General features: G+C 42.5%; 3 long non-coding RNA genes, 1 other non-coding gene and 1 pseudogene across 17 annotated transcripts; 4 read left to right on the top strand and 1 right to left on the bottom strand.

Annotated features, from left to right (window-relative positions):
• Nucleotides 1-386: 386 nt before the first annotated feature.
• LOC101929823 (uncharacterized) lies at nt 387-36517 on the top strand. 9 transcript variants are annotated; one of them, XR_001752721.3, is made up of 9 exons: nt 416-435; nt 15650-15845; nt 18456-18538; nt 27364-27473; nt 28537-28668; nt 31955-32170; nt 33054-33119; nt 35277-35335; nt 36431-36517. It is a non-coding gene; the product is annotated as an uncharacterized LOC101929823 (long non-coding RNA). The 9 variants fall into 9 exon arrangements; XR_001752720.3 differs by lacking the exon at nt 18456-18538 and having other exon boundaries at nt 387-426; XR_001752717.3 differs by lacking the exon at nt 18456-18538 and having other exon boundaries at nt 417-435.
• Nucleotides 22662-23932, top strand: LOC101929828 (uncharacterized). 2 transcript variants are annotated; one of them, XR_942193.2, is made up of 2 exons: nt 22662-23542; nt 23639-23932. It is a non-coding gene; the product is annotated as an uncharacterized LOC101929828 (long non-coding RNA). The 2 variants fall into 2 exon arrangements; XR_942194.2 differs by having other exon boundaries at nt 23636-23932.
• GTF2IP17 (general transcription factor IIi pseudogene 17) lies at nt 36430-36533 on the bottom strand (annotated as a pseudogene).
• On the top strand, nt 43329-43432 carry LOC124904108 (U6 spliceosomal RNA). The gene has a single exon (XR_007065983.1). It is a non-coding gene; the product is annotated as a U6 spliceosomal RNA (small nuclear RNA).
• Nucleotides 43433-47817: 4385 nt separating this feature from the next.
• LINC02887 (long intergenic non-protein coding RNA 2887) lies at nt 47818-60639 on the top strand. 5 transcript variants are annotated; one of them, XR_007065568.1, is made up of 6 exons: nt 47818-48000; nt 54850-54972; nt 57309-57505; nt 57727-57783; nt 58350-58414; nt 60601-60639. It is a non-coding gene; the product is annotated as a long intergenic non-protein coding RNA 2887 (long non-coding RNA). The 5 variants fall into 5 exon arrangements; XR_007065567.1 differs by lacking the exon at nt 57727-57783; XR_001752726.2 differs by lacking the exon at nt 60601-60639 and having other exon boundaries at nt 58350-58417.
• The last annotated feature ends 309 nt before the right edge of the window (nt 60640-60948 follow it).

The raw sequence follows: 60948 nt of genomic DNA, 5'->3' as shown, positions 1-60948 counted from the left end.
GGCGCACTGGGACAGCACCGCGGGCAAGCGGGTCCTGTAGTGCCCGGCTGCAAGCAGGGGGCGCCCGAGCCCGGCTTTTTGGATTACTGAGGTTCAACCCGTCTCTGCGCCGCGCCCCCGGGGACGTGAGTCTGTGCGCCTACAACGCTCCACCCCCGCGCTCTCATCCCGGTGGCGCGTGACTCTGCGTCTGCACCACCCACCTCCCCCCAAACCCACAGCCTAACGACGTGCGTCTCTGCGCCTGCGCCGCGCCTCCCCCCGCCCCCCAGGGGACGCGCCACTGTGCGCCGGCGCCCGCGCGCCGCGCCTCTGTGCGCCTGCGCCGGCGCGCCGCGTCTCTGTCAATTTAGAAAGCTTATTTTGCCCAGATTAAGGACACGACCATGACACAGCCTCAGGAGGTCCTGACGACGTGTGTCCAAGGTGGCCAGGGTAGAGCTTGCTTTTGTACATTTTAGGGATACATGAGACGTGTAAGATGTACAGTCATTTGGCCCAGTAAGGCGGGACAACTGGAAGCAGGAAGTGGGGGTGCTTCCAGGTCAGAAGTAGGTTAGAGACAAAAGGTTGCATTCTTTTGAATCCTTCATCAGCCTTCCACTGAATACACAATTTAGTCTGGCTCAATGAATCTGCATTTTTACATAAATAATAGGGCAGAGGAAGCAATCAGATATGCATCTGTCTCAGGTGAGGGATGACTTTGAGTGCTGTCTGTCCTTTGTCCAAAAGGAAATTCTTTGTGGGCAAATTGTGAGTGAGGTATGTAGCTTTTTATCTTTGTAGCTATCTTAGTTAGGAATAGAATGAGGGCAGGTTTGCCTGACATAGCTCCCAGCTTGACTTTTCCCTTGGCTTAGTGATTTGGGGGTCCTGAGATTTATTTTCCTTTCATGGTATCAGAACAGAGAAAAGGTAATGCGTTGAGCCATGAGCTTATGACAAGATGGCTAGGAAGGAATTTTTCAGCTCCATTTTTATCTCATGGGACCACCATCATATGTATGCAATGCACGAGTGTAAAATCACATTTAGTTAAGTCAGCTTACACTAAGCTATGGACCCAGATGGTCCTGGGGCCTTTTTCCACTGGGAGATCTTTAAGGACCTTTCTTAGCTTTTCTATGCTAATTGGTATATTCATAGTTGCCTTATTTCAGGGCCCATTTTGTTAATGTGTATTTTTACTAGGAAATCACCCATTTTTTCTAGGTTTCCAGTTTGATGTAATTATTTGACTTTTAATTTCTCCTCTGTTTTTAGTTTTGTACATAATTTTCCTATCTACTTTTGCACTCTTTTTTCCATCAACAATATTTTTAAAATATACTTTTTAGCTTTTTTTGAAGAATTGTTATGTTTGACAATTTTTTATGACCTAATCATGACCGTAAATGATTTTTAATTAATTTCAGCTTAATGTCTTTTGTAGGGCACAACTGTTAAAATACAGAATTACAACAAATGTGGGTTTGCAGATCTTAATTGGCTTTTTTTTGTGGTTCTAGAATCAGGCAGCAGTCCAGACCAAAAATGGTTCAGAATGATCTGCCACACAACATGTGCGGGTTATATTTATAGCCAGAGGAAAAAGGTGACATACAGAAAACAGAAGTGAGGTATAGAGGTGGCTGGATTGGTTACAGACCTGGTTACAGCCCGGATTTGCCTTCTTGGAACTTGTTTTGAACAGCTGGCTGCCGGCCATTGACTGACACTCGGCTGATGTGATTGGCTGAACCGCCGCTATTTGTTACCATGATACATTCCCAAGTCAGATTTTCAGTTTGTTTCTATACTAAATTAGGTTGCGATTCTTCTTGTTCTTCTTCTTTTTTCTTTTTTGAGGCGGAGTCTCGCTCTGTCGCCCAGGCTGGAGTGCAGTGGCGCGATCTCAGCTCACAGCAAGCTCCGCCTCCCGGGTTCATGCCATTCTCCTGTCCCGGCCTCCCAAGTAGCTGGGACTGCAGGCTGCCGCCACCAAGCCCTGCTAATTTTTTTGTATTTTTTTTTTTTAGTAGAGACTGGGTTTCACCTTGTAAGCCATGATGGACTCGATTTCCTGACCTCATGAGCCACCCGTCTCGGCCTCCCAAAGTGCCGGGATTACAGGCGTGAGCCACGGCGCCCGGCCGCGACTCTTTACAAGGACTCCTCGGGAGGCTTCCAGAGCCCAAATGTTGTTTGATGTAAGAATTCCTCCCTTTTGGTCAGCCTCTCAATTTTGAGATATTGATCAAAACTTTGGGCATTGGTGTCACTCTTTGTTATCGTTGTAAGTTGAGTTATTAGGACTTATTTGCTTTCAGTGTGGCATTTTCAAGTTTTATTTGGTCTCAGTGCCCTCTGGGCAATAGCAGAACACTGTGTTGTGTAAGGCGGAAATAGAGCAATAGAAAATAACAACTGATTTGTTAATATCAGATTACTTCAAGTTACTTGTTTTGGTAAGAATTAAAGCAGAGGGGACTTCTTTATGCTGACTCAGGTAGACTGGAATCTCTTCAGGGAAAAAGGGAGCTCTTTTGGGATCTATCTACTTCCTTAGAGTTTCAGCTTCGTTGTGTGTCATTCAGCGTGAGTGTCTCCATTCTGGTTTTGCCTGCTCAGTGTGGCCTAGTGCGGGAGTGGTGACCGAAACAATGACCTCCCGTAGTTTGTTCCACAGTTCTCCCCTTTTGATTGGGTTCCTGCCTAGGTGAGGGTGTGACTAAAACCTTAGGGCATTAGCGGTATTCTCAGTAACTATCATTTTAGGGTTCCGGTCTTAGGGCATTAGCAGTATTCTCAGTAACTATCATTTTAGGGTTCCGGTCTTAGGGCATTAGCAGTATTCTCAGTGACTATCATTTTAGGGTTCCGGTCTTAGGGCATTAGCACTATTCTCAGTGACTATCATTTTAGGGTTCCGGTCTTAGGGCATTAGCAGTATTCTCAGTGACTATCATTTTAGGGTTCCGGTCTTAGGGCATTAGCGGTATTCTCAGTGACTATCATTTTAGGGTTCCGGTCTTAGGGCATTAGCACTATTCTCAGTAACTATCATTTTAGGGTTCCGGTCTTAGGGCATTAGCACTATTCTCAGTAACTATCATTTTAGGGTTCCGGTCTTAGGGCATTAGCAGTATTCTCAGTAACTATCATTTTAGGGTTCCGGTCTTAGGGCATTAGCACTATTCTCAGTAACTATCATTTTAGGGTTCCGGTCTTAGGGCATTAGCAGTATTCTCAGTGACTATCATTTTAGGGTTCCAGTCTTAGGGCATTAGCACTATTCTCAGTAACTATCATTTTAGGTTTCCGGTCTCAACACATCATTTAAGAAGTCAGTAAAGCTTTCTTCTACTGTGACAGCATATTTAATACTGAGAAAGAAAAGAAAATTTTTATCTTGCGAATGTGAGCTTCCTCTAAATTATCAGGTCCAGAGAGGCGTGGGAATGAGGCAGCAGTCACGTCCCATTTCCCGCTTAGCTAAGTAATCATATCTTGAAGCTGCTTGCTATGTAGACTAGACTGACTGTCATCAGCTATAGATTAACCTAAGAGTGTCTTTGAATATTTTTTCCAGTGGCAAATATTTGCTTCTGTTGTATCGTAGCTGAAAGGAATGCTGGGAAACAAAATAAAGACAAGCATTCATTAGAATAAGTGATCCAGTCACAATGAATCAATTTGAACTTTTTTTTTTTTCACAAAGTCATACTTTGAAAATGTCCAGCCATAAATTGAAATAGTCTCCAAAATGTGAATTTTTTTCCCTGGTTCTAAGATGACCAGCTTTCTTAGAGAGTGAACTACACCATAAGAAAAATGATATGACCATGTTTACACATATATGTTATCTTAACATAAAACATGTAAAAGGGGCATTTCTTTGAAAGTATATATTAGTCTGTATAATTTACTTTGCAGTATCATGAATGCTCTTATTTTTAAAAGTAGGAGTAGTTACTGTCAATTACTAATTTTTAGTACAAATAATTTAGCAGATATCTGAAAAAATTACAATTTTTAAATAGAGGTTTTATTTTAAATTAGTTTTAGATTCATACAGAAATTGGGAAGAAAATGCAGATTTCCCATGTAGACGCAACCTAGTTTCCCCTCTTTTTAACATATCAACATGTATCAGATAGGTTTAACATCTTTTTTTTTTTTTCTTTTTTCCAGACCAGTTTTTTTTTTTTTTCAACCAGGCTGGAGTGCAGTGGCATGATCTCGGCTCACTGCAACCTCCGCCTCCCAGGTTCAAGCGATTCTCCTGCCTCAGCCTCCTGAGTAGCTGGTATTACAGGCGCCTGCCATCGTGCCCGGCTAATTTTTGTATTTTTAGTAGAGATGAGGTTTCACCACGTTGGCCAGGCTGGTCTCGAACTCCTGATCTCAGGTGATCTGCCCGCCTCAGCCTCCCAAAGTGCTGGGATTACAGGCATGAGCCACCACTCCTGACCAACATCTTACATCATTTCTTGTCATACTTAATGACTGGATATTACTATATTATTAAATAAGCTCACATCTTATTTGGTTTCCCTTAGTTCTGCCTTTTTCTCTCCCAGGATCCTATCTAGGATCCCATAGGACATTTAGTCATCATGTCAGGCTCTTCTTGGCTGTGACAGTCTCTCAGACTTTACTTCTGAGGACCTGGAACAGTGTTAGGAGGATTGGTCAGGTATTGTGTAGAATGTCCTCCATTGTGGTTTACTTGGGGTTTTTCTCATAATCAGCCTGGGTTTAGGGGTTTGGGGGAAGCAGAGCAGATGTGTAGTGTGTCCACAAAAAGAGTCAAAGACTGTAAAATATTTGAAGAGATGTATTCTGAGCCAAATATGAGTGACCATGGCCCTTGACACAGCCCTCAGGAGACCCTGAGAACATGTGCCCAAGGTCGTTGGGGTGCAGGTTGGTTCTATACATTTTAGGGAGGTAGGAGACATCAATCAAGTGTATTTAAGATATATATTGGTTCGGTCCAGAAAGGTGGGACAACCCAGTGGATTAGGGTGGGGTGGGGCTTCCAGGTTATAGGTACACTTAAAATTTTTCTGATTGGCAGTTTGTTGAAAGACTTACTATCAATAGAAAGGAGTGTCTGGGTTATGATAAGGGGTTAAGGAGGCCAAGGTTTTATCATGGAGATGAAGCTTCCAGGTAGCAGGCTTCAGAGAGAATAGATTGTAAATGTTTCTTATCAGATTTAAGGTTGTGTTGATGTTAAATGCTGATTGGCTTTTCCTGAATTCCAAAAGGGAGGAGGGCATAATGAGGCATGTCTGACCACCTCTTTCCCATCATAGCCTGAACCAGTCTTCCAGGTTAACTTTGGTGTCCCCTGGTGGAGAGGTGGTTGTGGGAAAGATCTTTGAATTTTATTTTTGGTTTGCAAGTGCTAGTCTAGTCACTTCATGCTCTCAAGATGTGTTATCACCATTAATGTTAACTTTTATCACTTGGGTGAGGCAGTGTTTTCAGGTTTTTCACTGTGAAGTTACTTTTTTCCCATGTCTATATTGTATGTATGCTTTTGGAGGAAGTCATCATGCAGAGCTCATACTTAAAGGAGTGGGGAGTTAGCCCCACCTCCTTGATGGCTGTCTATATCAGGTATTTGGAATTCTTCTGTGTAAGAGATTTCTATTCAGTCCATTTGCATATCTGTTTAATCATTTATTTATACCAGTATGGGTCCACAGATAGTTACTTTAATCTTTTGGTTGTTATCTAATTGTACAGTATTTTGTTGCTCTTTGTTCATACCTGTGGCCATTGGTAGCTCTTTCCACTGGCTCCTTTTACATAATTTCATGTTTTTTTTTTATAATTTATTTCTGTTACTTCAAAAGTACCCTGGCTCATATATTTTCTGTCCCAGTCCTAGTTTCAGCTATTTCTTCTAATAGCCCTGATTTCTTTTGTTAGAGAATGGTATGAAAAACTTACATCTGGCCACTAAATGTGGTCATTGCATCATGACACTTACAGCTGACAGTGCAAAGAAATATATGTGTGTCTTCTAACTTATATGTACCCACGTAATTATAAAGGTTTCTATGTGGAACCATCTATGTATATGTTAAGCTAAATGTGAGTTTATACTTACGTTGTATATATATATTCTGACTCATTATGACAGAGATCATTCTAGGCTTCCCTATTTTTTATCTGTAACTTCTTGCTGTAATAGTGAGGAACCTGAATGTGAGTTTATACTTACGTTGTATATATATATTCTGACTCATTATGACCGAGATCATTCTAGGCTTCCCTATTTTTTATCTGTAACTTCTCGCTGTAATAGTGAGGAACCTGAATGTGAGTTTATACTTACGTTGTATATATATATTCTGACTCATTATGACAGAGATCATTCTAGGCTTCCCTATTTTTTATCTGTAACTTCTCGCTGTAATAGTGAGGAACCTGAATGTGAGTTTATACTTACGTTGTATATATATATTCTGACTCATTATGACAGAGATCATTCTAGGCTTCCCTATTTTTTATCTGTAACTTCTCGCTGTAATAGTGAGGAACCTGAATGTGAGTTTATACTTACGTTGTATATATATATTCTGACTCATTATGACAGAGATCATTCTAGGCTTCCCTATTTTTTATCTGTAACTTCTCGCTGTAATAGTGAGGAACCTGAATGTGAGTTTATACTTACGTTGCATATATATATTCTGACTCATTATGACAGAGATCATTCTAGGCTTCCCTATTTTTTATCTGTAACTTCTCGCTGTAATAGTGAGGAACCTGAATGTGAGTTTATACTTACGTTGTATATATATATTCTGACTCATTATGACAGAGATCATTCTAGGCTTCCCTATTTTTTATCTGTAACTTCTCGCTGTAATAGTGAGGAACCTGAATGTGAGTTTATACTTACGTTGTATATATATATTCTGACTCATTATGACAGAGATCATTCTAGGCTTCCCTATTTTTTATCTGTAACTTCTCGCTGTAATAGTGAGGAACCTGAATGTGAGTTTATACTTATGTTGTATATATATATTCTGACTCATTATGACAGAGATCATTCTAGGCTTCCCTATTTTTTATCTGTAACTTCTCGCTGTAATAGTGAGGAACCTGAATGTGAGTTTATACTTACGTTGTATATATATATTCTGACTCATTATGACCGAGATCATTCTAGGCTTCCCTATTTTTTATCTGTAACTTCTCGCTGTAATAGTGAGGAGCCTGAATGTGAGTTTATACTCACGTTGTATATATATATTCTGACTCATTATGACAGAGATCATTCTAGGCTTCCCTATTTTTTATCTGTAACTTCTCGCTGTAATAGTGAGGAACCTGAATGTGAGTTTATACTTACGTTGTATATATATATTCTGACTCATTATGACAGAGATCATTCTAGGCTTCCCTATTTTTTATCTGTAACTTCTCGCTGTAATAGTGAGGAACCTGAATGTGAGTTTATACTTACGTTGTATATATATATTCTGACTCATTATGACCGAGATCATTCTAGGCTTCCCTATTTTTTATGTGTAACTTCTCGCTGTAATAGTGAGGAACCTGAATGTGAGTTTATACTTACGTTGTATATATATATTCTGACTCATTATGACAGAGATCATTCTAGGCTTCCCTATTTTTTATCTGTAACTTCTCGCTGTAATAGTGAGGAACCTGAATGTGAGTTTATACTTACGTTGTATATATATATTCTGACTCATTATGACAGAGATCATTCTAGGCTTCCCTATTTTTTATCTGTAACTTCTCGCTGTAATAGTGAGGAACCTGAATGTGAGTTTATACTTACGTTGCATATATATATTCTGACTCATTATGACAGAGATCATTCTAGGCTTCCCTATTTTTTATCTGTAACTTCTCGCTGTAATAGTGAGGAACCTGAATGTGAGTTTATACTTACGTTGTTTATATATATTCTGACTCATTATGACAGAGATCATTCTAGGCTTCCCTATTTTTTATCTGTAACTTCTCGCTGTAATAGTGAGGAACCTGAATGTGAGTTTATACTTACGTTGTATATATATATTCTGACTCATTATGACAGAGATCATTCTAGGCTACCCTATTTTTTATCTGTAACTTCTCGCTGTAATAGTGAGGAACCTGAATGTGAGTTTATACTTACGTTGTGTATATATATTCTGACTCATTATGACAGAGATCATTCTAGGCTTCCCTATTTTTTATCTGTAACTTCTCGCTGTAATAGTGAGGAACCTGAATGTGAGTTTATACTTACGTTGTATATATATATTCTGACTCATTATGACAGAGACCATTCTAGGCTTCCCTATTTTTTATCTGTAACTTCTCGCTGTAATAGTGAGGAACCTGAATGTGAGTTTATACTTACGTTGTATATATATATTCTGACTCATTATGACAGAGATCATTCTAGGCTTCCCTATTTTTTATCTGTAACTTCTCGCTGTAATAATGAGGAACCTGAATGTGAGTTTATACTTACGTTGTATATATACATTCTGACTCATTATGACCGAGATCATTCTAGGCTTCCCTATTTTTTATCTGTAACTTCTCACTGTAATAGTGAGGAACCTGAATGTGAGTTTATACTTACGTTGTATATATATATTCTGACTCATTATGACCGAGATCATTCTAGGCTTCCCTATTTTTTATCTGTAACTTCTCGCTGTAATAGTGAGGAACCTGAATGTGAGTTTATACTTACGTTGTATATATATATTCTGACTCATTATGACAGAGATCATTCTAGGCTTCCCTATTTTTTATCTGTAACTTCTCGCTGTAATAGTGAGGAACCTGAATGTGAGTTTATACTTACGTTGTATATATATATTCTGACTCATTATGACCGAGATCATTCTAGGCTTCCCTATTTTTTATCTGTAACTTCTCGCTGTAATAGTGAGGAACCTGAATGTGAGTTTATACTTACGTTGTATATATATATTCTGACTCATTATGACAGAGATCATTCTAGGCTTCCCTATTTTTTATCTGTAACTTCTCGCTGTAATAGTGAGGAACCTGAATGTGAGTTTATACTTACGTTGTATATATATATTCTGACTCATTATGACCGAGATCATTCTAGGCTTCCCTATTTTTTATCTGTAACTTCTCGCTGTAATAGTGAGGAACCTGAATGTGAGTTTATACTCACGTTGTATATATATATTCTGACTCATTATGACCGAGATCATTCTAGGCTTCCCTATTTTTTATCTGTAACTTCTCGCTGTAATAGTGAGGAACCTGAATGTGAGTTTATACTTACGTTGTATATATATATTCTGACTCATTATGACCGAGATCATTCTAGGCTTCCCTATTTTTTATCTGTAACTTCTCGCTGTAATAGTGAGGAACCTGAATGTGAGTTTATACTTACGTTGTATATATATATTCTGACTCATTATGACAGAGACCATTCTAGGCTTCCCTATTTTTTATCTGTAACTTCTCGCTGTAATAGTGAGGAACCTGAATGTGAGTTTATACTTACGTTGTATATATATATTCTGACTCATTATGACAGAGATCATTCTAGGCTTCCCTATTTTTTATCTCTAACTTCTCGCTCTAATAATGAGGAACCTGAATATGAGTTTATACTTACGTTGTATATATACATTCTGACTCATTATGACCGAGATCATTCTAGGCTTCCCTATTTTTTATCTGTAACTTCTCGCTGTAATAGTGAGGAACCTGAATGGGAGTTTATACTTACGTTGTATATATATATTCTGACTCATTATGACAGAGACCATTCTAGGCTTCCCTATTTTTTAGCTGTAACTTCTCGCTGTAATAGTGAGGAACCTGAATGTGAGTTTATACTTACGTTGTATATATATATTCTGACTCATTATGACAGAGATCATTCTAGGCTTCCCTATTTTTTATCTGTAACTTCTCGCTGTAATAATGAGGAACCTGAATGTGAGTTTATACTTACGTTGTATATATACATTCTGACTCATTATGACCGAGATCATTCTAGGCTTCCCTATTTTTTATCTGTAACTTCTCACTGTAATAGTGAGGAACCTGAATGTGAGTTTATACTTACGTTGTATATATATATTCTGACTCATTATGACCGAGATCATTCTAGGCTTCCCTATTTTTTATCTGTAACTTCTCGCTGTAATAGTGAGGAACCTGAATGTGAGTTTATACTTACGTTGTATATATATATTCTGACTCATTATGACCGAGATCATTCTAGGCTTCCCTATTTTTTATCTGTAACTTCTCGCTGTAATAGTGAGGAACCTGAATGTGAGTTTATACTTACGTTGTATATATATATTCTGACTCATTATGACAGAGACCATTCTAGGCTTCCCTATTTTTTATCTGTAACTTCTCGCTGTAATAGTGAGGAACCTGAATGTGAGTTTATACTTACGTTGTATATATATATTCTGACTCATTATGACAGAGATCATTCTAGGCTTCCCTATTTTTTATCTCTAACTTCTCGCTGTAATAATGAGGAACCTGAATATGAGTTTATACTTACGTTGTATATATACATTCTGACTCATTATGACCGAGATCATTCTAGGCTTCCCTATTTTTTATCTGTAACTTCTCGCTGTAATAGTGAGGAACCTGAATGGGAGTTTATACTTACGTTGTATATATATATTCTGACTCATTATGACAGAGACCATTCTAGGCTTCCCTATTTTTTAGCTGTAACTTCTCGCTGTAATAGTGAGGAACCTGAATGTGAGTTTATACTTACGTTGTATATATATATTCTGACTCATTATGACAGAGATCATTCTAGGCTTCCCTATTTTTTATCTGTAACTTCTCGCTGTAATAATGAGGAACCTGAATGTGAGTTTATACTTACGTTGTATATATACATTCTGACTCATTATGACCGAGATCATTCTAGGCTTCCCTATTTTTTATCTGTAACTTCTCACTGTAATAGTGAGGAACCTGAATGTGAGTTTATACTTACGTTGTATATATATATTCTGACTCATTATGACAGAGATCATTCTAGGCTTCCCTATTTTTTATCTGTAACTTCTCACTGTAATAGTGAGGAACCTGAATGTGAGTTTATACTTACGTTGTATATATATATTCTGACTCATTATGACCGAGATCATTCTAGGCTTCCCTATTTTTTATCTGTAACTTCTCACTGTAATAGTGAGGAACCTGAATGTGAGTTTATACTTACGTTGTATATATATATTCTGACTCATTATGACAGAGATCATTCTAGGCTTCCCTATTTTTTATCTGTAACTTCTCGCTGTAATAGTGAGGAACCTGAATGTGAGTTTATACTTACGTTGTATATATATATTCTGACTCATTATGACAGAGATCATTCTAGGCTTCCCTATATTTTATCTGTAACTTCTCACTGTAATAGTGAGGAACCTGAATGTGAGTTTATACTTACGTTGTATATATATATTCTGACTCATTATGACAGAGATCATTCTAGGCTTCCCTATTTTTTATCTGTAACTTCTCGCTGTAATAGTGAGGAACCTGAATGTGAGTTTATACTTACGTTGTATATATATATTCTGACTCATTATGACAGAGATCATTCTAGGCTTCCCTATTTTTTATCTGTAACTTCTCACTGTAATAGTGAGGAACCTGAATGTGAGTTTATACTTACGTTGTCTATATATATTCTGACTCATTATGACAGAGATCATTCTAGGCTTCCCTATTTTTTATCTGTAACTTCTCACTGTAATAATGAGGAACCTGAATTTTTTTATCTGTAACTTCTCGCTGTAATAGTGAGGAACCTGAATGTGAGTTTATACTTACGTTGTATATATATATTCTGACTCATTATGACAGAGATCATTCTAGGCTTCCCTATTTTTTATCTGTAACTTCTCGCTGTAATAGTGAGGAACCTGAATGTGAGTTTATACTTACGTTGTATATATATATTCTGACTCATTATGACAGAGATCATTCTAGGCTTCCCTATTTTTTATCTGTAACTTCTCGCTGTAATAGTGAGGAACCTGAATGTGAGTTTATACTTACGTTGTATATATATATTCTGACTCATTATGACAGAGATCATTCTAGGCTTCCCTATTTTTTATCTGTAACTTCTCGCTGTAATAGTGAGGAACCTGAATGTGAGTTTATACTTACGTTGTATATATATATTCTGACTCATTATGACAGAGATCATTCTAGGCTTCCCTATATTTTATCTGTAACTTCTCACTGTAATAGTGAGGAACCTGAATGTGAGTTTATACTTACGTTGTATATATATATTCTGACTCATTATGACAGAGATCATTCTAGGCTTCCCTATTTTTTATCTGTAACTTCTCGCTGTAATAGTGAGGAACCTGAATGTGAGTTTATACTTACGTTGTATATATATATTCTGACTCATTATGACAGAGATCATTCTAGGCTTCCCTATTTTTTATCTGTAACTTCTCACTGTAATAGTGAGGAACCTGAATGTGAGTTTATACTTACGTTGTCTATATATATTCTGACTCATTATGACAGAGATCATTCTAGGCTTCCCTATTTTTTATCTGTAACTTCTCACTGTAATAATGAGGAACCTGAATGTGAGTTTATACTTACGTTGTATATATATATTCTGACTCATTATGACCGAGATCATTCTAGGCTTCCCTATTTTTTATCTGTAACTTCTCGCTGTAATAGTGAGGAACCTGGCTCCTACTATCTGCCTTTCATTTCATCCCTTGTACCACTGGGAAGAAGGAATTCATTCTTGATCGAGATTCCAGGTTGGGACTTAATAAGAAATATATGTTTGGTCTGTGTCTGCAGTTCCTGGTACAGAGCTTGTAAAACTATTATAATTTCCTGAACAGTAGGGCTGCTAGGAGCTCTTGTGTTCTAATATTTGGTCTTTGGCCCTGGTTCCTGACGCAGAGTTCCTAAATCTCTTGGAATCTCCTGGATAATAGGAATGGCTTCTGTTCTAATAAGGACACTCTGTGGGTTCCTGGATGGTTTCAGGATGGGGATGGTCACCAGAAAGACCAAGCCATGATAAGAAGGTTGTAACTTTTAGCTTAACATGCAATCCTTTGAGGGTGTGAAGGGACTGGAAATTGAGTTAATAATCCGTCATGTCTACATGATGAAGCTTCCATAAAAATTCCTAAAATATGGAATTTGGTAAGTTCCAGATCAAGGCTGACAGATTTGATGTCTAGTGAGGGCTCATCTATCATAGATAGTGCCTTCTAGCATGTCATGACATGGCAGAATGGGGAAACGGGCTCCTAGATGCTTTTATAAGGGCACTGGTTTCATTCATGAGGACAGCACTCTCATGATCCGATCACCTCTCGGTTACCTCTGAATACCATCCCTTTGGGGATTACATTTCAAAATAGGAATTTGGGGTGGGGGTGTACACACATTGAGACCATAATAACTAGTAAACATAAGTAAGTATTTCCTAGTTCCATAAGCCATCATAGCAAATTGTCAAACCTGAAGAGGGGGTGTAGGAATGCCTAGTTTCTAGCCAAGTCATATAGAAGTTTGGGTAAACTGGGGATTCACAACTTGTGATTGGCATCTGAGGTTGTGGACAGTCTGGTGTTACTAAGCCCTTAACCTGTAGGGTGTAGACTAACTCCAGGTAATCAGTGTCACAGTTGAATTACAGGATACCCAATTGTTTTCCAGAGAGTTGGAATATTGGTTGGTATGGGAAACACCCCCCACCCCCCACAATTTGCTGTTAAAAGTGGAGTGTTGATAGTATAGAGGAAAATCATGGTTATTTTTCTTTTTACAGATATAGTAGTTTCAAAATTAACTATTATCCCTATGGGAAATAACTTTATAGAGTCCACTGTTCGTGTATATAGTACGTTTTGTTTTTAGTCTATGGATTCTACTCATTTCCAGCTCAGCACCTTTGGCCCACCACTTGCAACATACATTGGTAATACAGTTAGATTCTTGGTTTCACTCTGTATTTTGTCCTTAGATACTTCCACATCCTAAATAATTTAATTTGTGTAGATTGTGATTTGTTCTTTGTGCATTAAAATTCTGTGGGTTTTATCAAATGAATAGTGTCAGATATCCACTACTGAAGTAGCATACAGAATACTTCAAATCCCCACCCCAGACAGTCACTGATCTGACTATCATCTCTTTGGTTGTGCTTTTTCCAGAATGTTATATGAATGGAGTCATATAATGTATAGCATCTTCATACTGCCACCCTTTACTTAGCAACATAGATGCAAGATTCATTCATTTGTTTTCATGGATTGACAGTTCATTCCTTTCTGTTGGTGAATGGTATTCCATTGCATGGTTGTACTTCAAATTGATTATGCATTCAGCTATTGAAGAACGTTCTGATTACTTCAAGTTTTGGCCATGATGAGTAGAGTGGCTCATATATAATTACATGCTAGTTTTTGTTTGAACATAATTTTTCAAAGCAGCTGTCTAAACATACACAATTTAGGGGTGCATTTGTTGGATTGTAAGGTAAGACTTGTTTATCTTTGGGAAAAACTGTCAAACTATTTCCCAAAGTGGCTGTACCCATTCATGCATTCTGCCATTAATGAATGGCCGTACCTATTGTTCTTCAACTTCCAATTGTTACTGTTGAGCTTTTTTAAGAGTCCCACAGTTGTACTAGGTGTGCAGTGATATCTCAGCATTATTTTAATTTGCAGTCTCCTAATGAGATATATTGAGCATCCTTTTGTGTGATTATGTGCTATCTGTATATTTTCTTTTTTTTCTTTTTTCTTTTTTTTTTATTGAGATAGAGTCTCATTCTGTCACTCAGGCTGGAGTGCAGTGGTGTGATCCTGGGTCACTGCAACCTCCACCTCCGATGTTCAAGCAATTCTCTTGCATCAGCCTCCCAAGTAGCTGGGATTACAGGCACTCACCACCATGCCTGGCTAATTTTTTTGTATTTTTAGTAGAGAGGGGGTATCACTATGTTGGCCAGGCTGATCTCAAATTCCTGACCTCAGGTGACTCACCCACCTCAGCCTCCCAAAGTGCTGGGGTTATAGGCATGAGCCACCACACCTGGCCTGCTATCTATATATTTTATTTGGCTGGATGTCTGTTCAGATATTTACCCAGTTTTATGTGGGTTTTTAGTTTTCTTAGTGTTCGTTTGAAGAGTTCTTTGTGTATTTTCAATACAGTTTTTAAAATCATGTTTGTATTTTGTAAATATCTTCTCACAGTGTGTCTTGTCTTTTTGTTCTCTGAATAGGGTTTTTCATAGTAGAAAATTTAGTTTTATAAAGTCTGTTCTCAGTATTTTCACGAATTGGCACTTGATGCTGTGTGTTAAAACTCAACACCAGATCGAATGTCTCTTAGGTTTTCTTTTAGATTATTTATAGTTTTGCATTTGAAGTTGTAGTCTCTGGACTATTTTGAGTAGGTTTTTGTGTTTTAATTTGTGTATAGAGTCATTTCATTCTATATGGCTTCCAAATAATTCTTCCATCACCATTTATGGGAAGGATATGGATATAGTGGCCTTTATTTCGGTTTGAATTTCCAAAATTATGACACTGAATAAACTGAATATTGAATTTTATAGGTATTTCAGGACAGCCAGGAGGGGGCGCACATCCGCCGAGAAACTGTGAGCAAGAGCGTCTGTGCTGAACCATGGCGCCACCAGAGGGCGCGCGATCCCGCCGCAACCAACTTCCCGCTGAGGTGCCAGAAGCAGCGAGGAGCTTCGACTTCCTCAGGGCAGCACGGGGGTCGCGTTAACTTGGTGTTCTTCATTGGTGAGTAAAAAGCTCCTGTCCACGGCCCTGAGTGCCAAGGAGTGAGTCTTTAGAGCACTCAGCAGAGGAAGAAATTCATCTAGAAAAATAAAACCCCCAAATCTCACTGTTTGGACTACACCCTAATATCATTGTCAACGTCCAAGACACAGTGGCTGTTAATATATATTCTTACAGTGGCCTCTAATATAATAATCACACTGTGCCCTACATTACTATGATATCCACATCGTGTCCTAACACCTATATAATATTCACACCATGCGCTAACACTGATGTAATCCACAACATCGCTTCCAATACTAATGTAATAATATCCACACCATGCCCTATCACTGATCTAGTCCACACCATCGCTTCCAATACTAATGTAATAATATCCACACCATGCCCTATCACTGATCTAGTCCACACCATCGCTTCCAATACTAATGTAATAATATCCACACCATGCCCTATCACTGATCTAATCCACACCATCGCTTCCAATACTAATGTAATAATATCCACACCATGCCCTATCACTGATCTAGTCCACACCATCGCTTCCAATACTAATGTAATAATATCCACACCATGCCCTATCACTGATGTAATCCACACCATCGCTTCCAATACTAATGTAATAATATCCACACCATGCCCTATCACTGATGTAGTCCACACCATCGCTTCCAATACTAATGTAATAATATCCACACCATGCCCTATCACTGATCTAATCCACACCATCGCTTCCAATACTAATGTAATAATATCCACACCATGCCCTATCACTGATCTAGTCCACACCATCGCTTCCAATACTAATGTAATAATATCCACACCATGCCCTATCACTGATCTAATCCACACCATCGCTTCCAATACTAATGTAATAATATCCACACCATGCCCTATCACTGATCTAATCCACACCATCGCTTCCAATACTAATGTAATAATATCCACACCATGCCCTATCACTGATCTAATCCACACCATCGCTTCCAATACTAATGTAATAATATCCACACCATGCCCTAACACTGATGTAATCCACACCATCGCTTCCAATACTAATGTAATAATATCCACACCATGCCCTATCACTGATCTAGTCCACACCATCGCTTCCAATACTAATGTAATAATATCCACACCATGCCCTATCACTGATCTAGTCCACACCATCGCTTCCAATACTAATGTAATAATATCCACACCATGCCCTAACACTGATCTAATCCACACCATCGCTTTCAATACTAATGTAATAATATCCACACCATGCCCTATCACTGATCTAGTCCACACCATCGCTTCCAATACTAATGTAATAATATCCACACCATGCCCTAACACTGATCTAATCCACACCATCGCTTTCAATACTAATGTAATAATATCCACACCATGCCCTATCACTGATCTAGTCCACACCATCGCTTCCAATACTAATGTAATAATATCCACACCATGCCCTATCACTGATCTAGTCCACACCATCGCTTCCAATACTAATGTAATAATATCCACACCATGCCCTAAGACTAATGTAATATCTGCACCATTCCCTAACACCAATACAATATCCACACCATTCCCTAACACTAATCTAGACACCCATACCATGCCCTAACACTAATATATTGACACAATGGCCTCTAATACTAATAAATATAATAATATCTACTACGTGGACTCTGTTGACATTGAGACTTTTTTAAGGGTTTTACAGCTTTGGCTGAACTATAGCCTCTGCAATGGATTTTGATGATGTGTCTGCTTTCCTGGCATGGTATTGACATGGTTGTTTTAAAAAGTAACTTATTTTCCAATAATGTCATATTTCTAGGCAACTTCCAGTAGTAGTACAAAGTACAACTTGTTTCTTCCCTTAGATTCCCCAACAGTTATTGCTGTACCAGATTTGCAGTGTCCCACAAAATACTCCGGTATATTGTACTGAAAACATGGACACTCTCCCAGGTAACTACCACATAACCCCTAGATCAGGAAATCAGCATTGTTCCTACATGATAATTCGGTCCACAAACTCACTTCACTTTTACCTCATGCCACACTTGGGAGTATAATGTGTTTTTTTTTTTTTCATTAGGATCCAGTTTTCTTTTCCTGGAACTGTTCCCCAGACTTTCCTGCATATTTATGACCTTGACACATTTAAAGAGCATACAGGTTTTTGTTTGAACAGTTGTTTTCAGGTCTTTGGGGTATATACCTAGGAATGGAATCATTGACTCATATGGTAAATCTATTTGTAACTTCATGAGGAAACATCAAATTATTTTACACGTAGGCTGCACCATTTCATATTGTCACAAGCAGTGTTTAAGAGTTCAAGTTTCTGCACATCTTTGTCAACACTTGTTATTTTTTAGTATAACTATTCTTGTGTGAGTTAAGGGTTATCTCTTTATGGTTTTAATTATGGTAATGATGTTAAGCATCTTTTCATGTGCTTGTTGGTGAAGTGTGTATTAAAGTCTTTTGTCAATTTTTAGATTGGGTTGTCTTTGCTATGGAGTTGTAAAAGTTCTTTATACATTCTGGATAACAGACACTGATGAAGTATCTAATGTGCAGACATTTTCTTCCATTTTATAGGTTGTTGGAACGTAATAAGAGTTAATGTGTGGTCTCTGCTGCAGTGTCCTGAAACAGAGCGCTAAGCCTTGGGAATGTACGAAGTAATGTGTGTTTCGTATGCTAATGAAATGATTGATGGCTGGGGGCACCTGGACACCCTCAGTGGGGCTGGCTGCCAAGGGAAGCAACCTTGTCATGAGAGAATTTGAAATTTCTTCCCCCGTCCCGTCTCTGTGAAGGGGAGAGGTGCTGATGGTTGAGTTGATCACCTATGGCCACAGACGTAACCAATCTGCCTGTGTAATAAAGGACAGGGTTGGGAGAGCATCTGTGTTGCTCTCCCAACACAGGAGATACTGGGAGGATCATATCTGGCGAGGGCATGGGAGGCCTGCATTCCTTCCATGTACCTCACCTTGTGCCTCTCTTCATCTGGCTTTTCATTTGTAGTGTTTAAAAGATCCTTGGTAATGAGTCAGGAATAGTAAGTACACTGCTTTCATGGGTTGTGTAATGTGATGTAGCAAATTGCTGAACCCAATAAGGGTGTTGTGGGAGCCTCCAATCTGTAGCAAAGTCAGACAGAAGGTAACCTGGGAACCTACTGTTTCTGGTTGGCATCTTAAGTGGTTACAGTCTTGTAACTGAGTACCCATATTTTCTTAAAGAAGAAATGAATTAGTTTTACCATTTTGCTGTTCCTGCATTTAGCTCTTTAGGAATGCAATTATAAGCTTTACTGTCTCTCCACCAGACACTTCCTATACTGCAAACTTTTCCAACTGTGTGATTACTTGTAAGTTCCAGGGACCAAACCTTGAAACAAACTGGCACTTCCATATCTCTCCCCCACCAGGAGATTGGCAGCAGACAACAGTCAATTTACAACCTGGCTCTGCCCGTGATGGTGCTAGCAAGACCACCTAATGGAGAAAACATCAGAGCATGTCCCATAGACCCCGCACCTCCTCACCTCATCCCCTGCATGCCATTCTGGCAAGTCCGAAGGCCCCGCTTTCTGCCCAGAAAGTGGAAGCGCTTCCCTTAAGGCAAGAGCCTGTACGTTCCCTTCAGCTAAGCTCTGGCATAAAGTCACTTTCTTTTTACCATCCTTGTGTTTGTCATTTAAATTTGCAAGCAACAAGGGGCATGATGTGTATTCCTAGGACTGAGCCCTTAGCCTATGGGGTCTGATGCTTTCTCCATTTACTGTCACAATTGGATTGCACTGTAGGACACCCAGCTGGTACCCAAGATTTGGTCTGTGTGGGGAAAAAACCCATGTATCTGGTAACAGAAGTGTTCTGTGTTGAGTGTTGAGAGTATACTATAAGACAGTTGTTTTTCCTATTATAACATTTTGTCTTTCAACTTTTTTCTTCATGTCTTCTGAGACGTAAAAGTTGTAAATTTTGAGGAAATAAATTGATTTATTTTTCCTTTTGTGGTCTGTGCTTTTGGTGTCAGATGTAAGAAACTATTGCTACATGTAAGGTCATGAATGCTTAACTGTATGTTTTCTTCCAGAGTTTTTAGTTTTCACCTGTTTTGGTCTTCGATCCATTGTAAGTTAATTTTTTATGTGGTATGAGGTAAGGATACAATTTCATTTCCCTTTATGTGGATAGCAAGTTGCCTTACATCACTTGTTGAGGACAGGATTCTTTCCCCAATTTACTGGTAATGGACCTTGTCTAAAATCAGTTGAGCATAGAGGTATTGTTTTCTGTCTGGACTCCCAATTCAATTCAGTTGATCTTTCTGTTTATTCCTGTGCAAGGATCCCACTGTTTTTATTACTGTTCCTTTGTAATAAAATTTGAAATTGGGATGTGATCAGGATCAGCTTATCCACTTCTGTCCCAAGGCCTTTGGGATTTTTGTAGGAATAACATCGAATCCACGGATTGCTTTGTGTACTTTGGGAAACTTAACAATGTGGTCTACAAATCCACAAATAAGATACATTTTTACATTTATTGGAAGTTTAATTTCCTTAAGTAATGTCTTATAATTTCCCTCATCTAAGTCTTGTCGTTTCATTCCATTTATTCCTAAGTATAATATTGCTATTGGTATTGTTTAAGGTAGAATTTTCATAATTTGGTTTAGAGATTATTCATTCCTAGCATATACATATAAAATGGAATGTTTGGCCAGGCACCCGGGCTCATACCTGTAACCCAAGCAGGTTGAGAGGCTGAGGAAGGGTTAGGGTTAGGGTTGGGGTTGGGGTTGGGGTTGGGGTTAGGCTTAGGGCTTAGGGCTTAGGGCTAGGGCTAGGGCTAGGGCTAGAGTTAGGGTTGGGTTAGGGTTGGGTTAGGGTAGGGTTAGGGTTAGGGGTTAGGGGTTAGGGTTCGGGTTTGGGTTATGGTTAGGGTTCGGGTTCGGGTTCGGGTTTAGGGTTCAGGTTTATGGTTCGGGTTAGGGTTCAGGTTAGGGTTTTAGGGTTAGGGTTTTAGGGTTAGGGTTAGGGTTAGGGTTAGGGTTAGGGTTAGGGTTAGGGTTAGGGTTTTAGGGTTAGGGTTAGGGTTAGGGTTAGGAGCTAGGGTTAGGGTTGGGTTAGGGTTAGGGTTAGGGTTAGGGTTAGGATTAGGAGCTAGGGTTAGGGTTGGGTTAGGGTTAGGGTTAGGGTTAGGGTTTGGGTTAGGATTAGGGTTAGGGGTTAGGGTTAGGATTAGGGGTTAGGGTTAGGGTACTGTAAATAATTTCACATTATTACTAATAATAAATTATTATTTGTATTACACTATTACATAATGTAAAGGCTATTAAGACATGTTTGTCTTCAAAGAATGGCCTTGGTTTCTGTGGGCAGTGCCTCCTCATGGAAGGGTAATGCATTCCTGCTAAATCATGGACTAAACGGGCTTCCAGGAGCTACAGGCTGCAGCAGCAGCTTCTCCTCTACGTCCTTCACTGCCTCAAACTTTTGTTGACTTTGAAAGCTTCTTTCAGTCTAGTTTTATCAACAGAGCTAGTATTTCATGAGGTTCTACTACATACCAGGTTCCAGAAAGCTAAATGCCTTTTGTTTGTTATTATTCTCTAAATACAAATCACAACTCTCTCCTCATTACTCACACAACAAAATTTAGCTGCGGGAGATTGAGTGACTTTCCCAGGGTCACATAGCTACTAAGAGCAGAGTCGTGTTTAGATTCATGTGGGAATATTGAACACAGAAATGAACCAGTGGAAACATCCTACGTTCCAAAAGCCTACTCAAGCTATTTGTTCTTATTTTAAGGAAAATCTTTATGCTAATTTTAAACTCCAAATACTTACGAATGGCAGAGATCTACAGATTTGATTCTGATGTAAGAAATGATGGTCACCAGCTGGTTACTGCTACCACCCCACAACCCTGAGCATACTGGACGAATGTCTAAGCCTTGTGGTTAGTGGGGACAATGCTGGTGGAGTCTGAAGTTGTCATGCAGTGACTCATGCAAGCTTAGGCAGATTTGGTGATATATGACACAGAGATGCAAAGAAATGTTGTAGCTGACACACACAGGCTGGCTCTGGGAGATGCAGAAGGAGCACGTCACCCAAAATAGAGCCAGACAGACATCCTTAAGGAAGGAGCAAAGGGGCTGCATCTTAAAGAATGTAGAAAGGATTTGTCATGAGAGATGGGGCAGGAAGTTCTTGAGAGGCAGAGGGAGAGCATGAGAATGTTGGGAAGGGAGGAGAGATTCTTGCACATCTGGGAAGCTGACAATCCATCAGCATGGCCAGAAGGAAAATAAGGAGGAGGAGCAGAAATAGATGAGGCTGGATATAGAAGCAGGGCTGAAGCTGTGTCAATTGTGGTAAAGAGTTGTGATTCTATCCAGAACGCAATAGGTAGCATTCTAAACAGAGATCTTTTAAAACAAGAGTCAGCAAGTATTTTCTGCAAGGGGCTAAATGTTAAATATTTTAAGTTTTCCAAGCCATATGGTCTCTCTCTCAATGACTCAGCTCTTCCATTATACCATGAAAGTAGCCAGAGACATTATGTAACACATGTATTGGTTGTGTCCCATTACAACTTTACTTACAAACGCAGACTGTGTCAGACATGGTCCATGCATGGTAGTTTGCCACACTCTGTTTTAGAAAGCTCAGGTTTATGATGTGATGGAGAATGCCCACAAGAGCTCTTGTTTTAAACGGTAGAGTGAACATACACTGGAATTCTATCCTGCTTGACACAAGCTCTTGATAGCAAAAGGTAGAAAAGATAGATGGTAAATAGATAGATAGATGATAGATAAAGAAAATACATAGCTGTTCCAGAAAACAGAAATGGATAACTTCATGAACCAAAAGCAGAGTAATATACTTTAGAAAGGAAGCAGGCCGGAAAACCCACAGTTGCAAAACAAATAGAATTTCCAACTGCCTCTTGTAGCCCCTTCCTGGAAGTAGTCACAGCCCGGGGTGTTCAACTTCTTCCTCTGTTTTTTGTTTGTTTGTTGTTTGCTTTTCTGTGGGGTTTTTGTTGTTGTTGTTTGCTTTTAAAAAAAAAATTCCCTTTCCCTGCTTTTTTGTCACAGCAGCCTTTGTCACTTCAAACACCGCAAGTGTTCTTTAAAAAAAATTATATCAACCTTTCAATTCAAATGCAACATGTCTGAAACTTGGTATCTGGAGAGGTGAGTTGGACAAAGGAGCCCTTGTTACTGCACGTTTTCATTCTTCAAATTTCACCTTGCACGCAGTAACAGACAGTGCACAAAGCCACTTCCTTATGGACGGAAATTCTGAAATCCTTTTATGCCTGGCCTTTCCATCCTTCAACTTCCCCTCTCCCACGCTGTGAATGATTGTATTGGACATTTTTGTTTTAATGTCAGTGACAGGGGAACACAGGTAGCTCTAATATAGCTGTGACCCAGATGCTTCTGTTTCTAGCATGTATTTATTTTGTAGCAAACATTTACATCCATGATGTTTCACTGTCTTTTGAAAATAATTAGGCAATATCTCATCTGAGGTAGGATGTTTCTAGGGGTTGTGTTCTGAGGGAGGAAAACTAATCTGTTCTCTTTCCACTGCATTCTAGGAACAGTAAGAGGACCTTGTGCATGAATAATTTGTTTCCACACTACAGAGTGGGTAATAAGCAGATTAGTAAAAACAGTTCTGCTTCACTTCAATAACAGCCTCCTCCAACTCATTTTTTCTCAACAAACTTATTTTTCCAGCAGAAGAATCCCAGACTTCTTAGAGAACCCAGTGACTTTTTGCACCTTAAATCTGTGAAATCCTTATGTTTTCTTCTGCTGTATCCATAGTTCAAACAAAGATGAGGCAAAGCTAGACGCATTCCTGAAGGAACCCAAGAAATTCCTCTCTTTCTTTCTCTGGAATGAAATGAATTCTCTAGACCACCAGTTCTAACCTTCAAAAACCAAACCTGTTTGTGAGATCTCCTTCAAATACTACTGTAGACCCCAGTGTTTATTCATTAAATTTTTTAAATATTTGTTTTATTTGGAATCCATGTATTTGTAATTTTAGTGTTTGTATTAATATCAGGGAGAAATGTTTAAATCTGTCTTATGCCATATGTGCCTCTGGCTTATTGCCCAATTAATTGTAGTCTCAGGCTAAACTTTGGTTTCTGTCTTTAATTTTTGTCAGAAGAAATATAACTGATCTCAAAACATCTGCTTTTATTGTAGGGGCTTGTGCTGCCGTCTCCATTCTTCTCTCTTTTCTTGCAATCTGGGTGGAAGTTCTTTAATATGAACATTTCAACCACCTTCATTCTACCATGTCCACTATCAGCACATTCAAACTGATCCAGCCAAGGCTGTCATCTTAGGCCAGGGATTTTTTAGGAATCTATTTTGCTGTGATGCGGCTGGCACCCCTTTGACTCACTGTATCACCCCAGGGTTCTTTTCATTTCAGAAGCCCAAGAGGGCAGAAAAAGAAGTAGGTGAGCAATTAAACACTCTGAGTCAGGAGTGTCTCCCCTTGCGTTAAGCAATGTTGTAGAACATCGATGTTCTACATCGATGTTGGCAACCTTGGTACCATTTTGTCCACCTGATTGGAAAAGCCAGTCAATAATTTCAGGTCACTGTTGGCCTTAGAAGAAGAGCCCAAAGGCAACAAGCAAAGGCGCTGGTGTCCAGTCGCCTTCTAGAAGCATTTTCACTTTCCCTTAAGGTTTCCCTTGATGAACATAGAAGTACTGTATGTAGAATTGACCCAGTGCTGCCCTGGCAACTTTGTATATTAGGCCAAATTTACATTTCTTACCTTTATGAGAGGCACCCTGGTAGGCTAGTGGAGTTACACACAAAGTCTGATCTCAGCTGCACTGTCCAGAAATGCAACACGGTCCAATCAAATAACATTCTCTGAGCCTGTTTCTTTAGCTGTGAAAGAAGAATAACATACCCATCTAAAAAGGCAGCTTATTGTATTTGATTGGTCTTTTATTTTCTATGAAACTGTGTTTAACACAGTAATTATTTTCATTTGTGTACTACATTTGTGTTGTGTTTTTGGTTTTAGTTTTGTTTTTGAAATGGAGTCTTTTTTTTAGTGGTTTTTTGTTTTGTTTTGTTTTGTTTTGTTTTTGAGATGGAGTCTTTCTATTGTCACCCAGGCTAGAGTGCAGTGGCGTGATCTCTGCTCACTGCAACCTCCACCTCCCAGGTTCAAGTGGTTCTCCTGCCTCAGCCTCCTGAGAAGCTGGGATTACAGGTGCCCACCACCATGCCCAGCTAATTTTTAAAATATATTTTTAGTAGAGATGGGGTTACAACATGTTGCTCGGGCTGGTCTCAAACTACTGACGTCAAGTGATCCACCTGCCTTGGCTTCCCAAAGTGCTGGGATTATAGGCATGAGCCACCGCGCCTGGCTTGTTTTAAAATAAGGGTTTCTTGGCTAGGCATGGTGGCTCACACCTGTAATCCCAGCACTTTGGGAGGCCAAGGTCAGTGGATCACCTGAGGTCAGGAGTTCGAGACCAGCCTGACCAATATGGAGAAACCCTGTCTCAACTGAAAATACAGAATTAGCCAGGCGTGGTGGTGCATGCCTGTAATCCCAGCTACTCAGGAGGCTGAGGAAGGAGAATTGCTTGAACCCAGGGGGCAGAGATTGCAGTGAGCTGAGATCGCACCATTGCACTCCAGCCTGGGCAACGAGCAAAACTCTGTCTCAAAATAAAAAAAAGATTTCTTAAAATGATATTTTCAGTATTTTATAGATGATGTGTAAGCAGCAAGCTTAATAGGATGTTACCCGACACTTTGCGAGACTGGCAGCTGATTTGATCCAGATGTCTCTAATTCTTTTTTCTTTTTCTTTTTCTGTTTTTTTTTTTTTTGACAGAGCCTTGCTCCGTCCCCCATGCTGGAGTGCAGTGGCACGATCTCGGCTCACTGCAACCTCCACCTCCCGGGTTCAAGCGATTCTCCTGCCTCAGGCTCCCGAGTAGCTGGGATTACAGGCGCGCGCCACCATGCCCAGCTAATTTTTTGTATTTTTGGTAGAGACAGCATTTCACCATGTTGGCCAGGCTGGTCTCGAACTCCTGACCTTAGGTGATCTGCCTGCCTCGGCTTCCCAAAGTGTTAGGATTACAGGCGTCAGCCACTGTGCCTGGCCCAGATGTCTCTAATTCTAACATGAGACGTATTGCAGGATCATAGCAGAGTGAGTTGCTGATGTATCCAGAAGGAAACGAGCATGGAACACTCACGACAGCTGTCCTGAGAAGTGTGTGTGTGCTGTGCTTGAATATCTCACTGCTCATTTATACACAGGCTTTCTGGTGACTGAGTTAACAGTATCTGTTTCATAAATAATGTAGCCCTCTTTCTTTCTTTCTCTCTCTCTCTTTTTTTTTTTTTTTTTTTTTTTTTTTGAGACAGGGTCTTGCTCTGCTACCCAGGCTGGAGTGCAATGGTGCAGTCTCAGCTCACCGCAACTTCACCATGCCTGGCTAATTTTTTCTTTTTTTTTTTTTTTGAGACGGAGTTTCGCTGTTTTTGCCCAGGCTGGAGTGCAATGGCACAATCTCGGCTCACCACAATCTTTGCCTTTTGGGTTCAAGGGATTCTCCTGCCTCAGCCTCCCGAGTAGCTGGGATTACAGGCATGTGCCACCACACCCGGCTAATGTTGTAGTTTTAGTAGAGACGGGGTTTCCCTATGTTGGTTAGGCTGGTCTCAAACTCCTGACCTCAGGTGATCTACCCGCCTCGGCCTCTCAAAGTGCTGGGATCACAGGCATGAGCCATCACTCCTGGCCTAATTTTTGTATTTTTAGTAGAGAGAGGGTTTCACTCTGTTGGCCAGGCTGGTCTCGAATTCCTGACCTCAAGTTATCTGCCTGCCTCGGCCTCCCAAACTGTTGGAATTACAGGCGTGAACCACCATGCCTGGCCAGCTCTATTTCTTTAAGCCTACATGTTTTGCACTTGTTAAAAGTATTTGAACATACAATTACTCAGCTTCCCTTGTTTACGCGTGAATTTTGTAGAATCTTAAATATTTTTTCCAATCTAAGCTTTATTTTATCCCGTTTCTTCTATATTTGTATAACTTTAGGCGGCTATCTTCATTGAAAGTTTTTTCTCAAAAGCCTTAAGATAGAACGTAGTTCTTGGCAGCAATTTGAAAGTTATTTGAGGAGAAGGGGAGACTTACAATGATGATTCAAATGAAGGAAACTAAAAAGTAATGAAGCAAGGCAGAGGAAAAAGCAGTACTCACTTGAGCACATCCCAAAAGAAAAACATTTCAAATGTAACTAGAAAAAAATATGCTGAAGTTCGCAATACAGAAATAATTATTAATAAGATAGCTTTAAAGCCCTGCTCAGCTTTTGAATGTTGGGAATTGACCCAGAGGTGGCTGTAACCTAAGATGGTTCCTTCAGTAATGACCATTTTTTCTTTTTCAAGATGATGATTATTCCCCACCTTCTAAGAGACAAAGACCAACGAGCCACCACAGCCACCAGTCCCAGAACCCGCCAATGCTGGGGAACGGAAAATGAGGGAGTTCAACTCTGGTAAGTTCTCAGCGAAATCCATGACCTTTTCCTTTATCTTCTGGACTCTCAGTGTGACTGATGAAAGTTACCACATGCTCTGCAGGGGGAAATGGTTTAGCATGTGTTACTACATCTTAATCACATCTTTGTAAAGCCAGGAGCATTTTACAAGTCACGTTACAGACATTGTTTAAACATAGTCTGTATTTACCAAAGTATAGGACATTGTATCATCTCATATTAATTAGTTAGTTGGCTCAAAATTAGTGCTAATGACTTAGTAATTCAGTGATTTCTGTTAGCTTTAAAACCTTTATTTCAGAACTATTTCACCTCTTGGTTTTCATTTTTGCGGTGTGTCACTGCCTGCTGGCTGCTAATTTATTAACTCCCAGTGAATCATGTCCTGTGAAGGGACTGAATATTAGTGGCAATGTATGTTGATGATTTGTATTTTGAATAAATAGTTTGAATACATAGAACATTAAGCTTGTATACATTTTGAAAATAGTATTTTAATATTCTACTGTGTCATAGTTACAATGATTGGATATATATTGAATTTATATGTACTTTAAGTTGTTCTATGTTTATGGTCTTTAGCATTCTAACGTGCAATTGTATATCTGTTAAGTCTTTTTTTTTTCGAGATTAGACTGATTTATTGAGGCGTCTGTTTGATGCCACATGAAGTGGCCCAGGCTTTGTGTAGGGGTTGAGGTTAAAGCAGGAAGAAGGGTGGTGAGAGGCGGGGCACCAGGGTTAGGTTGGAATACCTGGGGGTGCTCTGAGGCTCCCCAAGTTTCCCTGGTCTTGGCCGGCTGTGCTGCTGGCCTGGGCATCTGATGGGCCTGCAAGGGTGGTCCAGGGGCTAGGGCAGGGACTTTGGAGTCACGCCGTTGGCTTTGAATCCAGACTCCTACACTTGGTAGCTGTGAACTCTCCATGCCTCAGGGACCTGCAGAACTGAGCTCTGTCTGAGCCAGGTTCCATCCAGGCACTGCGCATCCATCCAGAGGGGCACTGCCTCAGGCTGCTCGCTGTTCACTGCCTTCTCAAGCAGACCCTTGTCTCCTTCTAGGCCCTCACAATCCAGTGGAGGAGACGAAACTCATCTGCCTCTGTCCCTCTGGGCACGCCTCATGCCAGGTGCATCTGTGGACAGGGGCCATGCTCCTGGGCTTCCAAAGTTGGAGAAAGCTGCCAGGCTCAGGTGGGTACATCACAGCAGCTGCTGCCCTCTGAACACAGTGACAAAAGAACACTCTGGGCCTGGAGCCCTGGTCTGGGGCATTGGGCAAGGCTGTTGCACTTCTCTGATCCCATTTCCCCATCTGGAAAGTGCGCTGATTGTATCTCCCTGTGGGCACTGAGGGCTCAGTGTTAGTTTGAGAGCCAGCATCTGGGGTTTGGGCTGTAATTCCCCGTCAGCCCCATAGCTGCGGGGAACCAGGGACTTTGTTGGGATTACCCTAGGCATCAGTTTAGCTTCCTGCCCCTGGCTTGGGCTCAGCACCTGAAGTAGTCTAGGGGGTAGGTGGTGCTGGTGGGGGCTGGGGCTTTTACCCAGACTGAGGTCACACCCAGAGCCAGAAGTCTTGGTGCCTGCTCTGGGCAAAGGTGCCAGCCTGTGTGACAAGAGCGAAACTCCGTCTCCAAAACAAAAACAAAAAACCTTGCATCATTTCAAGGGGCTCACACCTCCCTAAGGGCCTGGTAATTGGCGGGCTCTGGCCTGCATCTGGCCCCGAGGGTGTAGGTAACACCCCACCTTACCTGGTTTCTTCCTGCCAGGGCCAATCTTCAGACCTCAGGACTTTACAGCCTATCCCACCTCCCCTCTGGCCAGCCTTGAGCCCTTGTGGGTCCAGCACTTTTTCCAGGCTGTCTCCTGGTTGTCCTTCTGCCTTGAGGCCTGGCTCATGCTGCTCCCCCTCCCACTCTCCAAGACCCACAAGGACCACTCCACACCCAGCTCAGCCCCATCCCCTCAGATAGTCCTTTCTCTTTCCTCAGGTGGCCAGGTGCATATCTTGGTGTGAGGACCTTCGCTGTATCTGGGAATGCCTACTGGTTACCTTGGTAACAGAGAACAAGGCATTTACCTGATATGAGTGTCTTGGTTCACTGTCTACATGGCTAGGGAGGGAATCAATAATAGGCTTTTCACTTGCTGCAAGGGCCGGTTCTCCTGGCCCCATGGCTCTAGGGATGGAGGACGCTGCAGGAGATGCAGCGCTCACTTCCTAGCTGAGGACTGTGGGTCATCTCAGGGCGATTTCACAGTCCCCACATGCCCCACCCCCTCAGCTCTGCAAATACCAAGCAGTGCAGCCTGCCTAGGGGATGATGGGCTCGAGAGTGCCCAGGTAGTGCCCAGAGTGCCCTTGGCAGGCCCCTCACCTGGCTGCTTCCACAGCTCTGTAGCAAGAGTTCTAACCTTTTTTCACCGTGAAGCCTGCTGAGAATAAGAGCTGTGGACTGTTTTCCCAGAAAGGCATGTACATGCTCTCCACACAAAACCTTTCATTGTGGCCAAGCACAGTGGCTGATGTGATCCCAGAACTTTGGGAGGCGGAGCCAGTCGGATCACCTGAGGTCAGGAGTTCAAGACCAGCCTGCCCAACATGGCGAAACCCTGTCTCTACTAAAAATACAAAAAATTAGCCAGGCGTGGTGGCAGCCACCTGTAATCCCAGCTACTCCAGAGGCTGAGGCAGGAGAATCACTTGAACCTGGGAGGCGCAGGTTGTAGTGTGGTGAGATCACGCCACTGCACTCCAGCCTGGGCGACAGGAGTGAAACTCTGTCTCAAAAAACAAAACAAAACAAAACCTTGCATCCTTTCAGGGGGCTCACACCTCCATAAGGGCCCAGTAATTAAACCCTTTGGGCCTGAGGGTGAGAAACTTTGTCCCAGTTCTTCCCCAAGTGATCAGCCCAGGGGTAAGGAAGGAGAAGCCAGAAAGCAGGACCCATGAGAAGGGCCCCCTCCTGGAGTTTGAGGCCCACTCCCTCCTACCCCTGCCTCTCCTCTGTCCAGGACTCCTCCCTGCTCTGCCCCACTCCTGGGGCCATAACCATGGGGAGCTGTGGTTTTCTACAGGCCCCTGGGCACAAAGTGGGCAGGCTCACCTGGAGGCGATCAGAGTAACATGGCAGGAAGTGAGGGGGAAAGCCGCCCTGGAACTGTGCCTCTCTGCCCCCTGACGTCACTGGCGTGCACTCCTCCCTCCCCTCAGGCAGTGGCATGAGTTCCATGTGAGCGCTGTCCTGCTCCCTCTGCTGCCTCTTTTTTTTCTTGGGGCTGCCATAACACTTTCCCTTCCCCAGCCCTGCCAACCTGGTGGGACATTGGGCTTCCCTCTCACAGGGTCCTGGGGACAGGCCCATCCTTTATCATACACACAGAGAGACCGTTTTTTTCTTCAGAACCTGGGGAGCAGCCAGGTTCCATGAGTTAAATGCAGATCTGAACCAAGCTGGGATTGGGGTACACACTCTCCTCTACTGAAAAGTAGCTAGGGATTCCAACTAGGTGAGAAGGAGAGTGGGGCAGAGCCAGACCAGACAAGGACTGATCACCTGGAAAAAGCCTGCCATCAAAGGTCTTGGCAAATGCTGGGTGCAGTGGCTCACTCCTGTAATACCAGCACTTTGCGGGGCTGAGACAGGTGGACTACTTGAGGCGAGTTCGAGTCCAGCCTGGGCAACATGGCAAAACCGCATCTCTACTAGAAATACAAAAATTAGCTAGGCATGCTACACTCCTGTCATCCCAGCTACTCAGGAGACTGAGGCAGGAGAATCACTTGAACTGGGGAGGCAGAGGTCGAAGTGAGCCGAGATTGTGCCCCTGCACTCCAGTCTGGGAGACAGAGTGAAACTGGCCTCAAAAAAAAAAGAATATGGCCTTGGCAGAGAGGGGCCAGCCCAGTAGTGCCTTCCCTTGGGTTTCTCCTGGGTAGGCCTCTGCCATGAGGAGGTGCTTCCTTCTGCCTGTCCATGGCCCACAGCAATGGAATGTCTGTTTCTGGGGGTTGGGTGGGAGAGTGCTGGCAGAACTGGAAACCTTCAGGTGGGGTTTTTTTGTTTTGTTTTGTTTTCGAGATGGAGCGTCGCTCTGTCACCCAGGCTGGAGTGCAGTGGTGGAATCTCAGTTCACTGCAACCTCTGCCCCCCTGGGTTCAAATAATTCTCCTGTCTCAGCCTCCTGAGTAGCTGAGATTACAGGCATGTGCCACCATGCCCGGCTAGTTTTTGTATTTTTTGTATAGATGGCATTTCACCATGTTGGCTGGGCTGGTCTCGAACTCCTGACCTCAAGTGATCCACCCATCTCGGCCTCCCAAAGTGCTGGGATTACAGGCATGAGCCACTGAGCCCAGCCCCTTCAGGGGGGTTTTGAGGCTTCACTACAATACTAGTTTCCTGTGGCTGCTGCAACAAATTACCACACACGTAGTGACTTAAAACAACCAAAATGTATTCCCTTACAGGTCTGAAGGCCAGAATTCTACAGTAAGTCCTACTGAGTCAAGGTGGGAGCAGGGTCGGTAGCTTCCGAGGCTCTGCGGGAGAATCCGTTTCCTGGCCGTAGAGGTGGCCTGCACTCTGCAGCTTGTGCTGCCCGTCTCGAATGACTGGAGTTTCCTGCTTCTGTCACTACACCTCCCACCCTCTCCATCACCTGCTCTGCTCTTACAAGGATCCGAGTGAGTACATCAACCCCAAAAGCCAAAGACCCTTAACTTCATTATATCTGCAAAGCTCCTTTTGCCATATAAGGTCATGTTCACCAGTTCCCGGGATTAGGATATGGGCATCTTGGGGGCATCAGCCTGCTACAGCTAGGCTGCAAAACTGTTACACCCTCCTGGTGTTTCAATGATTGGGAGAAAAGGGGTTGGCATTTTTTGCTTAGGGGTCCCTCTTAAACTTGTATCTGTAAGGTCGGGGGTCCCTCTTAACCTTGTGTTTTTGTTTTTGTTTTTTTTGAGGTGGAGTCTTGCTCTGTCATCCAGGCTGGCAGTGGCGTGATCTTGGCTCACTGCAATGTCTGCCTCCTGGGTTCAGGTGATTCTCCTGCCTCAGCCTCCTGAGTAGCTGGGACTACAGGCGCCCGCCACCATGCCCTGCTGTTTTGTATTTTTGGTAGGGACGGGGTGGGGGTGGGGCTAGGGAGGGGGGTTTTGGCTATGTTGCCCTGAGCTCAAAGTGATCCGCCTGCCTGTGCTGCCAAAGTGCTGGGATTACAGGCCTGCACCACTGCACCCGGCTGCTGTAAAGTCTTATTTCACACAGCTGAGACATGTTTTAGGAAGTTTGCTAAAAGACCCCTGGAGACCGCCTCATTGTGACCTCCCTGTTATTGTGTTTAATTTGATTGAACTTTTCTGCCCTCCTGCTTTTCAGCTTCTCTAATAGTCTCCCATTAAACCAATTCTAAGAACCACCAAGAAGGGGAAATTTTTTCTTGAAAGCAGTAAAATGATATGGACTGTTAGAATGTAAAATATATGAAATCAGTCATTATACGTTAGTGCTGCTCTGACATAGGGACGTGTTATTGAGAAGCAACTTTTGCTTGGTTTTCAGAGAAATGGAATCATCGTATCGCTGATCTACGTAAACAAACTGAAGAATTGTCTGAAAGAAAATATGGTATGTCTAAACTGGAAAAGTCTTGTAATCTTATGTTCATGGGCGTTTACACAGTGGAGTTACTGTTCATCATGGGGGTACCGTGGACAAGCCCAGGGCTGCCGGCGAGTCATGCCATCCTTACATGTTTCTCCTTGTAAGGTGCTTTGTAGTGTCTACACACTTTGTTTCTAGATTGCTGCAAAGCTGAGGAAAAGTTGTATTTCTTTAGTTATTAGTTAGCATTTCTTTTAAACTTTCAGTATGGAGATTGGATATTTATTTACATATTTATTGCAAAGCCCTGGATCTTAGGAATTTCATTGAATTATTTATTTATTTTTTTTGAGACGGAGCCTCACTCTGTCGCCCAGGCTGGAGTGCAGTGGCACGATCTCGGCTCACTGCAACCTCCGCCTCCCGGGTTCAAGCAGTTCTCTGCCTCAGCCTCCCGAGCAGCTAGGATTACAGGCACCAGCCACCACGCCTGGCTGATTTTTGTATTTTTAGTAGAGACGGGGTTTCATGATCTTGGCTAGGCTGGTCTTGAACTGCTGACCTCCTGATCCACTCACCTCAGCCTCCCAAAGTGCTGGGATTATAGGTGTGAGCCACCATGCCTGGCCAAATATTATTTTTTTAAATGAATTGTTTCTCTTAGTCTGCTTTGTTAAATTTGGAATTCATCTGGGCACGGTGGCTCACACCTGTAATCCCAGCACTTTGGGAGGCCAAGGCAGGCAGATATCTAGGTCGGGAGTTCGAGACCAGCCTGACCAACATGGAGAAACCCCGTCTCTACTAAAAATACAAAATTAGACGGGTATGGTGGCACATGTCTGTAATCCCAGCTATTCGGGAGGCCAAGGCAGGAGAATCGCTTGAACCCAGGAGGCAGAGGTTGCAGTGAGGCGAGGTTGGCACCATTGCACTGTAGCCTGGGCAAAAAGAGCAAAACTCCATCTCAAAATAAATAAATAAATAAAATGTTCAGTACTCACCAAGGTGCCCCTGTTGTCTCTACTTTTATCTTGATGCATCACTGAATTGATGTTAGATTTCAAATTCATCATTGCGCTGATACTATTCTATCCTGAAGCCACCTTTATATAGTGATGAAAGAAATTAGCGATTTGTTATTATCCTCTCTCTGTTGATATACATCAAATACTCACCTAAAAAAGAGCAACAACCAGTGGAAAACATGATGTTTTTATTTGGGTGACTATTTACTTGTAACCTACTAGCAAACTACAAAATTGTATGATATGCAGAATTTTAACTGAATTGCTTTAAGTGAACATTTAAACATGATAAACAATATTGATGGTATTTATGTTAATATACTTAAAATGAACATTTTTCTTCATCATGAGTAATATAACCTACTCCTCAATGAAAACCTAGCACTAAATTTGCTAATGAATTCAATAACATTTCCGTAATATTTTTAGTTACATGCTTAAGGTTCTCTTAGTGTTTCTCCCACTTTTTAATAGCTTATGCCTTTTTCACCTTTGGTTTTTTTTTGGTTCATTTTAAAGCAAAAATCTCACAACATGTGATATCTGGAAACACTGTAACCTAGTGGTAAGACCATAGGCCCTGGGGACACAGGCTGGCCACGTCTCTTCTCCTGTCTGAGCTTTAGTATCCTCTTTTGTGGTCATGAGAACTGAAGATCTGTCCCGAAGATTTGATAAGATAGTAAAGTGCTTCACATAATACCAGACATATAAATACACAGTAAATGCTTCCTCCTTATATTTTTATTGATTGATTGATGGAGACAGAATCTTGCTCTCTTGCCCAGGCTGGAATGCAGTGGCATGATAATGGTTTCTGCAACCTCCACCTCCTGGGTTCAGGCAATTCTCCTGCCTCAGCCTCCCGAGTAGCTGGGATTACAGGTGCCTGCCACCATGCCCAGCTAATTATTGTACTTTTAGTACAGACGGGGTTTTACCATGTTGGCCAGGCTGGTCTCGAACTCCTGACCTCATGATCTGCCTGCCTCGGCCTCCCAAACTGCTGGGATTACAGGTGTGAGCCACTGTGCCCAGCCTGTCTTTTCTCTTCACACCCGCAGTTCATGATGAAATATTAAATATGTACTAGTGGATATTACTTTGCTGAATATTGCCTAATGAATATTAAGTATTTATTCTCACCTTTCAGACATGAACTTATGAATTCAACAGGTGAAGATTTACAACTTGATAAATCAACTTTGTCAGGTACGTCTTCAGTCAAGTCAGATTAGAAGATTATGTGAGGTAATTAACACTTAACATTGATTTAATGGTAGCTTCCACATGAAATAGTATGCCTCTAAGTATTAATTATGTCCTAGGACAGGAGAATTCATGTTGTCAAAATTCTCATACTCTCTAGAACAATAAACTCATTTTCTTTTTATTAGTAAATATTGCATTTATGGGTAGACAAAACTGAAAGAACAATATTTGTTCTACTTTTGAGATGCAAGATTCATCTGGCATAATGCATTGAACAGGTTATTATTGAAGTCTACACCAGTCAACTGAATAAGCATTCATCAAATGTCCATGATATGCAGGACATAAGTTTTCTTTTAGAGTATGGAACCATGCATATTATCTTTTAATTAGATGATTTAGTTAGATATGTTTTTAAAGAACTAGAAATATAATTGATTTTCTTGTTTTGGCTCTGGAGTGGAGTGGGGACGAAACAGAATGGATTCACACTTGTTTAGATTTACTAAAATGGAAAGATTGCAGCAAGATCATATCCCTAGTCTCCCTACTCCCTATAGCAAATGTCACCTGCTAGCTGTTTTTTTTTTTTTTTTTTTGGAGGTTGAAGTTTTGTTCTGTCACCCACGCTGGAGTGCAGTGGTATGATCTCAGCTCATGGCAAGCTCACCTCCTGGGTTCAAGCAATTCTCCCTGCCTCAGCCTCCTAAGTAGCTGGGATTACAGGCCTCTGCCACCACGCCTGCCTAATTTTTGTATTTGTAGTAGAGTTGGGGTTTCACCATGTTGGCCAGGCTGGCCTTGAACTCCTGACTTCAGGAGATTCACCCGCCTCAGCCTCCCAAAGTGCTTGGGATTATGGGTGTGTCACTGCACTTGGATTTAATGGGATATTTCACTACAGACTTCGGTAAACAGAATATTAGCATTTTTGGTGTTCTTTTTATTTTACTCATACTGTTTTTCTTTGGACTCAATCACAATAACAGAATTAAAGATCAAAGTGTAAAAGTTAAAGACCAGTACAGATTCAATAATTATTCTTTTCTACATACCGTGTTTAAATGATATCCCTTTTTCTTTTTGTTCTTATAGCTCGAGCTGTAAAAGCCAAAGGTCCGGTGATGATCCCATACCCTTTTTTCCAGTCTCATGTTGAAGATTTTTATGTAGAAGGCCTTCCCAAAGGAATTTTTTTTTTTTTTTTTTTTTTGAGATGGAGTTTTCACTCTTATCGCCCAGGCTGGGGTGCAATGGCGCAACCTTGCTGGTCACTGCAACCTCTGCCTCCTGGGTTCAAGAAATTCTCCTGCCTTAGCCTCCCAAGTCACTGGGATTACAGGTGCCCACCACCACACCAGGCTAATTTTTGTATTTTTAGTGGAGATGCGGTTTCACCATGTTGGCCGGGCCAGTCTCGAACTCCTGACGTCAAGTGATCTTCCCGCCTCGACTCCTGATATCAAGTGATCTTCCCGCCTCGGCCTCCCAGAATGCTGAGATTACAGACGTGAACCCATGCCTGGCCAGGAATTTTGTTTTTTAGGAAGGCTTTCTACTAATGGAATTCCTGGCCTTGAGAGGATGTTACTTTAGAAGGAAAGGATTTTTTTGTTATTAAAAGGTAAGATTCCTGGATTCTTATTGGACTGTTATCTCTGTTATGAGTAATCCATCTTTAGTCATTCACCACTAGGGTTGTATTTAATTAAGTCTGAGTTATTTTATGGTGGTTTTGTTTTGTTTTGTTTTGTTTTTACTGAATTTTGTTCTCATTGCCGTGGCTTGAGGGCAATGACGTGATCTCAGGTCACCACATTCTCTGCCTTCCAGGTTCAAGCAATTCTCCTGCCTCAGCCTCCTTAGTAGCTGGATTTACAGGCATGCGCCACCATGCCTGGCTAATTTTTTGTATTTTTAGTAGAGATGGTGTTTCACCATGTTGACCAGGCTGGTCTAGAACTCCTGACCTTGGGTGATCCACCCGCCTCGGCCTCCCAAAGTGCTGGGATTACAGGCATGAGCCACTGCGCCCAGCCTGGGCCTGCTTCTTTCTCTTTTTCTTTTTTTTTCATTAGCAGCTTAAAATTGGTGCCTTATTCAGACACAAGCAGAAGGACATTAGCCCAGCTTTGGAAATAGGTGAGAGCCCATATATGATTTTCCTAGTTTCTCCTCCCCCTTTGCTTTTTGCTCTCTTGTTAGTATATTAATTGTTTTCACTCTCTGAATCTTTTTTCCCCATTTCTTTGGCAGTCATTTTTACTTGTCTTGGAAGAGTAGGTGAAGAGCTGTTTTTAGGACTCTTTGAAAGGGTACAGTATGGGTGACAGTCTTGGCTAATGGTAACATCCAGGGAGCTGGGGTCAGCGTGAGCTGGAATCAGTTCAAATTAGCAAAGCACTGGCACTCAGTGGCAGGAATACAAGTGACTGCAAAGTGTTAAACACATCTGGAAAGGGATAATGACATCATCCTCAGAATCTGTGGGGAGTTCACATAGCCAGTTAGGACCCATTCTTCTTTGACCCTATAAAGATTCTTTAAAGAATAAATACCCTTAGTGGTTTTCTAGCCAGCTTGCCTGCTCATTTATCTTTGAGGACGACATGCCTTGTGGAGCTCCACAGGCCCCAGAGGGGTATGGATTCTGCATTTAAAAGTGCTGAAGCTGAGAGACTGGGTCTTGGTGGACCCCGAGAGGTCTGTTTCTCCTCTACTCATTGTTCCTTTTTTTCCCAACAGCTGGCATTGCTGTTTAAATGGGTTGTTCTTTGCTGTTTTAAGTTGTTTCATAGTGGTGTGTCAGGATTTGGGTTTTCTTAATACTTTCCAAGCTGGTGACTTGAGTGGTGGTTAGGGAGGAAATGTTTTAGGGCTGTTCTGGAGCTATTGAGGTCAGGTGTCTAGATACTCCCAGCTTGTCTGTTGAGGAGAATGCTGTTCTCATTGTGCTGCCTTTGGTGGTGCTGTGTGTGGCTCTTTAGATGTGCATGGAGGTGAGCTGGGGGAGTTAATGAGATCTTTTTTAGGTGCTTTTGATAAAGTAGCCTGCACTACAGGATTCACTGTGACTTTTTTCCTTAACCTATGCATTTCTCTCTGCTAGCTTTTGCTGTCTTTCTCATGCCTTTGATTTTCCCAGCTCCTCTTAGTTGAATTAACCTAAGTGCTCTGCTGTGGTTTAAATGTGTCCCCCAAAGTTTATGTGCTGGAAACTCAATCCTCAATGCAACAGTTGGGATGTGGGGCCTAATAAAATAGGCTTCATGAATGAGTTAATGTTGTTATTGTGGTAATAGATTAGTAATCACAGAGTGGGCTTATTATAAAACAGAGTTCAGCCCCTTTTGCCCTCTTGCTTTCTTGCACTCTCTTTTCCTTCTGCCTTCTGTAGTGGGATGATGCAGCAAGAAGACCCTTACCAGATGCAGGCCCCTCAACCTTGGACTTCCTAACATCCAGAACTGTTAAGAAATAAAATTTATTCCTTTCCTTTCCTTTTCTTCCTCCTTTCCCTTCTCTTCCCTTTTCTTCCCTTCCCCTCCCTCCCTCTCTCTCTCCCTCCCTCCCTCCTTCCCTCCCTTCCTCCTTCCCTCTTTCTCTCTTTCCCTTCCTTCCTTTCCTTCTTTCCCTTCCTTCCTTTCCTTCCCTCCTTCCCTTTTTCCCTCCTTCCCTCCTCCCTTCCTTTTTTCTTTCCTTCCTTTTTTCCTTTTTATAAATTATGCAGTCTGTGGTATTCTTTTATAGAAGCATGAAATGGACAAAGACTCCATTTTCAAGAGCAAGCACTTTTGTAGTTTCTGAGCGAACTATGACTGCAAAGGAAGTTCTATAGGTAGCCTCAGATCCACTACCTAGGAAGCATGCTACCAAGCAGACCTAGGATCTAGGATTTGATCAAGTGCTGGGCAACATGATACCTCTGCAATTTAGCACTTCCCTATATACCTCCAGTTGGCTCAGCCCATTAGGGCTAAAACTACCCCTCATATCCTAGTGTCTCTTGTAGGCAGAAGCCTTGCCTAAACCCTAAGCTGCTTGGCTCACATTCTGTCTTGTGCTTTTTTTGTAGGGGGTTCAAATATACACAAAAGAAATATGTTGAACCTCCATGCACCCAACCCGCAGATTAAGCAGTTACCTCCATTTTTCCAGATTTGTTTCATCTGCTTCAATCTCCCTAAAAATTTATGTTTGTACAGGAAAGACTGAATAAATAGCTAATTCTCCACCCTACCTCTCATCTTAAGTCACTTTTCAGAGTAGTAAGTTAGTGACCTAGTAACCTTCCCTCTAATGACCAGTAGTTTTTTTTTCTGAATACCATTATGAACTCATAGATTATTGTTTGCATTTGATGTATTTCAGGCCATTGCAGTCTTTACTGTTTTGGATGCTTACATTGTCTCATCTAGGTTAATAATTATCTCTTCAAGTTGACTTTCATGTCTTTTTGACGTGATCCTGTTGGACTTTGATGGCTTCCTTGCTTTCTGGCAAAACAGATGTTCCAGGATCAATATACTGCACCATGCATGGAGTCAGCCGTTTCTCTAGGGAACCTTGATTCCTTTTAGTAGAGAACACAGTTTGAGGTCTTGGACTGAATGACTTTTGTGAACCTCCTCTCCTGAGACTACAGCCTGCATCCCTGCATATAGCCCGTTTGGAGCTCTTGCTGGGCACCAACAGATCTCCTAAAACTGCTATATAGTTCTGCCTCACTCTTACAAAGATTCATCTCTTGAGAGTTTTGTGCTCTACCCCCAGATGTGGTCTTTCTGGTTCTGAAGCTTTTGCTTCAGTCACCCTGAATTTTGCCAGCCCTATGCATGCTATACCTTGGATTGCCAACTTGCCCTCACTGAAGCCAGTTTCTCTGGTTAGAATAGTTGCCCAAACCCATGCCTAATACTCTAGTAAACAAGGTTCTACCTGGGCTTAGGTTAACTTTTGCTCCTTTGGGCCCTGTGTTCTACCAGCATTCCATTTATCTGAAACTCTCCCTCACCTTAAGAACTTATCTGTTCTTTAATGATTTACTGCTGCTTCCTGGGCTCGAAAGAACCCAGTTCAGGAGTTTCTGTTTTAGTTTGAGATCTTATAGGCCTGTCTCATCAGGTTGGTGTCAGCCCAGCTAGGATTAGGCAGAATTGGGTGGGGGCTGTAGTGCATTTTTGGCACAGCATGTACCTGTCTGACTAATTCTCTGTCTTTTCTTTCCTGTTGCAATTCATGGGTCTTAGCATCTTCTGAATGGTGTTTAGTAGGTCATCCTGTTGATTTCCTGCTAGGGAGTAGCATACTCTGGCTCTGTACCATTGGCCAAGGGACTTAAGGATAGATGAAGGGCTGCAGTTTTGTTAAATGGAACAATATGAAGAGATGGCATTGTTAAAAAAAAAAAAAAGGCTTGGCAGCAGGGCCCATTTGAATGGTTGGTCCTTGGCTCCTTTGTTGATATAGGCAGATCCTTGATGGGAATTTGGAATGATCCCAAATATTGTAGATCACTGGTACATCAAGTCATCCTCAAGGTTGTCTGTGTAACAGTCTTGAATGATATTTTGTCAGTCTTTGGAGATTCTCTGTATAGGGTTTAATCATTTAGTTATTTCAGTTGAGCCTGTTTAGTTTCTTTGCAAGGAGATAAGAAATGTGAAAGAGATGCAGACATTAGGGAAAAAAAGTCAGGAGCCTTGTTTCCCCATCCTCTACTTGGGTTCTGGAACTAGACTCATAGGTGAGTAGTGAGGAGCTGGGCCCAAGCACATTAATCCTAGATCTAGCTCTGCTTTGCCCTCGCTCCAGTTCTTGTATCAAATTCACTTCAAGCCACCCAGAGTAGTATGTAGAGGAGTCATTCAGGACCATGCTCATACTTCGTTGTATCAAATGGGAGATCCAGTAATTTATAGCCTATTGTTTCTGGAGCCTGGAGATGGCTCTGCATAAGATTTGCCGAAGCAAATTTTATTACATTAGAAGAGAACCTAGCTGGCTGCATCCTACACTGGAAGCTTTTAGATGCTAATAAGGAGGTCATGTAAAGGTCACAGAATGACTCTGGAATCCATTCCCCGCCAAGAAAGAATAATGACATTCTATGTTGGCCTCTTTTCATTTCCCTTTGGTTTTGAGTAATAAATTCTCTCCTCACTTCCCAGTCGAACTGTTTGGGAGTCTCTATTCCCTAGAAAGACTCTGGTCACATACCCATCAGATTAAATTAGGTGAAAACTCTTTGGCCTTCATGAATGTTGAAGGATTTCAAAGGGCTAATGGAAATTCTTCTAGAAGTAACTGCAACCTCCGCCTTCCGGGTTCAAGCAATTTTCCTGCCTCAGCCTCCCAAGTAGCTGGGATTACAGGTGTCCACCACCATGCCCAACTAATTTTTGTATTTTTAGTAGAGACGGGGTTTCACCATGTTGGCCAGGCTGATCTAGAACTTTTGACCTCAGGTGATCCGCCCGCCTCAGCCTCCCAAAGTGCTGGGATTACAGGCGTGATCCACCGCGCCCAGTTAAACTTCAGTTTTTCATGTTCCATGCATTGGTCAGGGTCTTAGGGAGTGATTCATTCTAGCAGAACTCCCTGGATTTTAAGGCAGATGTTCCATTTATTAATTGACAAAGGAGGCATATTTCTCCCCTGGTAACCCAAAGATTTAGGTCATTTTCCCAGAGACTCCATTTCCACTGTGAGGGTTCTTGGAAAACTAAGCAGAGGATGAGGAAAAGTCTGTGAACAAGCTTGCTGGTCTCTCCCTGTCCTACAAAAGAGCATACCTCTTCTGTAACCAGAAGGCCCTTTTGATTAGTCAAGGCTGGACAGAGTGAGATTGGGTGTGTGTGTGTGTGTGTGTGTTTGTGTGTGTCTTGAGACAGGGTCTCACTCTGTCACCAAGGCTAGAGTGCAGTGGTGAGATCAGAGCTCACTGCAGCTTCCACTTCCTGGGCTCAAGCGATCCTCCTATTTCAGCCTCCAGAGTAGCTGGGACTATACGAATGTTTTACCACACCCAGTTCATTTTCTAATTTTTTGTAGAGATGAGGTTTCACTGTGTTGCTCAGGCTGGTCTTGAACTCCTGGCCTCACGGAATCCTCCTGCCTTAGTCTCCCAGTGGGCTGGGATTATAGGTATGAGCCACCTCACCTGACCTGCGACGATTTTTCAATGATGTAATTTCTCTTTTACAGAGCCACCTAAGCTGAAGATTCCCTTGAGAACAAGTACTGTCCCTAGTTTCCCAGTGCTGGAATATAGAAAATGGATGGACAAGTAAATCCCACTCAGCACCCATAGTCCAGGCATGGGGACCTCAACACACCTGAGCCCCAGACATCACCTTTCATTGCGAGTAGCTCTGAGATGACACTTCTGCTGTTCCCAATTCCAGCATTAATTGGATTAGATAGTTATTTTATGAAGAATTTTCATATGCCACAATCCTGACCATATCTTCAAGTGAACAGAAAAATTCTATTAAAAAGTCAACCTTCTGTCTCACTCTGTTGCCCAGACTGGAGTGCAGTGGTGCAATTATGGCTCACTGCAGCCTCAACCTCCTGGGCTCAAGCAATCCTCCTGCCTCAGCCTCACAAGTAGCTGGGACTACAGGTGCTTGTCACCACACCTCACTAATTTTCCCATTTGTGTTATATGTGGATTCCACAGGACTGACTTCGAAAACTTGAGTATGCGTGGATTTTGGTATACACAGAAATGGGAGAGCTGGAACTAATCCCCCCATATACCAAGGGACAAATTGTATCTGTTTCTACAATTATACAGTAGGAGACATTATGTTCCATGACAATGGTAATTTTTAACGACAGTTTTTAATTGAGTGAAATTACCATAAAAATAATAATAGTAGCAGCTAATATTTACTGAGCTGTTACTAGGTGCCTATAAATAGCATAGATTTTTAAATTCTCCATAATTCTTCCTTATTTCACTTAACCACCCTATCTTAAATTACTCATGCTTGCCTCAGTAGCACACATACTTAAGTTGGAACAATAGAGAGATTGGCACGGCCTCTGTGAAAGAATGACATGCAAATTTGTGAAGCATTCCATATTTTTTAAAAAAAAGAGAAAAAAATTACTCCCAGATTTTCACTGTGTTTGTGCATATGACCTTTTGTTTAGGTTGAATTATATCCAAAGGTGAAATTTCCAGAAGTGAGATTACTGTGAGTCACAGGGCATGAGCATTCTTATTACCCTCAATGTAAATTGCAAAGCTTTCAGGCATGGTGGCTGTCAGCCTGCAATTCCAGCACTTTGGGAGGCTGAGGTGGGAGGATTGCTTGAGGCCAGGAGTTGGAGGAGGCAGTATAATGAGTCACTGTCTGTAGGATTTAAAAAAAATTTCCAAGCTTTATGCTGGAAGGCTTATATACATTTTAAACACCACTAATACTACAAGAAAATGGCCATTTCACTGCACCTTCGCCCACACAGGTATTATAATTTAACAAGTTATTTTCTGTGTGATAAATGAAAGACCTCCTATTATTACTTTGTCACCCATTCTTTTTTCTTTTTTGAGACACAGTCTCGCTCTGTCGACCAGGCTGGAGTGCAGTGGTGTGATCTCGGCTCACTGCAACCTGTGCCTCCCAGGTTCAAGCGATTCTCCTGCCTCAGCCTCCTGAGTAGCTGGGATTACAGGAATATGCCACCATGCCTGATTAATTTTTGTATTTTTAGTAGAAACGTGGTTTCACCATGTTGATCAGGCTGGTCTCGAACTCCTGATCTCGTGATCTACCCGCCTTGGCCTCCCAAAGTGCTTGATTACAGCTGTGAGCCATGTGCCCAGCCTATTTGTCACATATTTTATCTTCCCTTATGTTAGCTTATTAGCTTTATTTCTTTATTGTCCTTTTTTTTTTTTTTTGAGATGAAGTCTCGCTCTGTCTCCTAGGCTTCAGTGTAGTGGCACAGTCTCAACTCACTGCAGCCTTGACCTCCTAGGCTCAGGTGATCCTTCCACCTCAGTAGTTGGGACTATAGGCACATGCCACTATGCCTGGCCAATTATTTTTATTTTTTTATTTTTACTAGAGAGGAGGTCTTGCTTTGTTTCTTAGGCTGGTCTGGAACTCCTAGCCTCAAGCAATCCCCCCACCACCCCCTCCCAAAGTACTGGTATTATAAGCATGAGCCACCATGCCTGGGGTATCTGTGTCTTTTCCATTTATTTATAGAGTTACTTTGTCTTTTACTAATTCAATGATCTGTTTAATCTTTTATTAAATTATAAAAATGATAAATACTTTTAAATAAGTGAAAAATGTCCTTCACTCTTTAGACCCATAATCTTATCTCAGGAAATAATTGCAGTTGAGAAAATGGGCCATATCCTTCAAGATACGTACATGGTGATTGAACATCACTTCATATTTTCATATTTCGTGGACATTTGTGCCAATACCTATTGATCTATCTTAATCCTTTTCATGGTTGCATAATATTTTATTATATGGATGTATCACAATTTACCAGTACCAGTCAACTGCTGGAGGCATTTAGGCTTCTTCTAATATTTGCTTTGAGCTCTTTATATAATTAAAAATTAACCCCCTCAGCCAGGTGTGGCAGCTCACACCTGTAATCCCAGCATTTTGGAAGGCTGAGGTGAGAGAACTGCCTGAGTGTAGGAGATCACCACCAACCTGGTCAACATAGTGACACTTTGTCTCTACTAAAAATTAAAAAAAAAAAATGAGCTACACGTTGCAGTGCACACCTGTAGTCCGAGCTACTGGGGAGGCTAAGACTGGAGGATCACTTGAGTCTAGAAGGTTGAGGCTGCAGTAAGCTATGATCACACCATTGCACTTTAGCTTTGCTAAGAGCAAGACTGCATTTCTTAAACAAAATAAAAATTAGATGGGAATATTGCTCAAGCCCTGGAGGTTGAGGCTGCAGTTAACTGTGATTGCACCACTGCAGTCCAGCCTAGGTGATAGAGCAAGACCCTTTCTCTAAAAATAAAATAAAATAAAAATTAACCTTCTATCATATTTCCCAGTAACACCTTCCCTCCTACATTTCTCCTAGAAGCCCTTAAATTTTGTTTTTCACATATCGTTTAAAACTTTTAAGTGCTGATGTCTGTGTCATCCCTCTTTTTTTTTTTTTAAATGTCTTTTTGTCACTTCTAGCTGGACCTACCATGAAAGACTTCTGAATCCAGGAAGAGAAACTGACTGGGCAACATGTTATTCAAGTACAAAAAGACTTGGACTGTAACTCAAAAATGATCAAATAATAGTGCATGCATCAAGTGCAATCGGAAGCTCTTCTGGAGAGGGAGAGAAGCTTCCAGTTAAGGTGACATTGAAGCCAAGTCCTGTAAGATAAGGAAGAGTTGTATGAGAGTGGGGAGGGAAGGGGGAGGTGGAGGGATGGGGATTGGGCTGGGATGGGATGGAGTGAGCTGCCCAGGCAGGGAAACCAGCACTATACAGACCTGAACAATGAAGATGGCACATTTTGTTCAGGGAATGGTGAATTAAGTGTGGCAGAAATGCTTTGTAGAGACAGTAATTTGCTTGTATGGAATTTTGCCCAAGAGACCTCATTACAGTTTCTAATTTTTTGATGTTATCATGCATCACTGCCCTTGTCAGATAGTATCATGATCACAATAACATCAAGCATAATATTTCATTGATTCTCACAAAAACAGGTGGGTGCCACAGTTATCCCCATTATATGCACAAAATGATGAAGACTTGGGGTTAATGAGCGATTTGCCCAAGCTCACCTGAATATTAGGACTGAGTCAAATGTTAGTCTGGTCTGACTTTAATGCTTGCCTTGTTCATGAGCACCATGCATTGCCTCTCCTATTAAGTTAAGCAGGTAGACAGGTGAGAGAAGAGCCAGTGTGATATCGGGGGAAATTCACCCCTGATATTTCATGTAGGTTCTTTTCTATTTTCCCTGAGTGTCAGCCAGTCTGAGAAATAAAGGGAAAGAGTACAAAAGAGAGAAATTTTAAAGCTGGATGTCCAGGGGAGACATCACACGTCGGCAGGTTCCGTGATGCCCCCCAAGCCGCAAAACCAACAAGTTTTTATTAGTGATTTTCAAAAGGTGAGGGAGTGTACGAATAGGGTGTGGGTCACAGAGATCACATGCTTCACAAGGTAATAAAATATCACAAGGCAAATGGAGGCAGGGCAAGATCACAGGACCACAGGACCGGGGCGAAATTAAAATTGCTAACGAAGTTTCGGGCGCGCATTGTCATTGATAACATCTTATCAGGAGAAAGGGTTTGAGAGCAGACAACCCATCTGACCAACATTTATTAGGCGGGAATTTCCTTGTCCTGATAAGGCTGGGAGCGCCACGCGAACCCAGGGCTTATTTCATCCCTTATCTATGACTGTAAAAGACAGCCGTCCCCAAAGCGGCCATTTCAGAGGCCTCCCCTTAGGGATGCATTCTCTTTCTCAGGGATGTTCTTTGCTGAGAAAAAGAATTCAGCAATACATCTCCTATTTGCTTTTGAAAGAAGAGAAATATGGCTCTGTTCAACCCGGCCCACTGGCAGCCAGAGTTTAAGGTTATCTCCCTTGTTCCCTGAAATTGCTGTTATCCTGTTCTTTTTTCAAGGTGCCCAGGTTTCATATTGTTTAAACAACTTGTGCAGTTAACGCAATTATCACAGGGTCCTGCGGGGACATTCATCCTCAGCTTATGAAGATGACCGGATTAAGAGATTAAAGACAGGCATAGAAAATCACAAGGGTATTGATTGGGGAAGTGATAAGTGTCCATGAAATCTTCACAATTTATGTTCAGAGATTGCAGTAATGACAGGCCTAAGAAATTATAGAAGTATTAATTTGGGGAACTAATAAATGTCCATGAAATCTTCACAATTTATGTTCTTCTGCTGTGGCTTCAGCCAGTCCCTCTGTTTGGGGTCCCTGACTTCCTGCAACACGTTTCTCTCTACTCACAGACTTCTGACCAACTGTGTGTGCAGAGTTTCTACACCAGTTCTCCAACTCTCTGGATACCAACCGCGTATCCCACAATTCCATTCTGACACTACCTAGAGTTAGCACAGAACCCACAGGTTAGGGGCTCAGTCCCACAAGACCACCCTCACTTCAGATGCCAGTTGCAAGTCCTAGGTTGTCACCTGTATTTTGACCAACCAGTTAGAAATCAGGGTTTCCCATGACCCTCTTGTTGAGTTTAATTATTTACTAGAACAACTCACAGAACTTAGAAAAACAAGTTTTTTTTCTTTTTTTTTTAAGAGACAGGGCCTCGCTCTGTTGTCCAAGCTGGTGTGCAGTGGTGCAATCATAGCTCATTGAAGCCTCAACGTCCAGGGCTCAAGTGATTCTCCTGCTTCAGCCTCTCAAGTAGCTGGAATTACAGGGTTCCCACCACCACATTTGGCTAATTTCTTTTATTTTTTGTATAGATGGGGTCTTCTTATGTTGCCCAGGTTGGTCTCAAATTCCTAGGCTCAAGTGATTCCGCCCACCTCTGCCTCCCAAAGTGCTGGGATTACGGGCATGAGCCAGCGCATCTGGCCACCTTATTTTCTATTACTGGCTCAATGTAATGGCTCCATCTCAGGAACAGCCAATGAAAGAGATGCACAGGACAAGGTAAGTGGGGAGGGGCACAGAGCTTCCATGCCCTCTGTTGGGCACACTACCCTCCCAGGACCTCCTTGTGTTTAGCAACACAGAAGCTCTCCAAACCCTGCTGTTTGGGTGTTTATGGAGGCATGATTGATAAAATCACTGGCCATTGGTAGTTAAGTCAATCTCCAGTTCCTTTTGCCTCCTGGAGTTCAGCAGGTGAGGCTGAAAGTTCCAAGCCTCAAAAAATGTTGTTGGGGCCAGGTGCGGTGGCTCACTCCTGTAATCCTAGCAGTTTGGAAGGCTGAGGCACATGGACCACTTGAGGTCAAGAGTTTGAGACCAGCCTGACCAACATGGTGAAACCCCGTTTCTACTAAAAATAACAACAGTTAGCTAGGCGTTGTGGCACATCCCTATAATTTCAGCTACTCGGGAGGCCGAGGCAGGAGAATTGCTTGAACCCGGGAGGTGGAGGTTGTAGTGAGCTGAGATTGTGCCATTGCACTCCAGCCTGGGCTACAAGAGCCAAACTCCGTTTTAAAAAAAAAATGTGGTTGCTTTCTCTGGCAGCTAGCCCTCCTCCTGAAGCAGTCTCGGAGCTTGCAGCCACCCTGTTAGCTCAACAGCATCCCACATGCATTCTTACCATGCTGCAGATCTGAAAGACCTTAGAGGCCCTTGTGTCAGGAACCTGGGACTAAGACTAAATATCAAAACAGAAAATGCTCCTATTACCTCTGTCACGAAGGGCTTTATAAGAGCTTTGGAAGCTCTATGCCAGGAACCAGGGGCAGAGACCAAATGTATATTTCTTTTCTTATATCGGAGACAGAGTCTCACTCTGCCACTGAGGCTGGAGTGCAGTGATGTGATCATAGCTCACTTCAGCCTTGACCTCCTAGGCTAAAGCAATCCTCCCACCTTAGCCTCTCCAGTAGCTGGAACTACAGGCATGCATCACCATGTCCAGCTGATTTTAATTTTGTAAAGGCAGGATCTTCCTATTTTCCCCAGGCTGATCTCTAACTCTTGGCCTCAAGCAATCCTTCCTCTTTGGCCTCCCAAAATGTTGGGATTACAGATGGGAGCCCCCATACCCACCAATCACAAGGATCTTTATAAGAGAATGAGGTAGGAGAGTCAGAATTAGAGAAAGTGATGTGGTAATGGAAGAAGAGGTCAGAGAGGGAGATTTGAAGATGCTGCACTTCTGGCCTTGAATATGGAGTCACGAGGTAAGTCAAGGAATGGAGGTGGCTTCTAGAAGCTGGAAAAGGCAAAGGAGCACATTCTGTCTAGAGCCTCCCCCAGAAGGAATGCAGCCTCTCTGACACCTTGACTTTAGCCTTGATAGACCTAGTTGGGCTTCTGGCCCCCAGAACTGTAAGATGGTAGATTTGTGGTGTTTGATGCCACTAAATGTAGGGTACTTTGTTGTAGCAACAACAAAAAATGAACATGAAGCTGGGACCTCATGTTACAGTTGCTCACGCCTGTAATCCCAGAACTTTAGGAGGCTGAGGTGGGAGGATCGCTTAAGCCCAGGAGCTTAAGACCAGCCTGGGCAACATAATGAGACCTCATGTCTAAAAAAAAATTTTTTTAAAGGCCAGGCGCAGTGGCTCACGCCTGTAATCCCAGCACTTTGGGAGGCCGAGGAGGGTGGATCACGAGGTCAGAAGTTCAAGACCAGCCTAGCCAAGATGGTGAAACCCCATCTCTACTAAAAATACAAACATTAGCCAGGTGTGGTGGTGGGTGCCTGTAATCCCAGCTACTTGGGAGGCAGAGAATCACTTGAACCCAAAAGGCAGACATTGCAGTGAGCCAAGATCGCACCCTTACACTTCAGCCTGGGCGACCAAGACTCCGTCTCAAAAAAAAAAAAAAAAAAAAAGCCATGTGTTGTGGCATGCAGCTGTAGTCTCAGTTCCTAGGGTGGCTGAGGCGGGAGGATTGTTTAAGCCTGGGAGGTTGAAGTTGCTGTGAGCTGTGATTGCACCAGTGTACTCCAGCCTGGGCAATAAAGCAAGACCTTGTTTCAAAAAGAAAGAAATAAATGAGCATGGTGGGAATGGGGACAGATGGCAGTGTTAAGTAGAGTGGTCAGGGTTGGCCTCATAAGTGAATATTGAGCAAAAGTTTGAAGCAGGTGATGGAGCTGGCCAAGGTGCTGAGGGAAGAGCATTGTAGGCTGAGTCAACAGGATAAAGGCATTAGGAGGAAACTCTCTGGTGTGTCTGAGGCTCTGGAAGGAGGCCAGTGGAGCAAAGAGATAGAGGGAGCGAAGTCAGCGAGGAGGCCAGGGAGTTGCTGGGCTGGGATCGGTACAGATCGTGTAAGCCCTGGGACGCTATTGCTGGGGCTTTGGCTTTTACTCTGACTAAAATGGGAACCACCAAGGGCTTCTGAGCAGAGAGGCGACATGATCCGTCTCCTGATTTAAAAGCACGACCTGGCTGCCGAGTTGAGAAAGACTATGGGAAGATTTGGGTGGAAGCATGGGGGCCAAGCTGTGGCAACATCCCGGTGGGAGATGATAGTGATCCTGACGGGGTTCATGGTGGTGGTGAGAGATGGTTAGAGCCTGGATACATGTTGAAGTCAGTCAGTAGGATTTCCTGACAGACTGGATGTGAGCTGTGAGAGAAGGCAGTGGTCAAGGTTGAGTTTGATTCTGATTGAATTATTAAGTAATTTTAAAAAACACTACTGCTTTTCCCAATCCTACCAAGTAAAGGATGCTAGATAAAAGAAATCCCAAGTCAGGCCAGGTACAGTGGCTCACACCTATAGTTCCAACAGTTTGAGAGGCAGAGATGGGAGTATGTTTTAAGGCCATGAGTTTGAGAGCAGCCTGGGCAACACAGCAAGACCTCCTCTCTACAAAAATAAAAAAAATAAATTTAATAAAATAAAATAAATATAGCCAGGCATGATGGTATGTACCTATGGCCCCAGTTACTCATGTGGCTGAGATGGGCAGATCTCTTGATTCTAGGAGTTTGAGGCCAGCTTGGGCAACATAGCAAGTCTTCTCTCTCTACAAAAATGAAAAAAATGCCTGACATGGTGGTACTTGCCTGTATTCCCAGGTATGGGGGCAGCTGAGGCAGGAGCATCTCTTGAGCCCAGTTGGTCAAGGTTGCAGTGAGCTATGATTATACCACTGCACTCCATCCTGGGTGACAGAGTGGGACCCTGTCTCAAAATACAAATACAAATGAAATCTCAAGTCAGACCAGTCCCTTCTAGGCTATGTAGGCCTTGTAACCATACAGTTGCATGATCGGGTTTGTGTGGCTGTGGATGAGGAGACCCCTGTCCAATTGTTGGCTATGTAATCAGTTTATTTTTCAATATAGTAATCAAATATATTTCATCATACTTGATGGTCTCAGATATGTGTGGATTTTGGAATTCCCCTTGGAACAGGTTGTAACATCTTATTGGCTCCATAATTCCATAATTTTTTTAATCTGATCAGTTTTTAATAAGATCGGAATTTATATTAGACTACTTAATCGGTTTTGTTAATGAGAAAATGAAATTGTGTTGTTTGCATTTTATCCAAGATGGGTGTCATATTGGGTAAATCTCATCAATACTTGAACAAATGCAAAATTAGAGCTTCTTTATCATGAAACACGATGTAATTCTTGAAGAAGATGCCATTTCTTTTTTTTCTTTTTTTTTTTAAGATAAGAGTCTTTCTCTTGTCACCCAGGCTGGAGTGCAATGGTGCGATTTTGGCTCACTGCAACCTTCACCTTCTGGGTTCAAGCAATTCTCCTGCCTCAGCCTCCCGAGTAGCTGGGATTACAGGTGCCCGCCACCATACCCAGCTAATTTTTGTATTTTTAGTAGAGATGGGATTTCACCATGTTGGCCAGGCTCCTCTGGAGCTCCTGACCTCAGGCAATCTGCCTGCCTCAGCCTCCCAAAATTCAAGGAGTACAGATGTGAACAACCACGCCCGGCCTCCATTTCTTTTTTGTAGTCTTTAATAAACAGCTGCTATCATTGCAGACTTGCTGTTTAGGCACTTAGGAATTTTTCACTAGAAGGCATGTAAATAAAGACCATGGGCAATTGTAATGAATTTCGCCTTCATTCTTTGACTACATGACTGTCCCCAGAGCTGTAACTTTATTGAATTTTTTAGAAGCCATTTAGCTAGCAACTGAGCCTAACCAGCCACTCACCGTCATTATTCAGTGCTCTTTTATTATTGTCTATTTCTCCTCCAACTTGGCTACACTCACAAAGTGATAAAAACTTGCATTTGTTTTCTTTCCTTTTCAGAGACAGCGTCTTGCTCTGTTGCTTAGGCTACAGTACAGTGACATGATCATGGTTCACTGTAGCCTCAAACTCCTGGGCTCAAGTGGTTCTCTCACTTCAGTCTCCCAAGTAGCTGGGACTACAGACATGTGCCACCATGTCCAGGTAATTTTTTATCATAGAGACGGGATCTTGCCGTGTTGCTCCGACTGGGCTCAAAACTCCTGACCTCAAGTGATCCTCCTGCCTCAGCCTCCCAAAGTGCTGGGATTACAGGCAGGCATGACCACCTGTGCCCAGCCCCCTATTATTATTATTTTAAATAATAGCTTTATTAAAATATTCACATACCATTCACTTTATTTATTGAAATCTGCAATTCAGTAGGTTTTAGAATATTCACAGAGCTGTGCATCGATCACCACAGTCACTTTTAGAACCTTTCATTACTCTATAGAGAAATCCATACCCCTTAGCCACTACCTCCTACTCTCCCCACCTACCTTTGCCCCCAGCCTTAGGCAACCATTGATTAATTTTTTTGTCACTATAGATTTGCCTAATCTGGACAAATAGAATTGTACAATATGTGATCTTTTGTGGCTTTTTTTCCCTCTTACCACAGTGTTTTCAAAGTTCCTTTATGTCATAGTGTGTATCAATATTTCATTCCTTCTATGGCAGTATTCCATGGTAGAGACACACTGCATTTTGTTTATCTGTTCATCAGTTGGTGGATATTTGGGTTGTTTCCATGTATTCCATGTATTGGTCATTATGAATAATGCTGCTATGAAGATTGTTGTACAAGTTTTTGTGTGGACATATATTTTTATTTTTCTGGGATATATGCCTAGGAGTGAAATTGTTGCATTATAGGATGACTGTACATTTAGCCTTTTGAGAAACTGCCAGACTGTTTTCTAACGTGGCTATACCAGTTGGGTGCAATGGCTCACACCTGTAATCCCAGCTACTCAGGAGGCTCAGCTAGGAGGATGGCTTGAGCCCGTGAATTCAAGACCAGCCTGGGCAAGATAGTGAAACCCCGTCTTGATTTTTTAAAAATCCAATTAAAATGACAAGAAAAGAAATACCCAAACAAAATGGTTACACAATTTTATGTTCCCACCAGTAATGTATGTGGGTTCCAATTCCTCCACATCTTCACTGACATTTTTTTTTCTAGATAGGGGCTTGCTCTGTCTCTCAGGCCGCAGTGCAATGATGCCATCACAGTTCACTGCAGCCGTGACCTCCCAGGCACAAGTGATTCTCTCATCTCAGCCTCCTGGGTAGCTGAAAATTACAGGTGTACGCCACCATGCCTGGCTAATTTTTAGATTTTTCTGTAGTGGTGGGATTTTACCATGTTGCCCAGGCTGGTCTCATACTCCTGGCCTCAAGTGATCTGCCCACCTCAGCCTCCCTAAGTTCTGGAATTACAGGCTGCCACCATGCCCGGCCTTCACCAACATTTGCCATTATCTGTTTTTTTTTTCTTCCTTTATACCTTAAAGCAGTATAAGAACAAGTGTCTTCAATTATAGGAAACAGTATAATCCCAGGGCTTTGGGAGGCTAAGACAGGAAGATGTCTTGATGCCAGGAGTTTTTTTTGTTGTTGTTGTTTTTGTTTTTGTTATTGTTGTTGTTGTTTTTGACAGTCTCGCTCTGTCACCCAGGGTGGAGTGCAGTGATGGGGTCCACTGCAACCTCCACCTCCCAGGTTCAAGTGATTCTCCTGCCTCAGCCTCCCGAGTAGGTGAGACTACAGGTACACGCCACTACTGCCCAGCTAATTTTTGTATTTTTGATAGAGTCAGAGTTTCACCGTGTTGGCCAGGCTGGTCTCGAACTCCAGACTTCAGGTGATTTGCCTGCCTTAGCTTCCCAAAGTGCTGCGATTACAAGCATGAGCCACCATGCCCAGCCTGATGCCAGGAGTTTTAGACTAGCCTGGGCAACCTAGCAAGACCTTGTCTCTACAGAATATTTAAAAATTAGCCAAATGTGGTGGTGCCTGTGTATAGTCTCTCTCCCTCTCTCTTTTTTTTTTCTAACTTTTTGTGACATGGTCTGGCTCTGTCACCCAGGCTGAAGTGCAGTGGTGTGATCATGGCTCACTGCAGCCTGAAACTCCTGGGATCAAGTGATCAATCCTCCCACCTCATCCTACCAAGTAGTAGGGACCACAGGTGTATGCCACCCAGGTCTTGCTATGTTGTCCAGGCTGGTCTTGAGCTCCTGGCCTCAAGCAATCCTCTCACCTTGGCCCCCCACAGTGCAAGGATTACAGGTATGAGCCACCATGCCTGGCCCCTACCCTGCCTACTGAGAACCAAAGGAAGGATCCAAATTCTCCTTAGCTCAACTCGAGCCATTTCCTGATTGCTTCATCAGCGAGGAGCTGGTTATTGGGCTGTCCAGGCCTCCCAAGCAGCACAGAAATGAGGTGAGGGAGTTTTCCTGTTGCTCCACTCTGTAAGGAGTTGGAGGGTGATGTTTACTCGTTTGCAGAGAGAGATGCCTTGTAGGCACCTCAGGATGGAGAGGGCCCTGATTCCAATGTCCTTTTTTTCTTCAGAAACAGGACCTTGCCCTGTCACTAGGATGGAGTTCAGTGGTCCTATCATGGCTCATTATAGCCTCAAACTCCCAGGCTCAAGCAATCCTACCATGTCAGCCTTCCCAGTAGCTGGGACTACAGGTAAGCATCGTGACACTCAGTGAATTTTGTTTTTATTTTGTTGTAGAGATGGGACCTCAGTATGTTGCCATGGCTGACCTTGAACTCCTGCACTCAAGGGATTTTCCTACCCTGGCCTCCCAAAGTATTGGTATTACAGGCATGAGCCATTGTGCCCACCGTCTCTGGTTCTTAACCTTCTGCCTCCCTCTTCCAGTTTTAAAGAATGCTTGTAATTACATGGGCTCTCCTAGATACTCCAGGATAATCTTGTTTTAAGGACAGCTGATGAGCAGCATTAATTTTATCTGCACTCTTAATTCCCCCTTCCTATGTAATTGTGCTGTGTAACATAGGACATGAGCAATTGGTGGCGGTGGGGGTTATTACTTTGGCCACCACAGTAACTATTTTATGCCAGGTACTCAGCTAAGCACTGGTGAATGAAGCATGAATAACACACACTCCCTAATCTCCATCCATTCATGGGAGGAGCACTTCACCTGCCATGCTCCTGAGAATCTCGGGAGTCATAGAAGTCTTCTATGAGGAGGTGATGCCAAAGCGGACAAGTGACAGAGGAGTCAAAGCTAGCTAGGAAGAGAGTAGAGGTTTAAGGGGAAGCATATTATAAGCAGAGGATATTACCCACTTCAGAGACTCCCAGAGGAGAAAGAGTGTGCGTTCAAGGGGCAGATGAGGCTCAGTTGGACTCCATAGCAGATGAAATGGAGAGGGGCAAGCAGTGAGGCTGCCTTGCAAGGCAGGGCAGAGCAGGGGCTGTTAAGGAGTTTGGACTTAATCCCTGAGGCAAGGAGAAGTGATGTAAATGGGGGAGTAACATGATGAGATTCATAGATTAGAGACATGGCTCAGGCTGCTGTAGAGAAGGCACCAGGAAGAGCAGATGGCTCAATGTGTGTGCAGAAGACCTCTCCCTGAGTTTAGGGAGAGGTTTTTAAAACAGAAGAAGTTTGAGTAATTTAAATGATGATGGGAAGGAGCTAAAAGTGGGGGATAGGTTAAAGATACAGGAAAGTGGGAGGAAGAACTGACAAGTGAGGTTCCAGAGAGGGCAGGAGAAGAGGAGATTCCCATAGGGGGATTAACACTTTCTTTTCTTTTTTCTTTCTAAGACAGGGTCTCACTCTGTCGCCCAGGCTGGAGTGCAGTGGCACAATCTTGGCTCACTGTAGTGTAGACTTCCCAGGCTCAAGGGATTTCTCCCACCCCAGACTCCCAAGTAGCTGGAACTACGAGTGTGCACCACCACCACACCTGGCTAATGTCTCTTTTTTTTGGTAGACACAGAGTCTCACTATTTAGCACTGATTGGTCTCCAACTCCTGGCCTCAAGCGATCCTCCTGCCTAGGCTTCCCAAATTGCTGGGATTACAGGCATGAGCCACAATGCCTGGCCTCTGCTAGTTCCGTATTCTCTAGAGTTGTCTTTACTTTGTGCTAGTGTGTCCCTCATTGTGCTGATCCTCTGTAAAAATTAATACCTTTTTTTTTTTTTTTTGAGATGGAGTTTCACTCTTGTTGCCCAGGCTGGAGTGCAATGGTGCTATCTCGGCTCAGCGCAACCTCCACCTTCTGGGTTCAAGCAATTCTCCTGCCTCAGCCTCCCGAGTAGTTGGGATTACAGGCATGTGCCACCATGCCCAGCTAATTTTGTATTTTTAGTAGAGATGGGGTTTCTCTGTGCTGGTCAGGCTGGTCTCGAACTCCTGACCTCAGGTGATCTGTCTGCCTTGGCCTCCCAAAGTGCTGGGATTACAGGCATGAGCCATTTTGCCTGGCCAAAATTAATACTTTTTATATTAAATTTACATATATATATATATATATATATATATATATATATATATATATATATATACGTTTTTTCTTTTTGATACCGGGTCTCACACTGTCACCCAGGCTGGAGTACAGTGGCACAACCTCTGCTCACTGCAGCCTCCACCTGCCAGGCTCAAGCAATTCTCCTGCCTCAGCCTCCCGAGTAGCTGGGATTACAGGTAAGTGCCACCACACCCAGCTGATTTTTGTGTTTTTTGTAGAGACGAGGTTTCGCCATGTTTCCCAGACTGTTCTCAAACTCCTGAGCTCAAAGCAGTCCACCCACCTTGGCCTCCCAGAGTTCTGGGGTTACAGGTGTGAGCCATCTTGCTCATTCTAGTTTAAACTTTTGAGTGGTTTGTGTCTCCTGATTGGACTCCTACAAATACAGAATTGATGCTAGGAAGGGTACCAGGAGATAGACGCACACAGATGGGATTTGGGAATAGGTTTGGTTATCCAAGGAGCAGTGCTGAGCTCCTTGCAATGGGATATGGGATGCTGGTGATTTCCAGGAAGTGAGCTCACAATGACTCAAGCTGCCACATACTGTTGATTGTGAAATGCCAGTTGAAGCATATGTCCTGCGAGCTTAGGGGTGCTACAAGTTGACCACTGCAGCAGTAAAGATGACTCTGAAGAATGGCGTGGGATGGTTCCTTTCAAATGCACTTGAGCAGCGGTCTCCAACCACAGGGCCACAGAGCTGGAGGTGAGCAGCAGGCGAGTGAAGGGAAACTTCATCTGTATTTCTAGCCCCTCCCATCACTTGCATGACCACCTGAGCTCCATGTCCTGTCAGATCAGCAGCAGCATTAGATTGTCATAGGAGCACAAACTCTGTTGTGAAGTGTGCATGCGAGGGATCTAGGTTGTGTACTCCTTATGAGAATCTAATGCCTGATATTCTGTTACTGTCTCCCATCACCCCAGGTGGACAGTCTAGTTGCAGGAAAACAAGCTCAGAGATCCCACTGAGTCTACGTTATAGTGAGTTGTAGAATCATTTCATTATATATTACTATGTAGTAATAATAGAAATAAAGTGCACAATATATGTAATGCACTTGAATCATCCTGAAATTATTCCCTCATTCCCAGTCTGTGGAAAAATTGTCTTCCACACATTCACTCTGTTTTTTGGTAGAGGCAGGGTCTTAATATATTGCCCAGTCTGATTTCAAACTCCTGGCCTCAAGTAATATACCTCTCTCAGCCTCCCAAAGTGCTGAGATTACAGGCATAAGCCACCACCCTCAACCAAGACTTTCTTAAACCAAATAAAAATTAAGTGAGATTACTTGAGCCCAGGTGGTCAAGGCTGCAGTGAGCCTGATTGCACCACTGCACTCCAGCCTAGGTGACAGAATGAGACTGTCTCAAAAAATAAAATAAAATACAAATTAACCCTTTATGACATTCCCAGTAACTTCCTAAGTGCTCCCCACAAGTCTTTGAATTCTGTTTAATTTTCACATGACATTTAAGACATTTAAGAACTTATGTCTGTCTGTGTCATCCCTTTATGTCAAAAGATGTCTTTTTGTCACTTCCAGCTGGATCTACCATGAAAGACTTGTGAATCCAGGAAGAGAGACTGACTGGGCAACATGTTATTCAGGTACAAAAAGATTTGGACTGTAACTTAAAAGTGATCAAATTATGTTTCCCATGCATCAGGTGCAATGGGAAGCTCTTCTGGAGAGTGAGAGAAGCTTCCAGTTAAGGTGACATTGAAGCCAAGTCCTGAAAGATGAGGAAGAGTTGTATGAGAGTGGGGAGGGAAGGGGGAGGTGGAGGGATGGGGAATGGGCCGGGATGGGATAGCGCAAACTGCCCGGGAAGGGACACCAGCACTGTACAGACCTGAACAACGAAGATGGCATATTCTGTTCAGGGAATGGTGAATTAAGTGTGGCAGGAATGCTTTGTAGACACAGTAATTTGCTTGTATGGAATTTTGCCTGAGAGACCTCATTGCAGTTTCTGATTTTTTGATGTCTTCATCCATCACTGTCCTTGTCAAATAGTTTGGAACAGGTATAATGATCACAATAACCCCAAGCATAATATTTCGTTAATTCTCACAGAATCACATGTAGGTGCCACAGTTATCCCCATTTTATGAATGGAGTGATGAAAACCTTAGGAATAATGAATGATTTGCGCAGGCTCACCTGGATATTAAGACTGAGTCAAATGTTGGGTCTGGTCTGACTTTAATGTTTGCTTTGTTCATGAGCACCACATATTGCCTCTCCTATGCAGTTAAGCAGGTAGGTGACAGAAAAGCCCATGTTTGTCTCTACTCACACACTTCCGACTGAATGTATGTATGGAGTTTCTACACCAGATTCTTCAGTGCTCTGGATATTAACTGGGTATCCCATGACTTTATTCTGACACTACCTGGAGTTAGCACAGACCCCACAAGTTAGGGGCTCAGTCCCACGAGGCCATCCTCACTTCAGATGACAATGGCAAGTCCTAAGTTGTCACCATACTTTTGACCAACCTGTTACCAATCGGGGGTTCCCGTAACTGTCTTCTTGGGTTTAATAATTTGCTAGAACAGTTTACGGAACTCAGAAAAACAGTTTATTTTCTTTTTTTCTGAGAGAGAGGGTCTTATTTTGTTGCCCAGGCTGGTGTGCAATGGTGCAGTCATAGCTCATTGCAGCCTTGATTGTCTGGGTTCCAGTGGTTCTCCCACCTCAGCCTCCCTAGTAGCTGAGACTACATGCCTGCACCACCACATCTGGCTAGTTTCTTTTATTTTTTGTATAGATGGGGTCTTGTTGTGTTGGCCAGGCTGGCCACAAATTCCTGGTCTCAAGTGATCCTCCCACCTCAGCCTCTGAAAGTGCTGGGATTACAGATGTGAGCCACCACATCTGGCCAGTTCATTTCCTATTACTGGTTCATTGTGAAGGATACATCTCAGAAACAGTCAATGAAAGAGACGTGCATGCTGGATGCAGTGGCTCATGCCTGTAATCTCAGCACTTTGGGAGGCCAAGGTGGGAGGATCGCTTAAACTCAGGAGTTTGAGACCAGCCTGGGCAACATGGTGAAAACTTGTCTCTATAAAAAATTAAAAAATAATAATAATAACTGGTGTGGTGTTGTGCACCTAGAGTTCCAACTACTAGGGAAGCTGAGATGAGAGGATACCTTGAGCTGGGGACTGGGGAGGCTTAGGTTACAGTAAGCTGAGATTGTGCCACTGCACTCCAGCTTGGACAACAGAGCCTGATCCTGTCTCAAAAAAAAGAAAGATACCCAGGGCAAGTTAAGTTCGGAGGGGCACAGAGCTCCCATGCCCTCTGTTGAACATGCGACCCTCCCAGCATCTCCTGTGTCCAGCAACCCTGAAAGCTCTGCAAACCCCTTTCAGGGTGTTTATGGAGGCTTTATTATGCAAGCATGATTGATAAAACCTTTGGCTGTTGGTGATTAAGTCAGTCTCCAGCCCCTCTTCCCCCTGGAGTTCAGTGCATGAGGCTGAAAGTTCCAAGCCTCTTACCATGTGGTTGCATGGTAATCAGCCCTCCTCTTGAAGAAATTTAGGAGCTTGCAGTCACCCAGTCATCTCAACAACATCCCCAAATGCATTCTTACCATGCTGGAGATCCCAAAGTTCTTAGAGGCTCTTGTGTTAGAAACCTGGGACCAAGACCAAATATTAAAACAAAAGATGCTCCTGTCACATCTATCACTGAGGTCTTTGTAAGAGCTTTAGAAGCTCTGTGCCAGGAACCAGGGACAGAGATTAAATATATATTTCTTTTCTTTTTTTTGAGACAGAATCTCCCTGTGCCATCCAGGCTGGAGTGCAGTGATGTGATCATAGCTCACTATAGCTTTGGCCTTCTGAGATCAAGCAATCCTCCCATCTCAACCTCCCAAGTAGCTAGGACTACACATGCATGTCACCCATGCCCAGATCATTTTTGTAGAGTCAGAGTTTCACCGTGGTGGCCAGGTTGGCCATGTTGGCCAGATGGGGTCTTCTTTTGTTGCCCAGGCTGGCCACAAATTCCTGGGCTCAAGTGATCCTCCCACCTCGTCCTTGTAGAGATGAGATTTAGTTATGTCGTCCAGGCTGATCTCAAACTCCTGGGCTAAATTGATTGTCTCACCTCAGCCTCTCAA

Source organism: Homo sapiens, chromosome 17, assembly GCF_000001405.40.
Source record: "Homo sapiens chromosome 17, GRCh38.p14 Primary Assembly".
NCBI classification, from domain to species: domain Eukaryota; kingdom Metazoa; phylum Chordata; class Mammalia; order Primates; family Hominidae; genus Homo; species Homo sapiens.
Note: the sequence above shows the minus strand (reverse complement) of the source record. Positions and strands in the feature narration are given on the sequence as shown.